The 71,635-nt window shown below is 36.7% G+C and overlaps 5 protein-coding genes and 1 long non-coding RNA gene across 10 annotated transcripts; 3 read left to right on the forward strand and 3 right to left on the reverse strand.

Moving 5' to 3' along the window:
- Window positions 1-245: 245 nt before the first annotated feature.
- LOC122025290 (single-strand DNA endonuclease 1-like) lies at window positions 246-20,077 on the reverse strand. 2 transcript variants are annotated; one of them, XM_042584069.1, is made up of 14 exons: window positions 19,889-20,077; window positions 19,640-19,797; window positions 17,373-17,431; window positions 17,157-17,290; window positions 15,605-15,656; window positions 15,461-15,533; window positions 15,273-15,346; window positions 3,577-3,636; window positions 3,300-3,450; window positions 1,752-1,851; window positions 1,552-1,634; window positions 1,313-1,413; window positions 1,089-1,219; window positions 246-843 (listed from the first exon to the last, which is right to left on the reverse strand). In XM_042584069.1, exons 1-14 carry the CDS (start codon window positions 19,954-19,956, stop codon window positions 477-479), a joined length of 1,611 nt encoding a protein of 536 aa, XP_042440003.1. In that variant the 5' UTR covers window positions 19,957-20,077; the 3' UTR covers window positions 246-476. The 2 variants fall into 2 exon arrangements, with proteins under 2 accessions (XP_042440003.1, XP_042440002.1); XM_042584068.1 differs by having other exon boundaries at window positions 1,752-1,860.
- Window positions 20,078-29,642: 9,565 nt separating this feature from the next.
- Window positions 29,643-32,029, forward strand: LOC122024353 (uncharacterized protein At3g49055-like). The gene is made up of 5 exons (XM_042582965.1): window positions 29,643-30,572; window positions 30,762-30,838; window positions 31,055-31,166; window positions 31,236-31,352; window positions 31,460-32,029. Exons 1-5 carry the CDS (start codon window positions 29,700-29,702, stop codon window positions 31,829-31,831), a joined length of 1,551 nt encoding a protein of 516 aa, XP_042438899.1. The 5' UTR covers window positions 29,643-29,699; the 3' UTR covers window positions 31,832-32,029.
- A 2,367-nt stretch (window positions 32,030-34,396) lies between these two features.
- On the reverse strand, window positions 34,397-36,137 carry LOC122022858 (zinc finger MYM-type protein 1-like). Its single transcript, XM_042580971.1, has 4 exons — window positions 35,214-36,137; window positions 34,686-34,949; window positions 34,518-34,634; window positions 34,397-34,402 (listed from the first exon to the last, which is right to left on the reverse strand). The coding sequence occupies exons 1-4, from the start codon at window positions 36,135-36,137 to the stop codon at window positions 34,397-34,399; spliced, it is 1,311 nt and encodes a 436-aa protein (XP_042436905.1).
- A 2,387-nt stretch (window positions 36,138-38,524) lies between these two features.
- Window positions 38,525-50,868, forward strand: LOC122024010 (U-box domain-containing protein 33-like). Of its 4 annotated transcripts, XM_042582496.1 has the most exons (10): window positions 38,525-39,001; window positions 39,177-39,298; window positions 39,409-39,527; window positions 39,879-39,983; window positions 47,109-47,634; window positions 47,975-48,118; window positions 48,283-48,813; window positions 48,901-49,662; window positions 49,757-49,992; window positions 50,636-50,868. In XM_042582496.1, the coding sequence occupies exons 1-9, from the start codon at window positions 38,794-38,796 to the stop codon at window positions 49,958-49,960; spliced, it is 2,721 nt and encodes a 906-aa protein (XP_042438430.1). In that variant the 5' UTR covers window positions 38,525-38,793; the 3' UTR covers window positions 49,961-49,992; window positions 50,636-50,868. The 4 variants fall into 4 exon arrangements, with proteins under 4 accessions (XP_042438430.1, XP_042438429.1, XP_042438431.1 ...); XM_042582495.1 differs by lacking the exon at window positions 50,636-50,868 and having other exon boundaries at window positions 49,757-50,116; XM_042582497.1 differs by lacking the exon at window positions 50,636-50,868 and having other exon boundaries at window positions 47,978-48,118; window positions 49,757-50,116.
- A 7,126-nt stretch (window positions 50,869-57,994) lies between these two features.
- Window positions 57,995-58,930, reverse strand: LOC122022859 (U-box domain-containing protein 4-like). The gene has a single exon (XM_042580973.1). It carries the CDS (start codon window positions 58,928-58,930, stop codon window positions 58,007-58,009), a length of 924 nt encoding a protein of 307 aa, XP_042436907.1. The 3' UTR covers window positions 57,995-58,006.
- A 925-nt stretch (window positions 58,931-59,855) lies between these two features.
- LOC122025670 lies at window positions 59,856-60,568 on the forward strand. Its single transcript, XR_006123797.1, has 3 exons — window positions 59,856-59,987; window positions 60,139-60,334; window positions 60,549-60,568. It is a non-coding gene; the product is annotated as an uncharacterized LOC122025670 (long non-coding RNA).
- The last annotated feature ends 11,067 nt before the right edge of the window (window positions 60,569-71,635 follow it).

The following is a 71,635-nucleotide window of genomic DNA, read 5'->3' on the forward strand; positions in this document are numbered from 1 at the left end:
AAAAAATACTTGTATTAGTGCTTGCTCTTTTTCATTGCGTTTGTTTTAATTCGTGATTTTAGAAAAAGCAATAAACGCTATCCATCCCTCTCTAGCATCTGTTCAATCCTACACGAATGACATTCAAGTGAATAGTATGTTCCCTTTTAGCTGTTATTTTGGTCCCTTCAGAGACATCCAACAAAATGATTATGTTCCATGAAGAGCTCATAGACCAACTAAACAATGAAGTGAGTTCAAACACAATACACAATTGGGCCTCAATAGCTGGGCACATTATGGAATGTTTGAATGTGTATGTATGGGGCAGGGTGAACAATTAGTGCTAAATAAATCTAACTTGTACAGCAGAATGCAAAGCAATATTACAGATGGTCTAATACAGATCTTTTCTGATAGTGTTGATAAAAGACCTAAGCTCTCTTGCCTTCTTCTCGTGTTCAGGAGATGATGCTTCATTTTCTGACTGGCATATGTCAAATTATATCCACATGCAAATCAGTGGACTTTAGGCTTTTGGCAGCCTTAAATGAAGAGGGCAATGGGGAAGGGCTGCAGAGGTCAATGAGCTCAGGGATTACATTTTCAGAATTAGTTTCCAGGAAGCAATTAACGGGTTCAGGTAATGCACGGCTTTCTCGTTCGATGTCAAGCAAAAGGCCTTGAAGCTGGAAGTTGATTTTACTAATGGCGTCTTTGTTCAACTTCCTTGGCTTTCTGGCATTTGCTGCTGGTTCATGGAGCCCATTTGCAGTAGCTTTGGATGACTTTCTCGGCCTTACCGTTTCTTTCTTCACTTCTGCTTTCCTTCCCATGAATTCTGCAAGTTTTTCTGGGCAGGCACTGATCATTAATGGAAAAAGTTAGAAATGATCATGGAGGACAAGTGACAAGGCTTGAAAATATTAATTTGTAATCAAGAAATTTGTTATATTTGTATTTTTCATTATAGACCAGACATTTCACAATGGAGTTACAGAGACCATCCCTGCGTTTTCTCCATATTCTAAAGTTCAGTTTTGGGCTTTCTATTCATGATTTTCTCGCCCACCCCACCCCCACCCTCCCCACAAGGTGAACAACTTTACCTAATAATCAAATCAGCAGGGATAATGGAGTTACAGAGACCATCCCTGCGTTGCCAAGAAACCTCATAATACTCTTGTCCTTGCACTTTTCTCTGCTTTATTATCGCCGATACAGGGCAAGAAACTGGCATCTGTGGAATTTGAAAGTGAATGTGAAACAAACAGTGAGTATACACACGTAGCAGCTACTTCTTAAACAAGGTTTAGTTTGTTTCAAGAGGTGCCTCGTGTAAAGGAATTCTAACTCCCAACCCAGATGATGTCGAACGCAGATTAGCAAACCGCCTAAGATCCCTTTCAGCAATTTTGGGAAGGATATAATGATCTGCAAAATAATAAACCAGTACAAGGATTATTCATGTCCCATGCCCAGTGATTGTTTAAAGCAGTCTGCTCATTGGACAAGCATGAAGATTCATTTGTGGGAATCATTTTGCTGTAGTAAAAGGAAGCTAGGATCAACCTGTTTGATCAGGGCTCCAGCCAAAATACTGTTCACACAAATGCTGGAATTGTGTGCGTTGAAAAGGGATATCTATACAAACCCTGCAACAACAAAAAAAACATCGGGTATGGATACATTAATTGGCATAAGACAGTATAAAATTTCTTCAGTACTTTACGGGATGCAGAAGATAAGCATACAACTGGCTAGTTCTATACCTCCTCACGGCTTCTGAATCAGGTGGATAACATTTAGGTTTTAGGTAAGCATTGATAACTTCAACATATTGGTGGTCGGCTTCCACGTTCTGCCAATTCTCTATGACAACTGAACAGTGAATTTTTTTTTAAAAAAAAAACTCGTACAAAAAAATGCCAATAAAAATGCTGAAATATTAAAGCATATGCCATTTAAGCAAAGTTGAGAAAATGATTAAAAAAACAACTATCCAACAAATAGATCAAAAGAATGAACAAAAGCAATCATGAGACTTGCAATCTGAGAGAGCCACAATCCAGACAAATAAACAAAATTTCATAAACCCCCAATATTTAGAAATGTATGTAGAAGATATTGGCTCAGATCCAACATTTTTTACTACTAGCCTTCTAGTATGTATAATCTTCAACAATTGTTGACAATTCTAGAGTGCGATGTTCAAGAAACAATGACATCCAAATTGCCATCGAATGGTAAACAACCAACTGGCATAGTCAAATTCTTTATCAATTTAGAGGTTCTAGATTAAGATAAAAGCACAAACCTAAGTTCAACTTAAAACTTATATTAATATGATTAATTTACTATTATAATTTACAATGCTTGACGTCTTGACTCGATCATGAATATATGGGATGCTATGCTTCTTCTATAACTGATTCGTGTTTATCTTTGATAGCGTCTAGTTTTTTTTTTCCTTACAAGTTAATGAGCATACATTGGAACTAAAGGTCTCTTAGGGCCACAATTGAACATAGTCTAAAAAACATATATTATGTCGGTCCACTTAGATGAAAGAACTAGCCTAAAATGTTTAAGCTTAAATTATTAGCAGCTCATCCATCAAGTTTATAAAACTCATTAACCCACAACAAAATGTATAACTAAAGTGGGTGCTACATATTAAGCTAGGACTGGAAAATAAATTGAATCACCAATATGACCCAATGCATCTAATGTATAATTCACAAGCACTGTAGGATAGACTATTACTATAGCCTCGTAATGAAGCATTTCTTAAAGACTGGATTTACAATTTGAAGCAAGCATCGTGGTATTTTCCACACATTAGCACCTAATTGAAGGACACTCAGGACAAGAATAAATAAAACAGATAGCCCTAGAATATAGGATAAACTGAAACTTCATAGACACCATAAAATAAATTAAACCACTCTAATGATCATTTCATAAGAAGGGGAGTCTTGGCGCAACGGTAAAGTTGTTGTCATATGACCAAAAGGTCACGGGTTCGAATCCTGGAAACAGCCTCTTGCAAAAAAGCAAGGTAAGGCTGCGTACAATGGATCCTTCCCTGGACTCGCATGGCGGGAGCTTCGTGCACCTGTCCTTTTTTTTTTATTTGAATGATCATTTCATAAGCACCATACGAAAAACAAAAACCTCAGTTCTAGAATAAATAACATTTTTTAATGCTGCAAGATGAAACTTTAAATCTACTCAGATTGATAATGGTAAAATATAATTTCATGATAATATGATTTAGCAAAATTCATTAAGTTCACTGTCCAGACTTTTGTTGTTACCATGTTCATTCTCCTTGTTCACATTACAGCTGTCGTTCTTTCTAATCTTCTTTCCCCTTTGACATCTTCTTTCCATATTCAATGCCACAGAAATAATTTGATGCAAGACAGAGTCATCCCCTAGAGATTTAACAATCCTGCATGCTGATTCCTGCATTCAAAATTTAGATTGTTGGCAGAACATAACTTTGACAAAAGCACATGCTGGATGAAAAGAAAAGAATTTAATTAATTCATCATATTTGAAAATTTTAAATAGGCAATGTATATTACTCACCGGACCAAAGCCATGAATTCCCTGGGAATAATCACAGCCAAGAAGAAGAGCCAAAGAAATCTGAGGATCATAAAGTAGTCAAACACTTTGAACAGGGATCAACAATCAAAATAAAGCAACTGACTTGTCTAGCAATATGAAATACAACATAAAATTAAAAAAAAAATAAAAACTTAGTTGCTGGTCGTTTAAAACACATACATCATGGCAAAGAATTCAAAAACAACCAAACCAATCAATATGAATTAAATATTCAGAAGATTACAATGTGATTATTTTGGTAAGCTGCTTTATATTGAGACGTGTCTTCTAGAATTGGTGAAAAAATCATTTACGCCTCCTTGTTATTCTATTACATCTGTTGAACTTGTACCACTGTTAGCACCTACTGAACTTTCGCATGTGTCAACACCTATTGTACTTTCCAGTTTCCGCACCTGCCGGACTTTCTCGTATGCCAACACCTATTGAACTTTTCCTATTGTCAACCATCTCATCGACCTTGACGCACTTGGATTTCTTCTACAGTTAAGTGTAAGTACCCCGTGGTAGTTTTGATGTGATCAACCAAGTAAAGTTAGGCCATGTTGATATTTAACCCCTGTGTTTAAGTGTGTAGGAACGATTAAAATTTGAGGGATGTCCAAAGACAATCGCCTTACGATTTTTTTTTCTATTTATTTGATAAGTATAGGTTCAATATTTGAGTGCATATTATATGTTTGATTGTCTTAAACTCATTTACCGAATGTTCGTAATATAATTCATAGCATGAGAGAATTTGTGATTGGATCGCAACTAGTGATTATCTCTACATGTGCAATTATGAATATATTGAAATTTCCTTAGTCGTCAAATTGATGCATTCAGACATCATCAATTCTGTAAGACTAGCACGGGTTATACTCCTTGGTTCGGCCAAGCGGCCGTTTTCTCGCGAGAGACATTGGGATGTCGAGAGTTAAACGTGGATGCTGATTATGGTAACTAGTTCATTGAAGTAACTCGCTGTAAAATTTCATATGATTCTCTACATATATATATATATGTGCCTGTGAAGTTCTTACTGCAGCACGAATACAAGTTTCCTTCAACTTGAGGTATACAAGTCATCTTGATTATGGAAACTTATACTTTAACATCTTAAGCAAGCATCTCATTGAGGTGTGGACCCGGGATGATTGAGTATAAATTGAAATGCCCGAAGTGTTTGGATAACCCACAGAGGATTCACCGCTCCATGCGAGGAGACGTATACGCTATGGATACTCGTTAGGATTATTACTCAAAGTCTTTGGCCAAAGCATCACATGTTAAGAGTACGAGACTCTTGTACACATGTACGAGTAATTTGAATCCGCAGAACGAGAAAGTATTACTTAAGCTAGGTGCGACGTAGTCAGCCTAGTGGGGACAAGACACATAGACCATGTCATGAACCAAGTGGATATAAGACGAGTGAAAGGAACGAGACACGACTAACTATAGCTGCTGAATGGTTTAGAATTAATTCTAAAATCAACTATGATTTTCCGGCTAATTGGGGATCATGATATACTACTAGGTGACACTCATAATCGTTCTTTAATTAAGTAGTTAATTATGAACGACCAAGATAAACCGAGAACCTATTGGGTCACACGCACTAAGGAGTCTCTAAAAGACATAAAACAAATTAAAGAATAGGATTCTTAGATCAAGAGATAAATATTTGGTTGGACCATACATAAGACAAATATAGAAATATTTGTCACAATGGAAGTGTGGATGGATCACATCTCTTATAAAAGAGTTGGACCATATTTGGTTTAATCATTAATTAGTCATGAACCAACTTGGTTTAGTTGTGAATCAAACCAAGGGGTCAATAGGCTAATTTTTGGTTAAGGGATAATGGGTTGGATTTGGATTTTGTAATCCAACTCATTAATGAGGGCTAAATATTGATATGGTTGAGAGAAAATTATACACATAAGATCATTAATTGGCTTGTAAGATTTTTAAAAAACCTTAACCCAATTTCTCTTCTCCTCTCCCTCTCCCCTCTCTCTTTCCCGCTGCCAACAAGGGGAAGCCCTTCCCCTTGTTGCCGTGACCACCACAAGGAAGAAATCTCTTCCTTGTGTGCTTCTCTTCCTCTTCCTCTTCCTCTTCCTCTTGATCCCTCTTCTTCGCTCGTGGCTAGTAACTTCTAAAGGAGAGACTTGTACTCAAGGAGTTGTCTTGAAGAACTCGGCATGGATATGAATAGAGCCGAGGTTCGATAACCTCACTACAGTTGATGCCCTTCTCGTTATAGGTCATCCGTAAGGTACACCTAGTGTAAATTTACTTTCCGTAAAAATTTAATTATGCGATCATGTTTGGCATGTTGTATCCTTGTATGCGTGTGGTGCATGTGATGCAACAATTTAGGAATTATTATTGTTTTATTTTCCGTTGCGCATGTTTACGAAACGTAACACAAACCGCATCGGGCATATCCCAACAGTGATATCAGAGCCTGATCGTGCTTCGACATGATCGTAAAATTATTTTATAGTTCGTAATTTGTATTGTAATTAATTTTGGAATTTTTCTGGAATTATTAAGATTTTTCTATTTTTGGAAAGTTTCCTAAATTGTTAGGAAATTCTATTTTTGGAAAGTTCTGATATAATTTCGGAAAATTAAATTTAGAAATATTCTGTTAATTTAGAAATTATCATTTCTGGAATTTTCTGAAATTTTAAGAAATATTCTATTTTTAAAAAATTTCCTAATTTGTTAGGCAATACCAAATATGGAAAGATTCTGAAATTTTTAAAAAGAAAATTCAGGTCATTCATAATTTGTGATGAACTATCCGATGAACAATTTGGAATCGATCATCCCAGAGATGATAAATATGTTCAAGACTATAGAGCCTTCTGTTAAAAGTGAACAGAAAATTGTGATGTTAGTAGGACTCCTCCAAAAAATGTTCTAAGAGGAAGTCAAAACATCAGGCTAAAGGGAAGAGTAAAAAGTCCAAGACAGTAGAATCGGCACAAAAGGGCCCATGCCATCATTGTGGTAAGGTGGGACATTGGCGAAGAAACTGCAAGATCTATCTTGAGTCCGTGAAGAAGAATAAGGCATCCGATGCCCCATCCTCTTTAGGTATTTTCGTTATTGATTGTGATGCTATTTCCTCATACACTTGGATATTGGATATTGGGTGTGACTCGTCAAGGGAGAAACAAGTCTGCGAGTTGGGAATTGAGCAAAGGTTGCTGCAGTTGCCATCGGAACATACTTGTTAAAGCTTCCTAGTGGACTTGTCTTAGAACTAGATAATTGTTATTTTGTTCCAGCATTAATAAAGAACGTTGTTTCTATTTCTTACTTAAATAGAAAAGGTTTCCATTTAACTTTTAGTAACAATGTTGTTATATAACCTTAAATGACATTCTTTATGGCACTGGAACTTTATGCAATGACATCTACGTGTTAGATATATCTAGTGACGTACTCAATATCGAAAAGAGCAATAAACGCGTCTGAATAAATAATCAATTAACCTCTTACTCGTGACATTGTTGTCTTGGCCATATAAGCAAGAAACGTATGCCCGAATTGTAAAAGATTGCAGTTCTCGAATCATTTGAATTAGATACATATGATTCATGTTTAAAAGGCAAGATGACAAAGTTACCTTTTTCTCGAAAAGGGTGAACGAGTTGATGAGTTACTTGGGCTCGTACATACCGATGTATGTGGGTCAATGACAACTCATGCATTAAGAGGTTATAACTACTTCATTATTTTCATTGATGATCACTCTCGTTATAGGTATGGGTATCTAATGAAACACAAGTCTGAAGCCTTCGAAAAATTTAGAGAATTCAGAAGTGAAGTAGAGAAACAACTTGGTAAAAATATTAAAATATTTTGATCCGATCGAGGTGGTGAATATTTAAGCCAAGAGTTTCTAGATTATCTAAAAGATAATGATATATTGTCTCAATGGACTCCGCCTAATACGCCACAACATAATGGTGTATCGGAAAGGCGTAATCGAACCTTGTTAGACATGGTTAGATCAATGATAGATCGTGCAAATCTTCCCAAGACCTTTTGGGGTTATGCACTCATGACAGCTGTTTACATGCTAAACAGAGTCCTGACGAAGGCAATCTCAACTACTCCATATGAGGTATGAACTAGTAAGAAATCCCTCATATCTTATTTGAAGATATGAGGATGTCCTACTTATATGAAGAGGACTATATCAGACAAGTTGGACGCCTAGTCTGATAAGTGTTTATTTATTGGATACCCTAAGGAAACTAAGGGTTACCAATTCTATCACCCCTTGGAACAAAAAATATTTGTTTCAAGGCATGCTACCTTTCTAGAGAAAGAATTTCTCTTACAGAAAGCAAGTGGGAGTATGATTGAACTTGATGAAGTTCAAGAGACTCTAATAAATACTAATGAGATGCCTAGTTAAGAACTATAACCGATTATGACACAACCTCCTCGTATATCAGGTAGGGCACGCAATATTCATGAGAGATATGGATCTCTTGTAAGAAAATCGAATAATGTGTTACTCATTGAGGATGAGTAACCTACGAATTAAGAAGAGCTCTGAATAGTTCAGAAAATGACAAGTAGCTTATAGCCATGAAGTCGGAAATGAATTCCATGTATGAAAACCAAGTTTGGAACTTGGTGGACCCACCTGAAGGCATTACGCATATAGGGTGCAAATGAATTTTCAAGAAGAAAACCGACATGGATGGTAATATTATTACCTACAAGATAAGGTTGGTGGCGAAAGGCTATCGTCAAAGGCAAGACATTGACTATGACGAAACTTTCTCACCTGTAGTCATGCTTAGATCCATTCGGATACTCCTAGCCATATCAGTTCATCATGATTATGAGATATGACAGATGGATGTGAAAATAGCTTTCCTTAATAGAAATCTATTCGAGGATGTGTATATGACACAACCCGAAGGCTTCACATCTGTCAACAAGAATAAAGTATACAAGCTTCAACAGTCCATTTATGGACTAAAGCAAATATCCAGGAGTTGGAATATCTGTTTTGATGAGGCGATCAAACAGTTTGATTTCTCACAAAATCCAGACGAGCCTTGTGTGTATTAAAAGGTTAGTGGGAGTGTAGTTGTATTCTTAATATTATATGTTGATGACATATTTCTTATAAGAAACGATGTACCAGTTCTAAAGTCAATTAAAGTTTGCTTGTCCAATACGTTCTCTATGAAAGACATGGGAGAAGCAACTTACATCCTCAGGATGAAAATCTATAGAGATAGATCGAAAAGGTAGCTTGATCTTTCATAGTCGACATATATAGACAAAGTGCTAAAATGGTTTAGCATGTCTGAATCCAAGAAAGGTTTTATACCTATGAGGCATTGAATTCAACTTTCGAAGTCTATCTGCCCACACACAGAAGACGAGAGGATTTGCATAGTGCGTCCGTAATAGGATCTATCATGTATGTTATATTATGTACAAGACTCGATGTATCATATGCTCTGAGTGTTACGAGCAAATACCAGTCTGATCCAGGAATGGATCATTGGGTGGCTGTCAAGATAATCATTAAGTACTTAAGAAGAAATAAGGAAACCGAAGTCTCGTCAACGATCAAAACATATGTTTCGCCGTTATCATTTGATCAGCGAGATCGTTAGTAGGAAAAAAAATACAACTCGAGAAAATTCCCACTAAAAGGAATCTAGCGGATCCTTTGACAAAGTCTCTACCACAAAGAAAGTTTGAGAGTCACGTCTGTACCTACGGTTTAGGACACCGTGGCGATTGGCTTTGAGTCAAGTAGAAGTATTAGAATTTGAAGAATGTTCTAAGGCAATCATCTTACAATTTTTTTCTATTTATTTGATAAGTATATATTCACTATTTGAGTGCAGATTATATGTTTGATTGTCTTAAACTCATTTACTGAATGTCTGTAATATAATTCATAGTATGAGAGAATTTATGATTGGATCGCAACTAGTGATTATCTCTACATGTGCAATTATGAATATATTGAAATTTCCTTAGTTGTCGAATTCGAACATCATCAATTCTGTAAGACTAGCACGGGTTATACTCCTTGGTTCGGCCAAGCAGGTATTTTCTCACTGGCTGGAGACATTGGGATATAGAGAGTTAAACGTAGATGTTGGTTATGGTAACTAGTTCATTGGAGTAACTCACTGTAAAACTTTATAAGGTTCTCTAAATATATATAGATATGTCTGTAAAATTCTTACTGCAGCACGAGTACAAGTTTCCTTCGACTCGAGGTATACAAGTCATCTTGGTCATGGAGACTACTTTGACATCTTAAGCAAGCATCTCATTGAGGTGTGGACCCAAGATGATTGGGTATAAGTTGAAGTGTCCGAAGCTGTTTGGATAGCCCACAGAGGATTCGCCGCTCCTTGCGAGAAGATATATACCCTATGGTCACTCGTTAGGATTATTACTCAAAGTCTTTGGCCAAAACATCACATGTTAAGAGTGCGAGACTCTTGTACACATATACGAGTAATTTGAATCCACAGAACGAGGAAGTATTACTTAGGCTAGGTGACGTACTCAGCCTAGTGGGGATAAGACACATAGACCATGTCCTGAACCAAGTGGGTATAAGACGAGTGAAAGGAACGAGGCACGACTAACTATAGCTGCTGAAGGGTTTAGAATTAATTCTAAGATCAACTATGATTTTCCGGCTAATTGGGGGTCATGATATATTACTAGGTGTCACTCATGATCGTTCTATAATTAAGTAGTTAATTATGGGCGGTCAAGATAAACCGGGAACCTATTGGGTCACAAGCACTAACGAGTCTCTAAAAGACGTAAAACAAGTTAAAGAATAAGATTCTTAGATCAAAAAATAAATGTTTGGTAGGACCATACATAAGACAAATATATATTTGTCGCAATGGAAGCACGGATAGGCCACATCTCTTATAGAAGAGTTTGACCATATTTGGTTTAATCATGATAGTCATAAACCAACTTAGTTTAGTTGTGAACTAAACCAAGGGGTTAATGAGCTAATTTTTGGTTAAGGGATAATAAGTTGGATTTGAGCTTTCTAATCCAACTCATTAATGAGGACTAGATATTGATATGGTTGAGAGAAGATTATACACATGAGATCATTAATTGGCTTGTAAGGTTTTTAGAAAACCACCACCAACAAGGGGAAAGGCTTGTTGCCGTGACCACCACAAGGACTCTTCCTTGTGTGTTTCTCTTCCTCTTCCTCTTCCTCTTGATCCCTCTTCTTCGCTCGTGGCTAGTTACTTTCGAAGGAGAGGCTTGTACTCAAGGAGTTGTCTTGAAAAGCTCGGTATGGATACGAATAGAGGCGAGGTTCGATAACGTCGCTACGGTTGATGCCCTTCTCGTTATAGGTCATCCGTTATGTACACCTAACGTAAATTTACTTTCCGTAAAAATTTAATTATGCGATCATGTTTGGCATATTGTATCCTTGTATGCGTATGGTTCGTGTGATGTAATAATTTAGGAATTATTATTGCTTTATTTTCCGCTGCGTATGTTTACAAAACGTGTTTTAGCACACACCGCATCAGGCATATCCCAACATTAGGAGCACAGGAAGTCGAGCGAAATACACAGCTAGCGAGAAGGACGACACAGGAGAGAGCCGACGGACTCAGTGCATCCGAGGTACGAGGTGATACGGAAGAGTACGTGAGCGGACAAGGAGGCACACGGCGTTTCCGAGGGACAAGAAGTCGGAGCGGAAGTTTGCTCGAGGGCCAGAAAATAAGTTCGGGTGAGTCCTATTCTGGATAACCGAAATCACCCAAGTAAGCAGAGCCGAAGCAGAAGACCCAAACTAATATGAGCGGAGCCGGAGTGGAAGGACAGGACGAAAAGTCAACAGACTATTAACTTTTCGATTCCAGACGCTTGAACCTAGTCCGGGCGCCCAAAGAAGGTTTTTATCCGAAACACGACGTGGCGCGTTTCGTTGCGACGGGGATAAAAGTTTATCCCCCCGGCGCCTAGAACCCTTCCAGGCGCCCTGACCAGTGGCTATAAATGCAACTCTGGTCCCAAAAGCTAAAACAGAACACTTGTAATCAATTCCTTTCTAGTTTAGCTTTGTAATTGTGTGTTTCAACGTTGTAAGAGGCTACTCCGCCCAGAGGAGAATCTTAGTGCACTTTTCAAGGTCTTGGATTAGCAATCCCCTTATTGCAAACCAAGTAAATTTGATACCTCTTTTTCTTAATTAGTTTCTTAATTCTTTTTATACAAGTGTTAGTTCTATTAAGTTGTAAAGTTCGAGGAAGGTTCGTTTTATTTTATAGGGCAATTCACCGCCTATTGTCGGTCGTCAAAGGGTCCTACAAGTAGTATCAGAGTAAGGTTCGCTTCAAAAGGACTAACCGCCGACCGAAGCAAAATCGATGACCGGATCGAGCATATACCCGCCAACGTTTAAGGAGTTCTCATTCTGGAAATGAAAAATGGAGGTATTTTTTCGAACTGATTTTGATATAATACTTTCTATGAAATTTGGTGTCCCCAAAAGAAAAGATGGAAAAGAACTCGAGGAGCATCTTTGGACTCAGACACAACGCGACAAATTCATAGCAAATGGTAAGGCTGAGTTCCACCAACTGAGTGCTCTTCCTGCTCAAGAACTCGACAAAATCGACAACTACCAATGCGCAAAAGAACTTTGGGAAAAGTTCTTGGAGCTCTACGAAAAACCAAAAGAAGTCGAATCCAACTCCTCGATGGACACCGAGTCGTTGACGGAAGAATCCGAGATTGAAGAATCTGTTGAAACAGCACTCATAGCCGAATATCTACTAGAAGATAAAGAAAGTACCTCGGAAATGAGCATCGATGAAGGGAGAGACACTACAGAAGAAAGCAACAACGAAAGGGGAGCGTCTACCGACGAATATATGATAAGTCAAGTAAGTAAACTTCCTCCAGAGCAATTATTTAAAATTGTGCAAATACTAAGTAAATCATTATATAAAAAGAGAACAAAGTATCTAAAATCAAAGAAAGAATATGCATGCTTAAAAGAAGAATTTCAGAAATTAATAGATGAAAATGTAAAATTAAAAAGATAAAATAGAAATATTAGAAAAGGAAAATTCACATTCAAATTTTTCGCATGCTCCAGAAAGAAATTACAAACATCAAAGGTTTAACTGGTATTTTAAGGGTAATATTAGGAAAATATCACAAAAATACATTCCTATTAAATTTTTTATTAATCCTGTAGGAAGGAATCTATTTTTGGTTCCAAAATCATATTTAGATTAATTAATTTTTTTTGTTTTCAAACAGAAAGTTAAATATTTAATTTCTTTAAAAGGCTTTGCCTAGAAAGTGTTGTTGCTCCAATATCCAAGAAGGCATAGTGTCTCGCCACAGCCTGTAGCCAATTATTGAAATAAATATTTAATTGACTAATTGTCAAGCAATTAGTTATTATAAAAATATTTTCAAATGTTTGTCAAAAATTTTGATAGAAACTATTTAAAACTTTATCACTTAACTGTAAGAAAATTATCTGAATGTTAATTTTTTTTAGAATTTTTTTTTAACGATAATTTCAACTTTATATGAAATTTTTTTGCCTTAAATATGTTTTAAAAAAAATTGAAGCTTATACTTTAATATTTTTTTTGTCCCTTAAACTTTTTATGATTGATAAGTTAGAATCTTTTTAATGTACCCCATTTTTAATGTGATCAAAAGGGGAAATAGTAAAGATTAAGTCTAGGGGAAGGGTGGTACAATTTTTTAATTTTTGTACTTGCAAAAATTTTATAACTGCTATTCTTGTGGTTTACCCTAACTTAACTTGGGTTTGCTCACATCAAAAAGAGGGAGATTGTAAGTACCCCGTGGTAGTTTTGATGTTATCAACCAAGTAAAGTTAGGTTCTGTTGGTATTTAACTAAGTGTGCAAGAACTTAGGAGCACAAGAAGTCGAGTGAAAGGCGCAGCTAGCGAGAAGGAGAAGAACTGCATGGGAGAGAGCCGACGGGTTCGGTGCGTCCGAGTTACGAGGTGCTACGGAAGAGTACACGGGCGGACGAGAAAGAGGAGCGCGGCGTTTCCGAGGGATGAGAAGGCGGAGCAGAAGTTTGCTCGAGGGCCGAAAAATGGGTTTGGGTGAGCCATATTCCAGATGGCCGAAATCACTCAAGCAAGCAGAGCCGAAGCAGAAGACCTGGACCAATGCAAGCGGAACCGGAGCGGAAGGCCGAGACAAAAAGTCAACAGAATGTTGACTTTCCGATTCCGAGAGCCCGGAACCCTTCTGGGCGCCCAAAGCAAGTTTTTATTCGGAACGTGACGTGGCGCGTTCCGTTGCGACGGGGATAAAAGTTTATCCCCAAGTGCCTGGAACCCTTCCAGACGCCCTGGTCTCAAAAACTAAAACAGAACACTTGTAATTAATTCCTTTCTTGTTTAGCTTTGTAATTATATGCGTCAACGTTGTAAGAGGCTACTCTACCCAGAGGAGAATCTTAGTGCGCTTTTCAAGGTCTTGGATTAGCAATTACCTGATTGCAAACTAAGTAAATTCGATGTCTCTTTTTCTTAATTAGTTTCTTAATTCTTTTTATGCAAGTGTTAGTTCTATTAAGCTGTAAAGTTCGAGGAATGTTCGTTTTATTTTACAGGACAATTCACCCGCCTCTTGCCGGCCGCCAAAGGGTCCTACATTAAATATTGGTTAACTTTTACCTACTTGACATAATCAACAAGCATATTGCTCAAGCATTAAAACAAACTCTTGGTCAATTTGACAATGACCAAATTTTTAGATTATTCATTCAAACTGTGTGTGTGTGTGTGTATATATATATAAACATGAGTTTTATTCTTATAGTTAACTTTTATCTCTTGATATAAGTATATAAAAATCCTTGTCCCAAGAGGAAAATAGCTCTGTATCTATAAGACCAACGGCTAATAGATTCCATTCATATTCAGCAAGAATGCTAAAGGTAAAAGTGCCACACCCCAAACACCAAGGAGTGTGCATGGAAAGTGATGTCTAGAAGAATCTCAGGTTAAGCATGCTGTGTCCACCACATTTTACTGGCATACAAATTTGCACAGGATGGGGCATCCATACTTTGATTGATCAACCTATCTTTTTCAAGTAATAGTACCAACTAGAAGATAAAATAATAGGACCTTTTTTTGAAAACTTAATGCCTCTAATCCGAATAGGACATTGATGAAAATTTTCTAAAAAAGTAAAGTGTTCCCATGAGGATGAACACTGATCCTTCTTTGAAAGACTAGAGGGTATTCTAAACTCAGATGTGTCGCAAGAATTGATGGCAATGACAGTCAAGTGACTTCTGGCCTGCTAATGGTTGTCCAGTGAGGTTTGGCCTCTGAAACATGAGGGTCCAACCTGCCCTTTGATTTCATATACATTAAATTACAGAAGATAAAGCAGAAAATTAGCTTTGGTATGATGCGGTAAGTTTTATGAGTGAATTTTTATATTTAATTAATCTTTCAGAAAATATTAATCAACAACATATTGACACAGAAAGAACAACCAGCAAAAATACAACACTGAGGTTAGCTAATGATCCTATCAATCATATGAAGAATTAAGAAACCTGAACAAAACTTACCAATGAATTCCTTCCAAATCCAAGTTTTTGCTCTATGTCTTTCATTTCATAGCAGATTACATAGCCAGTCTCTCCTAAGTTCATAGAAGGAACTTTAGATAACTTTGTAAAGCTAAAAAAGAACACGTGTTAAATTTCTTTGATGTTTAACTGAGAATGTACTTTCTTTCCCTAGATCACGAGCTTACCAAGAAAAATATCTCTATATACTGTCCTAGCTCCAAAGAGGAAAATATCAGAGTCTGAACTGAAGCATCCATCCTGACAACAGAAAGAGTATTTTACAGCAATTCCTAGATTGTTCCAAATATATGAAGACAGTTTTAGCTTACACATAAATATTCCATGTTGAGAGATGCACATTGCGCTTCTGCTTCCTCTAGCCTTGTTCACAATAAGAATATTCATGAAATAAGTAGAAAATTACTTTGCAAAGTGAGCAGCAAGCCTCTCCCTGATTTTGAGGTATCACATTAAGCTCTAGGACCATATTAACAGTCTCAACACCAAGGTATCAAATTTTGAGATATGCCACCCAGCACGAATGATAGAGATCACATTATGATCCCCCAAAACTTGTCGGCACAAGGTAAATTACCCTATACCACACATGCAACGTGGTTATTCCCTCAGTTGTTCATGCGTGAGAAGTCACCAAATTTGATCATTTTGGGGGAGGAGAATAGGAGTTAATGTATAATGGAGCCTCAAAGCTTAAGAGATAGTGCCATGCTATCAGCAACAACGGACAACAATGTGGAGGGGTCGGGCATCGAAGACAACAACAAATTAGAGGCAATGCGTGAACAAATCAATTAAGAAAATACAAAGAAGACCATGTTGTCATCACAATCATGGTTTTGGAGACCACAGTCATTGGTGTCGCAGTTGGGTGGAATTAAATGTTTGTGTTGCCAATGAGTTGCAATTGTTGTGAATGTTAGTGCAATTGACCTTGGGTCAAAGTTGATCAAACTCGGTTTGGGTTTCAATATTTGATGGTTAAGCGAGACACCAATCAAAAGGGGAGATTGTTAATGCAATCAACCTTGGGTTAAGGTTGATGAAGCTTGGTTTGATTAATATGTTTGATGGCTAAGTGATACGTCAAGTCAAGGTTGACTGGATATTTGATAGTGGAGAAGTCCAACTGGATCACGGTTGATCGAACACTTGACAATTGAAAGTTTAATAGGGAGTTGACATGTGTGGAGATGTCCAAGTAGGTCACGGTTGACGAAACACTTGACAGTTGGAAATCCAATAGGGAGTTGCCGTGTGTGGAGAAGTCTAAGTGGGTCTCGGTTAACTCACACTTAGCAATCGGAAGTCCAACATAGAGTTGACATGAACGGTGAAGTTTTAATAGGTCATGGAGGATCGGATGTTAGGCATGAGAGGAAAAGGCCTAACACCCAATAGTCGATTGATCATACCGCAACCCCCTTAATTCCTAAATTCATGATTTAAGATTCAACAGTGCAAAGCTATACTAAAACACGTTCTGTTGAGTTTTGGACTGAAAAACACTACTGCAGAAAATAATATTTATAATAGATAGTGTTCATGTAGTCAATTGTTGTAGTGTTTATGGCTAAATTGATATTGTTCGCATAGTTGACTTACAATGCTATATACATTGTTCACAACAATCGACTGATATTGTTCATATAATCGCCTGATACATTGTTTATAGGGCTGAAAATACTATTCACATCAAATTCTCTTATGCCAAGAGACTTCATGTCTCCGGAACTTCCTTGTAAGATTAATACAGGTCAACCTCGACCGTGTCACTAAGGGCAACAACACTTGATATTTAATATATTGGCTTCAAATAGATATCATTATAGAAAATAAAGAGAAACAAGGAAAGAGAATTACCCATCTAAGAAAGGTATCCCAAGTGTTGTTCCAAGAAATTTTGCTTCTTTTATCATACATGAAAATTCTGAACCCTTGTTTCTACATATAGAAATTGATGAAGTTGCATTGGAGTTTGCATCCTCTTGCATGACCTGATGCATCAAATTTCCTACCTTTAATATATAATGAATAGCTAATTCTGCAAGAAAGAAAGAGGATTCTAAGAGAAAGAACCTTATGAAAGCCTAACCGGCTCCTATAAGTGGATAGTTTCATTGAAGGAATTGCTCCATCTAAAAATGCAAATACAGATCAGTAGCAGCACAGCCATGGATGGTTTATTCACATTGTAATACAGATAGTACTGAAAGTAAAAGAATGTTATTAGTACTGTCTAAATAGAGTGGAGGTGATACATTTAGAATGTGCATTTTGGACGAGGCTATGTTAGCAAACAGTCAGAACATTTGCTCTCACTTCATCCGATTACTAACTGTCACAATTGGTATCATTTTAGTTACCCTATCGAAGTTTACTAAACAGCATACAGGCTCAATTGTGGCGCACACACTAAGGCCAATGACTATAACATATGAGCGTGAGAACTAAGGTTTTTAAATGTCGCATATAGATGCATATCAGGTCATTGGTCACCACGAATAGGCATGAGTCCTAAGGCTTCAACTGCCTCATCAGGCACATGCACTGAGGCCAAACGACCATTGTGTACCGGCACAAGCATGGAGGCTTTATAATCACATCAAGTGTGTGTATCAAAGCCAAACAATCACTTGTATTGGCATGAGCACTAAGGCTTTAGCTATCACGTAAAACACACACCGAGGCTAATGACCGCCATGTACAAGCATACATGCTAAGGCTTCAAGAAACAGGTGAATGATGCCAAGAACTCAACCATGGATACCATGACATAGAGAATTCCAAGTCCACAATCTAGATGCATTAACTTGACATGGAATCCAAGGCACCCACTTTTACACTTACACGATGCGATCTTAATCACAGTAAGAGCTAATTTTGGGGGTATTTAATTTGGATAAATGAATTAATTAATTTTCATAGTTCAGTTTGCAACTCAATCTCGAAAAATTATTTTAATTTTTTAGTCGATTTTACACATAATGATCTCACAAGAATTGACATTTATACATACCAGAGTTAGCATTTGTGCATAGACTAACCCTCTGTTATTAGAATAGTTTTGGATATTAATTTTCAATCTGTTATACTGGGTATATTATAATTATGCTCGGGCAAGCCGACGACCTATGGGAACATCCACTCACTCCAGTACAAGCTATGTGAACATCTACTACTGAGAACATATCCTCTCTGGTATATGCTACAGGAACATCTTCAACTAGGAACATCCCCTCACTCCAATGCAAGCTATGGGAACATCCCTTACTCCAATACATGTTACGGGAACATCCTCGATCGGGAACATCCCCTCACTCTAATGCAGGCTATGGGAACATCCCTTCACTCTAGTACATGATCTGGGAACTTCCCAACCAAGTACATCCCCACAAAGCCAAACCCGTCTACAGGAACATCTCGACTGAAAACATCCTCTCACTCCAGTGCAAACTATAAAAACATCCCTGACTGAGAACACCCCTCACTCTCATATTTGCTATGTGAACATCCCCTCACTCCAGTACGTACCATGGGAACATCCCTACAGAGGCGATGCATTATGGGAACATCCTCGACTAGAACATCCCCACAGAGCCAAACCCCTCCAAGACGGGCAATCTATCTCCTCCGATCGTTTCTGACAATCGTAGCTGACATAGTGGTGACTGTCAGTAACCGCCACTGGGCACGGCCAGGTGGCAATCGACAAGGCCTGCGGCGGACGGTAGAGTGATGACCAGCATCCAAAGCTTCGTCATTCAATAGGGCCTGCAGTGGACGGTCCAGCGATGACAAGCATTCAGAGCTCCATCATTCGAGCCATCAGTAGGCCTAAGTGGAAGCTCACATTGACACCTGGAAAGTTGGGTCTTAAAGGATAGGTGGTTGGGAGAATCGGATACACTTACCTACACATGTGCATACTCTCTCTCATTTCCTCAGTTGAAGACTAACTTGAGCGTTGGAGGCATCACGCCGATCATCGTCGGCGCCCTTTAACTCGTTGATTGGTTCGGTGGATGTAGCAAAAGGCGAAGCAAGTGGGATTTTAGCTCTACCAGTCAAAACCCAAAGGGGGTGCACTAGCTACATCACAATCCATTCAATATACTAGTTTATGATGATCTATCATGAAATAGTCGTTCATATCCCTGTTCAACCAATTAGTCATGAAAACCAATTTCTAACAATTTATTGCAAGACCCTAAAAGAAAATGAAGTGGCATCTGTGCATTACAATGAGCAGGGTAAGCTGTCTACTGACCCCAGAGAGAGCCAAAAAAGAAAAGACATAGCAATCAATTATACAGAACCAAGAAAATGTCGGGAATCCAAAGGACCTGCAACTATAATGAGGCTACAGTTGAGGGCGATTAGGGCTCTAAGGCGATGGAAGAGGTTTTTTAGATAAACCTTCTCCTTAATGCCCGCCGGAGTGCGGCCGGAGTTCTGCAACTGAACAAGCCAGCAGGAAAGATCCACACACAACTTCTTGTTCCTTCACATCAAAAGTAAAACCATTTTTTTAAGAAATCCAGCAACGGCAGGTAAGAACACGAGAACGAGAATGGATTGAAGACGTAACGCACTGGAGATGATGAAGCGGTAGGATTTTCTTGCACGATTCCAAGATGTCCCACAAGTTCTTCACGCCCATATCGCATCGATTGGGGGAAGGAGAAGAGAAGAAAGCAGATGGATCTGTTCGATGGGGAGGGAAATCTCTATGAGTTCAAAAGAGGGGAAAACCCTACCGTTACCGAACGATGCCAGTGTTGTGACATTTGTCTCAGAGCAGGTGATTTATCATTTTTTAAAAAACATCTTTATTATATTTCTTTTCGCCTTGATTTGTTATAAAATATTTTTTTTTTTTGTCAAAATTATTAATCATCAATTTGAAAACATAGCTTAAATTAATTAAGGGGGCACGGATGAATCATGTCAGAGCCTGGAGTCTTAATTTTAATAAATTAATAAATATTTTTTTAATAAAGGATTAATCTAAAAGTATTAATCTAATAAGATGTTTTAAAAAAAGTTATTAATTTATCTTAATAAATTTTGAGATTAATCGGTTGAAAATAAGGAAGATAAAATAGATGGAAATCATCATTATGTAAATTATTATTTGGTTAGTCACCTAGTCAATGTTTGGTTGTCAAATTAATTTCTTTTGGTAAGTTTATCAGTTATTAATTGGTGTCACATCAGCCATTAATTACGTGTCATTATTTTGACTATAATACAATTAATATTTGGCTGACAACGACTAAATAATCATTTCATCTCTTATAAAATGATAGTTGTATCTCTCATTGGATGAATTAAGAAATTCTATTTTTATATTCTCTATTTTCTAAAAAAAAAGGCTAAGCATCTCCTTCTCCACGTTTCTTATTCTCAAACAAGAAGGACAATCTTCCCTTCTTGTGAGAGAAGTATTTTATTCCTCTTTGTAATACTCTCCTTGTAACATATCTTATGAATACAAGAGTGAGTTTTTTAAGAGCGGTGCTTCATCTCATACAATCTGAATCACTGTCAATTTTCAACATGGTATCAGAGCAAATTGATCGATTCCGATAGGACGTTGCAAGCTTATTCTGGGCACTAGTTCGATCAACCTTGACGAACATTTATACGTTGTACAAATATGGGAGATTTGCAAGCAAGTTCAGCATAACCTTATATTTTTTCATCTATGATTCTCAATTCATCTAATTACTTCTCTTGGGCCACTCATATTAAGAGATCTTTAAACTCAAGGAAGCTTTTGAAGTATATTACAAATGATCCTCCTGCAGAGTCGGACCTTTCTTTCGAAGCTTGGAAAGAGAAGGATGATGAAGTATTTATTCTCCTATCAAATTCTATGGACAAAACTCATAGAACAATGGTCACTTGTGCCCCAACGTCGAAGGTCCTTTGGAAACAAACGAGTAATTTGTATGGACAAGAATCAAATCTGGGAAAGATCTTCGAAATTAAAAAAAAAAATTGTAGATATCAAAAAGGAAGAAAAAATTCTTTCCCAACTATTTGGTGACTACGAAGATCTATGGAATGAATATAATACTTTGAGGCTGATTACAACCGACTTCAAAGTTTTACAACAACAAAGAGAGGAAGATATGATATTTGGCCTTCTTATGTCGTTAGAAGAAACTTATGCTCCTCTACGTCAAGAGATTCTGAGGATGAAAAGTTTTCCTCCCTATCAAGAGGTCAGGGCTATGATTCAAAGAGCTGCAACAAGCATGAGACTTGAAGCCTCACAATCAAAGGGTCATGACTTCAATATAGACCTCGAAGAACAAAAGGCGAATAAAGTCCAAGAATCTAAAGTTGTGTGTGGATACTGCAAGAAGCCGAATCACACAAAGGAAAAATGTTGGCGACTTCATCCACACCTAAGGCCTGATCACTTAAAGAAAAAGGATTAATCATCCCACAACTCGGCCAAGATTGTAACTCTGGAAATCGCCATCAATGACATCTCAAAACTACTCGAACAAGTAAAAACATCTATAAATGATCAAGATAATTGCTCAAACTCTTCTAAATTTTTTATTTCTCAAAGTTGGCTAATTGATTCAGGTTGTGATTATCATATGGTAAGGGATAAGAATAAACTTAGTAATCTCAAACCACTAGTCAACCATATGACAGTAAAAGTAGCTAACGGACATAATTTAAAAATTAAAGAACTAGGAGAGATATAATTTTTTGGAAAAAATACTAATGCGTTATATGCTCCTCAATTTACTTCTGATCTACTATCCATTAGCAAAATCACTAAAGATCATAATTGTAAGGTTGTTTTTATTCTAATTTTGTTACTTTTCAGGATCTCAAAACGAACAAGGTGATTGGTAATGGATCCAGAAGAAATAATCTTTATTTTTTAGACCAACATAGTTATGCGCTCACAACATGTCAAACAGATAATTACTCTTTATGGCATGCTAGATTAGGTCACCCACATAAACAAGCCTTACAAAAATTGCTCCCATCTAAAATTTATGAAGAAAGATCATGTGAAGCTTGTATTTTTGGAAAGGAGACTCGAACATACTATCCTATTTCTAAAACAATATATAAAAATGTCTTTGATCTTATTCACTCTGATATATGAACCTCTCCGATTGTGTCTAGAAGAGGTTTTAAATATTTTATATCTTTTATTGATCATGTAACTAGGTACACTTGGACATACATGCTTACATTTAAAGGGCAAGCATTCGAGGCATTTAAGCATTTTTTTCAATACACTTCTAAGCAATATAATGCTAATATCAAAATACTTATAACTGATAATGGAGGAGAATATATGAATCATGAATTTAAAAATTATCTAGAAGAAAGGGGGATTATTCATCAAACATCTTGTCTCTATACCCCACAACAAAATGGTGTAGCAGAAAGAAAGAATCGACACCTATTAGAAATAGCTAGAACCATTCTATTTCATGCAAACATCTCAAAAAGTTATTGGAGTGATGCAGTTAGTACATCTACTCATCTTATCAATTATTTACCCTCCAGGGTATTCAAAGGTAAATCTCCTTTGGAACTACTCACTAACATTAAACCAAACATCTCACACTTGAAAGTATTTGGTTCTGTTTGTTATGTTCATGTACCTGAACAACTTAGGGACAAACTTGATAAAAAAGGGTAGACGTTGTGTCTTTATTGGATATGGTTCATTTCAGAAAGGATATATATGTCATGATTCTGTTACTAATAAAGTATACACATCGAAGGATGTGATATTTGTAGAAAATGAATTTTACTTTGCAGGTCAAGAAAAGGAGCAAGAACAAGAAAAAGAGGGCTTTCAAATGTTCCTATATACTCCAGAAGAGCCAACTATTCTTCCTCCACAATCAAGTGAGGAGGAAAATATTACAAACTCTGAGGAAGGAAGACACAACACTCTTGAACAAAGAGAAAATGATGAACCAAACTCCTTAGAGATTGAAACAAGAAATGAGCAAGAGAGAGATCAATCTCAAAGTTTCTCAACACCATCAGAAAATGAAACTTCTGGTTCAACTCTACCTTCCCTCACAAGATCCACGAGGCAAAGGTTCCCTTCATCTAAATGGGTAGATTATTACAATCTTAAAGCTATATCTCATCCAATTGCTAATTATTATACTACTAATAATACTTTCCTAAGTCATCAAGTATTTTTAAGTGGCATTGATCAAGTACAGGAACCCAAGAATTATAATGAAGCCAATGAAAATCCAGAATGGAAAAAGGCAATGCAAGAAGAGTTAGATGCCCTTATAAAAAATAGAACATGGGAAATTACAACCTTACCCGAGGGCAAAAAGGCAGTAGGGTGTAAATGGATCTACAAAGTCAAACATAAAAGCGACGGTTCAATAGATCGCTTTAAAGCCAGACTAGTGGCCAAAGGATACACTCAAACTTACGGTGTCGATTATATAGAAACATTTGCTCCCGTGGCTAAAATAAACACAGTAAGGGTTCTTTTATCATTGGCCACCAACAATAGATGGTCAATGTATCAAATGGATGTCAAAAATATCTTTCTCTAAGGGGAGTTAGAAGAAGAAGTATATATGCAATTATCTCAAGGGATTCATTCAAGAGAGGAAGGAAAGGTGTGTCGACTAAGAAAGGTTATTTATGGGCTGAAACAATCTCCTCGAGCTTGGTATGTAAAATTAAGTTCTGCACTTATTTGTCTCAATTTCAGAAAATGTTATAGTGATTCTTCTCTTTTTATTAAAAATAATGATAGGGAAATCACTATAATACTTATATACGTAGATGACATAATTATTACTGGAAGTAGTATGAATTGCATTAATCAAGTTAGAAATTTCTTAATATCTAAATTTAAATTAAATATTTGGGAAAATTAAAGTATTTTCTAGGTATAGAATTAGCCTATTCCCCTAAAGGGCTAGTTCTATCCCGAAGAAAATATACTCTTGACCTTTTACAGGAGATAGGTAAGCTGGGAGCAAAGCCAGCCAACAACCCATTCTCTACGTATAATGAAGAGAAGGATAAGGATGAGTCTTTTGATGACATACAGAGGTACCAGAGGTTAGTTGGCAAACTCATCTACCTGACTATTGCCAGACCAGATATTGCATATGCAGTTAGCCAAATTAGCCAGCATATGCACACACCTAAGATGAGCCACTGGAAGGTCATTGAAAGGATCCTCAGATATCTCAAACAATCTCTAGGAAGAGGGATATGCATGAATAACAACAAAAGCTCCGAGATTGTGGGCTACTGTGATGCAGATTGGGCTAGAGACACTCAAGACAGAAAATCAACTACAGGATACTGCATGTTTGTTGGAGGAAATCTAATATCTTGGAAAAGTAAAAAGCAATCAGTTGTATCTAGATCAAGCGCAGAGGCAGAATATAGGGCAATGACAACTGCAACTAGTGAAATAATCTGGTTGAAGGCTTTAGTCGAAGAGTTGGGATTTATGGTCACCACTCCTATTAAACTATATTGCGACAACAAATCAGCCATCCATATTGCTTCAAATCCAGTCTTCCATGAGCGAACCAAATACATCGAAGTTGATTGTCATTTTGTGCGTCAAAAGATAGAAGACAAAACCATAATCACTCCTTATATACGAAGTCATGAGCAGCTTGCTGACATCTTCACTAAGGGGACTACAGTTAACCATATGCAGAACATCCTCATCAAGTTGGGCTCCATGGATATCTATTCGCCAAACTTGAGGGGGAGTGTTGAAAATAAGGAAGATAAAACAGATGGAAATCCACCATTATGCAAATCATTATTTGGCTAGCCACCTTGTCCCCAGGGCGTAGCACAGTTGGGGGCGCATGGTTTCGTGGCCGAAAGGTCCAGGGGTCGATACTCGGGGTGTCATTGCCTGGGGTTAGCGTCCCGGCTATGCGCTTTCAGCTGTGTACCTGTATTTACCTCCCTCCATATCCGTGGGACCGACTCTAGGGGGCCGCTGATGTGGCGGTTCCACATTTTTTTTTATTATTTGGCCAGCCACCTAGCCATTGTCTGGTTGTCAAATTAACTTCTTTTGACAAGTTTATCAGCTATTAATTGGTGCCACATCAGCCATTAATTGCTTGCCATTGTTTTAGCTATAATACAATTAATATTTGGTTGGATGGCAACGATGAAATAATCATTTCATCTCTTATAAAATGGAAGTTGCATCTCTCATTGGATGAATTAAGAAATTCTATTTTTCTATTTTCTACAAAAAAGGCTAAGCATCTCCTTCTTTACGTTTCTTATCCTCAAACAAGAGGGGCAATCTTCCCTTCTTGTGAGAAAATTTTTTTATTCCTCTTTGTAATACTCTCCTTGTAACATATCTTATGAATACAAGAGTGAGTTTTTTAAGAGCGGTGCTTCATCTCATGCAATTTGAATCACTGTCAATTTTCAACATAATCCACTATAAATATTTTCTAATTTATTTTAGTGATCGATATTTGAAAAAAAAAATCTACCTGTAAAACTAATTTTGTAACAGAACGTGTATATAGAAAAATAAATTAAATTGTCCACTTCAATAGTAAGCAATTCCAACGATGAACATATTCATGATTGTGATTATGTCCACGAACACTGTTAGAATCGTGCCATTGTTCGCATTTAGTATTATTATAATTTACCATATTATCGTAATCGTCTACTTAAATATATCACGTAACTCTCTCAATACATGCATATATTAAACAAACTAAATTTACATATCAAATTGTAGAAGATATCATACTTTCTTTAAGATACCAAATCAATAATTTCTTTCTCATTCAATACCTGCAAACTAAATTTACATATTAAACGACCTTTCAAGTTTCAAGCTAGGTCGACATGGGGACACCTTTTTTGTTTTTTTTTTTTTGTTTTACAAGTGAACACCATTAACTATAATAAGGAAGAGCTTAGTTGGTCATTTGAATAAATTTCATAAGTACTGATTTATTCTAGTAGTTAAAATTTTTTTGTAGGGTCATATTAATTTTTCTTAAAATTAATCTATTCAAAAATTTAGATACATCCTTGAACTTTCAACTCCAAGCTCAATTCTTAAATGGCTCTATCTCTTGCTACAGGAAATTACATCTATGACCTATGGATCCAATCATCTTCTTAAGACACAGGCACTTCTACCCATGTGATTATTGGCCATATCTATTATTCTTTTACAGGAAAAGATTATCATACTCATTCAGTCATCGTTCGCAGTTAGTCTTCAGATTATATATAAAAAAAAATCATAGAATTAATTTATATCCAACCATTAAATAACTAAAAGGTAAGACATCTAGTATTTTTGCACGATCCCCTATTATCGCCATTTTGGAAATTAATAATAATGGTCAACAATAATAGATTCGCAAAAAGGCAAACTTTAACATTAATAGAGGCAATTATAATTAATGGCCTATATCAATAGTTGAAATGATTGAATGATATCTAATTTCTCAAGGATCATGCTCATGAATTTCTCTCAAAACCGAGGTAAATGTATCTCTTATATATTAGTCATTATTCCAAAAGCTAGTAGTCGTCCGTGATTTACCTCCTCCGTGTTGGCTCTGGGATGGATTGGCGGAGGACGCTGAGGGTGAGCGTATTCGCCTTTTACCACCATGCTCATGAACTTCTCAAGTTTCTCCTACCATGTCTGTGGCATTAGCTGCAAGTAGACGTGACCTATAAATCTGGTTTTTATGCCTTGAACTAATTTTTCTTGGAGCCTATTATTTTTAATATATTAATATATTTTTATATATTTTTTTAAGGGAATAAAAAATAAGATATATATACGATCTAATTATCTAAATATTGGGGTCATTATTTTTAATATATTAAATATTATTGTTTAAGAGGATGGAAAATAATATGACTCATGTGATTAAAGATTTGCATAATTTTATTCTCTGATAGAACTTCGGACTTCATAAAGATCTCATTGACTATGGTTCCAACGAATAGTGTGGGGCTCGTTTTTTAACATTTAAAATTTATTTTTTATTATATATGTTATTTTATAAGATTTAATCTATTTCTTTTTAATATCACTCTTGTTATGTTTCTATGTTTCTCTTTTGTTGGGGATGTTTTATCCATCCATCAATAAGAAAATGAAATAAAAAATTGTTATTTTATGCATGCAATGTAAAATAAAAATGATATTTTTTTCAATTTCCCCTCTTCTCATGTTCCAACCGCCTTTCTGTGCTTCACTCACTCATTGAGATTGGAGAAGAGAAATCACATCTAATATTATCATGTTGATCTGGTTGGTGCTAGCTATTATGCTCCTTGCTTGATTACATTCACATGTTGATACATTCGTTCGTATTGTGTCTGATCGAAATGGAGGATTTTATTATTTGTAAGCAATAATGTGTTAGATACTTCTATTATTTCATTTTCTTGATAGACATTAAGTTGAACTTTTATTTATATATATTTACGATCATAAATTGTTTGATTTTTCCTTTGTTTTTATTTTATCATTTACAACGGTTTTAGTTTAGGTGATGAAAAATATAATTTATTTTTTCTTTTAATTTATGCCTAAAAAGACTCATTTAGTTTTTTGATAAATGATAATGGGTGGGTTGATCTTTGCTATTTTTATTGTTTAAAGATTGTATTGAGTTTTATCATTTTTGCACATGTGTTATTTATTTATTTTCTTGTGCTTCATGCATAATGATGAGTTAGAGAACGAGAGCATATTTTTTATTGTTGTACTATTCATTATTTTTATTTTCTTAATTTTAATTTTTATAAAGATTGTTTTCTCTACTTTTATTTAAATAATTAGACATATTTCTATTTTTTTATTTTTTTTTCCCATTTTTTAAGTAATACTGAATACATTTATTTTCAACTTAATTATGCACTTATCATCTTCTTGAGATTTATTATATTTAATAATAATACACTATTTAATATAGTAAAACTTATACTTCTTGAATTAGCCTATCAAAATTTAAATATAAAATTTAATCAATAATTTTATATCTTGAAAATGAGAAAATTAAGTTATGTATATAGTTTTTAAAAATTAATATTTTAATTTGTTAAACAAATTTAAACCACCATTTTCGGTCATAAGTTTGAATATTTGTTGGCCCCAAATAAAAAACGAGTGAGATTTTTTTTTTAAAACAAGATAAAGCCTAATTTTATTTTATTTTTACCTAAGGCCTAAAATAGGTCGGAGCTGATCCTACCTACAATCTTTTATGATTCCAGATGGTCCTTTCATGATCGAACAATTCACATTAACTTAGACAAATTTAATTAATGGTTATCAAATGTAGATCCGTTGTATTAATGGTTTCATAATTAACGGTCATCAAGCTGACACTAATGTTTGAAATGCTAAATGGTTCCTAATTCTTGTTGGAGATTGTGGTATAATCTTCATCTCATTGATAAATTTTTACGAAAATCTTAGTCAACTTTATTGATTATCCTAGGGATGATCTTTCTGACCCTACTTAAATTTTCCACCATCTCATTGATAAATTTTTGCACCATTAGTTTAAATCAACTTTAAAATATAATTTTTAAAAATCAAATTAAATTATTATGTCACATTATGTAGTAGTTTATATATTTTATTTGTATAACGGTCATCTTACTATGTTTTTTAATTAAGAATAGGTACCCTTTAATTATTAATTTTGGTAAACAATTGAAGATTTATTAGTAATTTTTTTGATGATTTTTTATATAAAAAAAATGTATTGTTATGATTTCTTTTAGTTTCGTATTTTACAAATATCTTGATTGACGATGTTAGAAAATATATATTGAGATCTTTTAGTTAAGATGAAATATAATACTCGTTCTTACCAATTTAATATTTAATATAAAAAATTAAATTAATTTTTTATAAAATACTAATTTATGTGTATTCGTGGATTATATTAGACATATAATGCGCATCTGAAATGCGTAATTTTAATTATGTATGATAAACAATAAAATATATTTCAAGTAAAAAAAATTAAATCTATGTATTTGACGATTTAAGTAATCACATTATGTGAATTTGTATAAAATGGCCATCCAAAATTTCTTAAGTCTTATCATTTTTTATTAATCATTAATGTTAAAAATTAAGGATAAAATGATACAGTTTGAAAACTAGTGTTATTTTGAAGATTTCAGAATTTTGAAAGGTGTTTGTCAAAATAGATAAACTGTAGGGAGTGAAGTAAAATAAATGAACTGTTAGTGGTCAAAATGATATTTTCACCCTGCTATTTGACTGGTAGATGGGAAGTCCTTCCCCTTCTCTAACAATGACGTCCTTTAACGCCTCACACTTCTTCCTCCTGATGTATTCTTGGCGCCATGGAAGAGCAAGACCCGGATGAGAACCCTAATCTGCTTCCGCATGGACAGCCTACGACTCACACCGTTATCCTTGCCGAGCTCGAGTCGCTTCGGAACTCCTACCGCGACCTCGACTCCAGATTCGAAGCAGCGGAGGAGTCCAAGTCCGATCTACAAGAGAAAAACCTTCGCCTCTCCCGCGCTCTCGAGGAAGCGTCGGATGAGCGTGATTCTCTCCGGATAAAGCTCATCGAGGCGGAAGTGTCGACCCGAGAAGAAGACGAATCGATTTGGTTAGAAAATTTGCAACTTTCTCATGAAATCGAGATTTTCAAGGGAAAGTTCAATGAGATGATTAGAGTAAGGAATAGACAAGATACGGTGATGTGCGAGATCCTTGATTCAATCAGGTATGCGAGAGATTGCTTCAGTGATATTGGTGGGAGGATTTGTGCTGAAATTTTGGGGGAAATTGAGGGAAAATCCAATCTTGACGATGCACTGGAGCTTCACTTGATGGAGTCTAAATCAATTTGTAAGCTGGGAGCTGCTGTAGGATCGAGGTTTGTGGAATATGATGACCTGAGGAAGAAGGAGAAGAAGGAACTGGAGAACCGAATTGTGAGCTTAACTGAGGAAAACAGGGACATTAGTAGCATGCTAAGAGCAGCTCTTGTGGAGAAGGAGGCGCTTGAGAAGACCCTTAACAAGCAGAAGGATAGCGGAGAGCAAAAAATGGGTGCAATTATGCAGATAGCTGGGAGGGGGCTGCAGAAGGTTGGTTTTGGTTTTGTAATGGGGGTCATTGCCGGCGAGTCACATTCTGATCAGTTGAGCAGTGCTAGTGCTAACTCTGATAGCAGCGAATGCGACGAGGAGGTTGTCAGTCTGGTAATGAAATCGCCTTTAGTTCCCGTTATGCTTGATTTTGTGCAAACAAGAATCGGCAAGAATGTTCCTATGTTTGACAAGGACAAGAAAGAAAGCAAACTGTTTACAAACTAGAACTAAAATTATGGTGGTGAATAACTGTACGTTTTACTGAGGTTTTAACTAGCTTTTGGATGTTTTTATGATCAGGCTTCAACTGTTGACAGTATAATGAAAAGATTGCGCCACGAGGTAACTGAGTTGAGGCAAGCCTTGGAAGTGTACAGGTACTTCATGTCATGTTTTCTTTTGTGATGCTAAAATTACTCAAATTGGAATTGTTCAGCATTGAGGCTAAAATTACTCGTATTGAAGTGTTCATTCCATCTTTAAAAAACATATTAGATATTAAGTCCATTTCAGTAGGAATTAATGAAGCTCTGATTAAGCAGGCTTCTGATCCTAATTTGTCGTGAGTATCCTCTTTATGTACCTTTCACCAGGTCAGAGAATGAGCATTTGCTGTCACTCGTTAACAAACAGGCCGAGAAGATTGTAGAGAAAGAACACCACATTAAAGATCTGGAAGAAAAGGAAAAAATGATAACAAAAAATGTAATGTTGTACTTGTACAGTTCTACTACAAAGCAAGTTACTGACATATTCTCTTTTTAAACCTCAAAGGTAGAAGAGCTCACAGCAGAGATAAAGGAGGCAGGAGAAGAGACTGCGAGATGGAGGGAGGCATGTGAATTGGAAGTTGAAGCTGGAAAAGCTGTGATTTTAGATCTTGAGAAGGAGGTAATCATATGGATGGCTTGTTTTGCTTTGTCATTTGCTTTATTGTTGTCATGTGAATTGCATGCAACACAGCCTTGCAAAAGAAATGAGTTTTTACTGTTATCTAGGTGGCTTTACTGAAAGAGGAGCTGAAGAGAACAAAGTTAGCCCTGGATGCTGCAAATAACAAGCTGCACTTGAAAGAGAAGCTTGCTAAGACGGCGATGGCTGCTCAAGCTGCCGCAGAAGCAACGTTGCAGCTGGCAGACAAAAGGTCGGCTGGGTTTCGAGAGCGAATTGAGGAGCTGACGAGGCAGCTAGAAGAAGAATCCGAGCACAGCGCCAGAAGAGAGAAGAGTGTAGGCAGGAGAAGGGTGAGATATGTTTGCTGGCCATGGCAAGCCTTCATATTCTCACCAACTGGTGGAGCTGTTTCACAGAGAAGAGAAAGGAGAAGGATCATTTTGCCAGAAATGGAGTCTATCTTGCGTTTCAACTAGCAGAATTTGTTTGAGCCATGTCTGTGGTTAGTAATTCTGCCTTACAACTTGTTCTTTATCATTCATGCTTCCCATGATAAACTAGGATGTTGTGATCATCATGTAAGTATTGGGCATTGGCTGGCTCTAATGTGCACATGAACAACTCTGTTAAATATCATAGTGTGGCCTTGAATTACAAAAGATTGAAATTTGATATATTCATGTCAGTTGGGCAAGACTTTAAAATTTTGTTCCACCAACATGAATCATAGACTCATAGTTATGCATGGATGTGAGTTGACAAAACTAGTTCATCCCTTCAAATGGATATATTAGTTTGATGCGGAAATCAGTTTAATTCCACAAGGAGAAAGTTGTGTTTTCTTGTTGAAACAAAGGTGTAGTTTACAATTAACAAGCTTCTTATCATGCTGTCTAAAGGCATCCAGCTATTGCTGAATGAATATAGGAGAAGACACTGTTTACATTGACTAATATCCTAAGATTGTAGATAGCCATATCTCATAAGGCCTCCATCTATGGTCATTCTAAGTTTGAACTTTTAAATGTGGCCTCTCACCTCTATTTAGGTTGGATGCAAGTTTTGAACGGCTAAAGATGTCATGTTGGCCCATGGTTCTTTAACTCAGTTCTTGAACCTCTAAGTAGGTGTTTCTGTACTAGTTCTTTCAAATCATGACAGATCTATTTTAGGGGGAAAGGATGAATTCTTATCCTTCTCTTATCTCTTTGATTAAAGATAGGAGTTGCAAAATAAAATAGGATTTCAGTGGTCATTAAATTGGACAAATGGGACTAGCGTGAAGGTTTTGAAGGGGAAGCCTCTTCAGGCATACAAATCTGAAAAGGTAGTTTTTTTATTCACATATAAAATTTAAAGTAGATTTATTTTTAAATTTTACTATAGATGCCATTAAAATATTACTGAGTTATATTAGAAATACTTATATGGTAGTTTAAATTTAAGTGCTAAAAAAAAGTAAATAATGTTCATTTAAGATAACTTTTCTTTCTTTCCATGATTGATGAACCCCATCATGACCATATTTCCCAAGATTTCATGTAATAAAGTTGACTTCGTGTCATAATTTCAAAGCATTGACGTATATATTGAAAAGGTTACACATTTAAAGAAAATAAAATATTTTTATTTTCAATTATATTTTCAATATTTCATTTGGAACCTTATTAACAAGACATAATATCGTGTCAATACCAAAGTATCTCTTACAACGTTATGCCATATTTAAATAAGATATCAAAGTTATATTAATTAATTAATTCATAAATAAATAAATTACTTTGAAAAATAGTTCAAGCTTTTTCCATACACAAACAATTACAACTATACATATATTTTATAAATTTTTTTCTCATAATAAATCAATTTAGTAAAAAAATCATGAATGTATCTATATCTAAACATATATTACTTGCTATACTAATGATATTTTTGTAATTATTTACAAAACTTTTTCCAAGAACGATGCATGAGTGGATAGAGATGGCAATGAGATGAGTTCAAATCCGGTCTCGTAATAAATCTGTCTTGACGGGACGGGTTTAAAGTTTCGCTTACAATCAAATCTGTATATATATATATATATATATATATATATATATATATATATATATATATATATATATATATATATATATATATATATATATATATATATATATATATAGTTTATTAATATAATTATAATTTTTCTTATATTTAATAATTAATATTTTAATTAAAATTTTATTTTATAATATTTTAATATTGAAATAAATATATTTTAAATATGACGGGTCTAGCGGGTTTAATCTGGGCATGTCCGGTCGGATTCACAGGGCGGAGCGGGCCCAAAGGAGGCGGATCGAGTTTCGAATTTGACCAGTGACAGATCCAGACAAAAATTTAGAGGGGTGCTCAAAGATGAGACTAAAAAAAAAATTCTTACTATCAAAGAGGGGCAGATTTATGTTAGGGCCCGAGGGGGCCATGCCCCCCACCCTTTTCCCAATTTTTAAATAATATTATTTTTATATAGATTTTTTTATTTTATTAATATATATATTATTTGGTCTCACTAGATTTAGTTGTGTATGGTTGATCTAATGGTAAGATTATGTTTTCTTCTCAAGTTTGAAATCCTTGTTTGATTGAATTTTAATTTTTTTTTCTCCTTTATATTTCATATTCTAACTAAATATATATTTTTTCCTTTATATTTCACATTCTAACTAAATATATATTTCATATTCTAACTAAATATATATAGTAAGTTTGGAAAGATCATTATAATATAATATATTTAACTAAATATATAATATTCGTAGAAATTTGGAGAGGTCATTATAATATAATATGTTTAATAATTATTTTCGTTATTTAATACTCGACCTCGTCATTTAATATACGGTCTCCCCAGATCTAAAATCCTGGATCCGTCTCTGCTATCAAATAAATATATTAAAAGATAAAAGTACTAAATTGATAATGATAATGATATAAACATAAAAATATGTGCATACCAATAAAGTATTTATTTTTTGATACTTGAATCACCAGCATCAAATCTAGACATATAAACAAGAGGAGACAACTGATCCTACGAGTGTTCATCTGTTGAAAATGTTGTAAAATTTGTTCATTTTCAATTGTAGCAAAAATATCCTTCTTGATGTATATTACCAAACTGTCATTCATCCATTCATCCCCTATCCTATTACGCAAATCAATCTTGATAATTTTCATCGCAGAAAAAACTTTTTCAACCGAAGCAGTTGCAACTGGTAAAACTAATGCTAACTAATCAAACGATATACCAATGAAAAAAATTATATTCTTGCCCGTTTCAACCATCTTTTTAGCAAGACTTCCCAAATCTTCAATCATAGAAAATTCACCTCGTACATTTTGAATGTAAGTCTCAAGTTGGTCCTCAAGTATTACACGATTAGTCAATGAAAAATCCTCCGGATAAAGTTCAGCAAGGAGGAGTAGCTTACCAATATCAAATTGAGAAAAAGAGTCCTTTGGATCTAAGCAAGCAATGCAAGTAAGTACCTCCGTACTTGATTCTGAAAATCGATTATTCATCTCTTGAACCATCGTATCAAGAACCTAATATTGTAACAATAAAAAATGAATAAAAAACATGATTAGAAAATTAAAATTCAATAAAATATTTAAAATAATACCTGGCAAAAAAATTTCAACACGATAGTGATGAAAATTAGTAATCATTTGTTCATTACGTCTGCTGCGACCACGATTTCTCATATTTTCTTTTATATTCGGTACTGAGATTATATGGTTACTACAAAATTTGTTGACGACGTCCAAAAAATTCTTCGATCCTTCCTCTCTCAATTTTTGTAATCGAACTTTCATTATCTTGAACAAACTGACAGCCAATACAATGTTTTGATCCTTTTGTTGTAAGGTAAGTGACAATTCATTTGTGATTCCCAATAAAGATTTCATCAAATGTATCACAAACACAAATTCATAACTCTCCATCTTATCAATCAAACTGATGGTGATACCATTATTATCATCATTAGTACCATCATCATACACATTTTCAAGCACTTGTAAAGCAGAAGTCCACGTAGACATCAAACGGATAATAGTCATGTAATGTGAACCCCAACGAGTATCCCCTGGTCGTTTTAAACTGATTTCTTGATGTTTTCCTTTGCCACTAATAATATCTCCTTTCTCCAAACATTCTACAAGTCTATTATGTTCAAGCTTTCTAAACTTATCTTTTCTTTTGCATGAAGCACCAATAATATTCACAATCATAGTAACACATTGGAAGAAATCACTCACAATTCGATTGCTTTTAGCAACTGCAACAACAACTAGTTGAAGTTGGTGAGCAAAACAATGGACATATCTTGCAAATGAATTTTCCTTTAATATAAGAGTCTTCAATCCATTATACTCACCTCGCATATTTGAAGCTCCATCGTATCCTTGACCTCTCAATTTTGATAATGACAATTTATGTTTTGCAAACAATTCATCAATAGTCTTCTTCAAAGAAATAGTAGAAGTGTCAGACACATGTACAATAGCAAGAAATCTTTCAATAACACATTCATGTTTGTTCACATATCTTAAAACAACTCTCATTTGTTCTTTGATTGAAATATCTCGACACTCATCAACCATAAGAGAAAATATATTGTCTTTTATATCATTAAGAATGACATTTGTGACTTCAGCAATACAAGCCCGTGTTAAATCCTTTTGAACTGTTGGAGACTTCATTTGATTATTTCCAGGGGCATTTTCATTCATGGTCTTGGTAACCTCATCATTTCTTTGGGTATACCACTCAATCAATTCAAGAAAGTTACCTTTATTTGAGGAACTCAATAACTCGTCATGTCCACAGAATGGCAAACCTTGTTTCAAAAGTAAACGTATAACATCTAAAGTTGTCGTTAATCGAGTGCGATATGCAACCTCCATTCCACACCCCTGTGCTTATAGCAAATGTGACACACTTTGTCGTTGATTTTGAAAAGCCTCAAGTTGTGTTCTTGCATCATTGTGAGTAGGGATGTAAACGAGCTGAACCGAACCGAACAATATTAGGCTCAAGCTTGGCTCGTTTAAGTTATATTCGGGCTCGAGCTAGGCTCGAGCTCGAATCGAGCTTTTATCACAAGGCTCGAGCTTGGCTCGTTTTAGAATTATCAAGCTCGCAAACAGTTCGAGCTCGAGTCGTTATTAGTTCGATTATCAAAGTTAACGAGCATAACTCGTTAAGCGAGCTCGGGCTCATTTTTGGGCTCGTTTAGAGCTTGTTTTTTGGTTCGTTTTAGAGCTCATTTTTTGGCTCATTTTAAAGCTATTTTAATGCTCGTTTTTTGGCTCGTTTTATAGCTCATTTTTTTGCTCGGTTTAAGGTTCGTTTTAAGGCTCGTTTTTTTGGCTCACGAGCTTATAAACGAACATGTTCGCGAGCTCACGAGCCAAATATCCTTAAGCTCGAGCTCGGCTCGATAAAATTGTTGAGCTCGAAATCGAGCTCGAGCTCAGCTTGATAAGATAAATGAACGAACTCAAACGAGCTTTTTACCGAATTGAGCTCCGAATAGCTCGCGAACCGTTTGGTTTCTTTACATCCCTAATTGTGAGTACTAGCTACATCACCAACATGTGTATTAAATACTTCCATTGCTTTTCTCCAATTAGTCATCCCTGAATTAGTAAATGCCTCATCTCCAACTCGACATCCTCTATGAGAATTTTTAAAGAGATAACACCAAAAATAAAAGGCTGCATCTTTTGATATGTTGTACTCTAATCATGAAAATTTTTTAAACCAAGCAACTTGGAAACTTCTATGCTCTTTACCAAATTGTCTTTGGGGATAACTATGACCAAATGGTTGACAAGGTTCTCTAATCAAATATTCTCTTCGAATCTGATCTCTAATAGAAATATCAAATTCATTAATTGGTTTGCGTAGTCCTAGGTCACTAACAACATCATCCGGGTTGAATTCAACGTAAGAATATTTTTTCTTACTATTTTCTTCCATAGAATTCTTAGAAGACTCAATACTTCGTTTTAAAAATTTCTCCATAGGTTATGTCAATTTCTCAAAATTATTAATTTATGCAATCAACATAACAATTAATGTACTACCAAGTATAAATTATGAAATTATGAAATTAGAAATTAGATGAAATAAGGAACAAGATTCACCTAAAATTGAAGAGATTTTGCTTGTTGTGGAGGATCACCGGCGGAGCACAGTGGTAGTGGCGTCCACAGTGGTAGCGGCGCCGACGGAACAGGCGAACCGCGAACCGTAGTTGCGTCACTGGTGTGAGGCGTTGACGAAGTGAAGAGGCGACAAAGATGAGTGCAATAGTCTGAGGAGACCGGAGAGGGAGAAATAATGAGATCTCTTAGTGCGATTAGGGTTTTTGGTTTGAAGAAGAAAGGGTTGACTTAGAAAAAGAAGGTTCGACTGCTGAAAAAGGTGCTAGAAAAAGGATCAGGACCGAGAAAGAAAGGAAACGAAAACTGCTGCCTACTGGAAAATGATCAAGGAAAGGAAAAGGTGTTTTTAATGATACTTTTGTGAAAAAGTCCAATACGTTTAAAAAATTATAATTATGTCCTTTATTTTTTAAGAAGCAAGGGGTGCTTCCGCACCCCCTCGCGCCCCCTGCCTTTGTCATTGGATTTGACCAAATCCGTCTCAATCTAGACTCGTTGTTATCCCTATGTGTGGGTGCATGGGATTTCTAAATTATAATTTTATATTTTTTTATTAATTTTTATTTTTCTTCTCCGGCTACTTACCGAGAAAACGCTCTCCATGATTTTCATTCGTGCAATTTGAGTGAGAGAGTATTTATATTCTAAACAATTTAAGCAACGATAGATTTAGCTGTATTTAGTTTAATTTTCTTTGCCAAAAATAAATCTTATAAAAATTCTCTTCTCCAATTTTACTATAAAATTTAAAAGTAATTATTTAAATAATCTAGTACAACAAAAACAATACAATATATAAATTTTTTAACATAAAATATTTTTTAATTAAGTTTTATCATCAAACTTAATTAAAAAATCTTTTTTAAGAGATATTAAACTTTCGAGGGAATATAAATATAAAGGAATATCCGGCGCGGGAGACATGGCATCACCTGCTTCGATGAAGAGTTTGACGAATCCCATTCTAGAAGCGCGCCGGCAATTTCTTCGCTGCTTCCACATCTCGGTCCACGCCAAAAGCATAAATCCAAAGCCGCATCAGCAGCGGAGGCGCAGCCAAGTTCCCACTTCGCGGCGTTGTGGATCCAGGTACGGACAAAAGGGCGCCCTTTTTGCCCCCCAAAAGCTAGCTAGTTGATCCGGTGGTTCGGATGCCCAAATTGGCCTGATCGTTTGACTGCGGCGAGGGATGTCGTAACTCGGAAGAGCCTGATCGATGCAGGTCCGAGCGGCGGCTGCGCACGGTGGCCTGGGCGCGATCGTGGAGGAGACGGCTATGGAAGAGGAGGAGAAGGTGTACGTGGCAGTGGCGAAGGAAGCGAAGGAGGGGAAATCCATCGTGGCGTGGCTGCTGCAGAACACCTCCGAGAACAGGACGATCGTTGTCCTGCACATCCATCGCCCGTCGCAGAGGATTCCTACAGGTGTGTGTACAACATGCGCGCTTAGTGTTTGTCATTTGGCCTAAAGAGAGTCGTAAAGGCCAAATTTTGACGCTTTTGCCTTCAAAATTACTCAAAAAAAATGAGGTTTTGTTTGCGGTTTTTGGATTGAACCTTTCGTATGACCATGGAACGATCTGATGAATTTGAGTTGCAGCATTGGGTTGGATTCCTCCGAGCCAGATGGAGGAGCAAGAGGTCGCAGCTTATAGACGCATCGAGAGAGAAAACATACAGCAAATCTTGGATGAGTACGTCAACTTGTGTTCACGAGTAAAGGTGATATTTTTAGATCGTGAACAGTTGTGTACTTCTTTGAATGAAGATTACTTTGTTCAAGAAATCTAGCCCAAGCTTATAACCTTATTTTCCTAAATTTCATGGAACAGAAAGCCGAGAAACTTGTGATCGAGAAGGAAGATGTTGCGAAAGGACTAATTGAGCTCATTGCTTCCCATGGAATCACCAAATTTGTAATGGGAGCAGCTGCTGAGAAAAACTACAAAAGGTGCGTTGACCTTATCTACATTAACTAATTGCATAGTACTAGAAAGAAAGGGGTAAATATATATCTATCTTTTTTTTTTTTTGAAACTGTGAAATTGCTATTAGTTTAGATTTGAGTAATATTAACACTGTTTGATTAGAATTATACATCTAAAATGTCATTATAATAACCAGAATCTTTATTCAGTTTCATCTTTCTTAACAACTTTAATAGGTAAGCGTGTTTACATGCTTGCCTAAGACTCAGTTATGAGCTTATTATAATTCTCAATTTCAAGCAGAATGTAATATGAACCCTTTTCTTAACCCTTAGGGGGATTTTCAGCTAACTGAAGGCTTTTTAGAATCACAGGAAAATGAAGGCCCTGCGGTCGGAGAAGGCTCTTTCCGTGCAGCGTCATGCTCATCCTTCATGCAAGATTTGGTTCGTTTGCAAAGGGAATCTAATATGCACCAGGTAAATCTTTATATTTGTGGTAAAAAACTTCTTTTTAAAAAAATCTTTTTCATTCTTGCTTTAACGGGCTCCTTGACCTTTGAAAACACAAGTTACCTCCCATTAGTGTTGTAGACCGGATTGAACCGACTGAATCAACTATTTAAACTGGGAACACCTCTTGCACGGTTAATGGTGTCTAGTATTGTCATGGGGGGTCGTGGGCATAGTCGAGTTGGTACTCAGATGGTAGACATAGTATTGTCATGGGGCAACTGGGATTGGTTAGTGCACTTCTCTAGCTAGGTAAAGGACATTTTGCAGTGTCCTTTTGTTAGAGCTGCTATCACATTCAGAGGATTATCTAAATTCACTGAATATCAAAAGGTGCATCGTATATCAAAATAGCTCTACCGTTGTCATCTAATCAATTTAAATATTTAAAAATCTAAGTTGAAATTTATTTAACCCTTAATTAATTTCAATCTGTGCCTCCCATTTTAATTTTACAAATTATTTTTAAAATAAAATTTACTTGGGGTCCCCCAACCCATAGTAAAAGACCAATGATTTCTCTGTCTAGCCTCTTGTTAACTGAAGGAAGTTAACTGAAGGTAAACTTTGGAAGTGGGACATTGAGAAGCTTTTACTCTCCACCATACCCTAAGTAGTAATAATAATCATAAATAAATAAATAATCAGGCACTGATAGAATTTGAAAATTGAATTTGCTACTAGAGCAGAAAAAAAATTATAGTTGAAAAATCATTAGTTATACAATAAATTATTCAAATAGATAAATTACTCAAATACATTTCATGGAATGTGCAAAATCATAAACTCCACAAAAATTATCAAATTCAATAGCTATTCCATTCAAAATTAATATTCAATAATTTTTTTTTATTTAAAAATAAAATGAATAAAAAGATTAAAACTAAACTAATATTATTTTTAAAAAATTAAGAATGATATTGAAATAATGGATGAGGTACTTAAAAAAATACAAATTGAGAAGAAAGAGGATAGACTTATGATTATATATATGTCAATCTTAAATTTGTTTTTTTTCTTCTTTAATAATCAACAACTAAGGATTAAGAGTGTTGTGTCCAAAGGATATCCACATATCTTATAATGACATGATATTGTCCACTTTAGGCGTAGGCCTCATGATTTTACTCTTGGGATCTCCCTAAAAGGTCTTATGCCAATGAAGATATCTTATATCCTTTTAAACCCATGATCTTTACCAAATCTTTTCAATGTGGGACCTCCCCTCAAATGAAGGACTACCATTACTCTCATGGTCCGGGCCTCATCGCGAGCACCGATCACTCTGACATGCCCCGGGCCTCCCCGCGAGCATCCGGTCACCCTGACTTGCTCCGGGCCTCCCTGCGAGCATTCAGTCACCCTGATCCACTCCGGACCTCCCCGCAAGCATCCGATCACCCTGACCCGTTCCGGGCCTTCCCCGTAAGCATTTGGTCATCTTAACCTGCTCCAGGTCTCCCCGTGAGCATCTGTGTCCGGTCACTCTTGACCTGCTCCGGGGCTCCTAACATCCAGTCATCTCGACCTGCTCCCGGGCCTCCCCGCGAGTATCTGGTCAACCTGACCTGCTCCAGGCCTACCCTCAACTTCGTTCAAGGCCACCCCACACTGCATCTGGTCTGGACCATGACTCTGATACCATGTGTTGCGCAAAGAGGGGGAACACCTCTCAACCTCTAATACAGAAGAAGAGGAAGAGAGAAAGAGATCACGCGGAGCAACGAGGCAAAGACACACAAGAAAGGAGCAAACACGAGGAAGGAGAAGAAGAAAGAAAGAAGAATAGTTACTGTGGTTCGACAACGTGCCCACTCCACAAAAACCGTCGAAGCTTTATTAGAATTCTCTCTATACAATTTAATAATATTCCATGATTCTTGTAACTATACAATATGTTTACAATGATCCCTATAAATAGTGTATAAGCCCTAGATCCAATAAAATCGTAACAAAATTTTATTATGAAAAATCGCAACAGAATTCTGTTATTTAAAACCGTAACAGAATTCTGTTATATAAAATCGTAACAAAATTTTATTATATAAAATTGTAACAGAATTTTATTACGAAAAATCTTAACAGATTTTTCTTCCATGACATCTATCGCATTGACCTTCATCCAAATATGAGCCACCGGTCAACAATCTTCACCTTAGCGAATATTCATCCCTTTGAAGAACACGAGTATTTGAAGAAAACTCCACTTAGATCTTTGGTCTGAGCTTCCTTCCTCTAGCATCTAGAGACATGAATCAAGTTCAAACAATGCTTGAACTTCTCTGTAGTCACTGGTTTTGTCAGCATCTCTGCAGCATTGTCTGCAGTGTGAACCTTCTCAAGTTGAATTTCCCTGGAAGCAATCAACACTTTGATCTTGTAAAACCTCACATTAATGTGCTTAGTTCTCGCATGATACACCTAATTCTTCGCCAAATAGATAGCACTTTGACTATCGCATAACGACTTGACTCCACCTTGCTGAACGCCCAGTCCTCTGACCAACCCTGTAAGTCATAAAGCTTCCTTTGATGCTTCAGCTGCTGCCATATACTCCGACTCATAGTAGACAATGCAATAATGGATTGTATCATAGATTTCCAACAAATGAGTCCTTCTGCCACAGTGAACACGTATCCTCCTATATAGTCTGTATCTACGTACCTAGCAACTGAAGGATCTTCCGGTTGTCTACTGAATATGATGCCATAATTAGTTGTATTTCTCAAGTATATGAAAATCCACTTTACTGCATCCTAATGTGGTCGACCAGGATTTGAGAGAAACTTGCTCACCATACTAACTGCTTACGCCAAATCTAATCTGGATCATGACTCTGATACCATTTGTTGTGTCCAAAGGATATCCACATATCTCCACAATGACATGATATTATCCACTTTGGGCCTAGGCCCTCATGCCTTTGCTCTCGGGCTCTCCCTAAAAGACCTCATGCCAATAAAGATATCTTACATCCTTTTAAATTCATGATCTTTTCTAAATCTTTCCTGGAACTTTGATTGAATCCTAACAAGGAGTGAAAGGAAAGATGTGTGACATGCGAGACCACAATGTGAAGCGGAGGCTTCCAGGCAAAAGGACGTGGAGGTAGAGTGTGAAGTTTACGTGCGGTCTTCAAATCTTGACCATCGAAAATGCAATCGTACGATCCCAACGCCACCCACTGCCCTGTGGCTCTACCCTCAATCGATATGTTTTTATCGTCGTCTTCAACCTCCCTTATGCCCTGTTAATGACCTCGATAGAATTTTAGCCTGTAGGTATTTTTTGCGAAAAACAACATATATATGCAGCGAAAAAAGGATTCCTCTATAAATCCAAGCGAATGCAGAATGCACGTTTTGATCGGATTGTTACCTTTGGTGCGTGAACGGAACAATATTGGCAACATTGATGCTTTGGCAGATCTCAGCACGATCAGAATGTCCGTGCCTCTACACTATCCACATGAGCAAATCCCTCGGTTCTTCTCCAATAACTTCAGAATTTAAGATCTCTCTTCACACACGAAAAATGGAAGAGAAAAGAATGGAGAGACACCACCCTTCCTCATCTTGCTAGAGATGTATATAGTGGCAATCCAAGAGACACCCATACCTCTTCACCTTCTTGGCCTCTTTGTGGCTATTTAAGGTGACATTAAAAGAAGAGAAAACACTAGCTCTTTATCTTATTTGATGAACTCTTCATCTTCTTTGATGATCTTTCATCTTCTCCGATGACTATTAGTGTTTATCTTTAGTGGGCTCTTGATTAGATTGGACAATAATAAAGTTGAAAACTAATTTCAGAATTAAGGCTCAAACCCATATAATTTTAGTCAAACTAAAATAAATTAATCTTCAAGTCAATATTCTTTTTGTGTGTGACCCAATAGGTCCTCGTAATGTTGGTAGTGTTTCTAAAACCATTTTAGATGCACAAGCAATGAGCGACATCTAGTAATGCATCATTGCTACCCAAGTGACGAGAATGTCGAGATCTGACCTAGCTTGTCCGTGTCTATTATCTTGTATAACTTAATCCTTCTATCATCGATATCTAGATTGATTCATGAGACATAGATCGTGGCATCCTCTTATCAATCTTTGTGTTTCATGATTTCCAAGTAGACTCACTTAACCAAATGAGCTCAATATCTCATATTGACTTATTTGAACACGACCATGCATTTTAGTAGCCCTACTTAATCAAGGGGCCCACAGATATCACTACAGTCATATAGAAGGGATAGATCCCATCTACATCACTCACATCCCTCCGCATAACTTATTGCATACTAGTGATCGACTTTATAGTCCACCTTGTTACAGGTGACTGATGTGGACGTCGAGGTGGATGCCTTTGTTCGACGTCGCTATAGTTGGAAGCAAATTAGTTACTGCCTAATTAACTACTGCTTTAGTAGAAATAAATTATCTATTGTCTAATTAGTAGAAAATAAATAATAGTCTAATTTAAATATTGCTATAGTAGAAACAAACAATGACCTAATTAGTTTTTTTTTTAATTTTTGATTCCTTGTTTCCTTTATGGGTTGACCTTTCCTTAATCGTGTCATGTTTGACTTCTTATATAAGGAGTGTTATTATTAATAAAGAGGAAGAAGAAAAATTGAGTAATTTGGACTCTGTTTAGGACGAGTCTTTTTCTCCGAGTAATTTGGACTCTATCTAGGACGAGTCTTTCCCCCTCCCTTCCCCCTTACGTGTTGCATGGCCAAGTACAGATCATGATCTCGACCTGTGACTCGATTTTGCACTCGGGACCCTAACAACTTGGTATTAGAGCCGATCATAGATGACACGGATCCTATCACATCCAAACTTGATGCCTTCATGGAAAGATTGATCTCACAACAGCAAGTTTTCATATAGCAGACCACCTTCCGCTAGCAAGGACTAGAGGAGTAGATGGCCTAGTTATCCCGTACTACTCAAGAGACAAGACGACAGTCAGTGCCCACCGCAAACCTGGTTTCGCGATACTCGAAGATGGAGTTCCTCACCTATTCTGGAGATGGGGATCCACTGGGCTGGATTAAAAGATGCGAAAAATTCTTTGACAACTAAAGGACTACAGAAATCGACAAGGTTGGCCTTACTACCTTCCTCTTGGTAGGGGAAGCTCAACTTTAGTTTGATCAGATGGAACAGGAAGAACCAAATATGACTTGAAAGTAATTCAAAAACCATTGTCATATCCACTTTAGGCCGTCTATGAGCAACAACCCTCTGGGAGAGCTAGCAAATCTGAAGCAGATAGACTCGGTAGAAGACTACCAGCGGTAATTCTAGTCCCACCTCGCTCGGACCTCGAACCTCGAACCTTGGACCTTCGGCCACAACAACATGTTGATTTGTTCACTGCAGGGCTAGTCGAAAATCTTCGTATCGACGTCGAACTGCAAAACCCTGAAAACCTAGGCATTGCAATGAATGGAAGTAGTACCATCAAGGCAGGGGGCTGCCGCTCACGAATTGGGGCGGGACCACAACCAAGCTCAACACAAGCAGTGGAGGCCCTTCTTTAGCGAAGACCAAGATAATGGGGGACATCAGCAAGGAGACTTCACCTGTTTCATTCTTCAAGCGTCTGACTCGCGCCAAGATGGCAGAACGGAGACCCAAGGGCCTTTGTTTTAACTGTGATGAGTCCTACTCCATGGGTTAAAGTGTAAACCCCTGTTTTGGATTGAAGTGATTGATGATGACAGGGAAGGTGAGAAAGAGGACAAAGTGGATTCAGAAATTTTTCTCCATGCTATTAGTGGCGTTATACCCTGCTTTCGAGTTTGAGGACAAGCTCAGCATCGAGGAGGGGAGTGATGATGTGGACACCGAGATGGATGCCTTTGTTAGACTATAGTTGGAAGTAAATTAGTTATTACCTAATTAGCTACTGATATAGTAGAAATAAATTAGCTATGACCTAATTAGTAGAAAATAAATAATGACCTAATTTAATTACTGCTATAGTAGAAACAAATAATGACCTAATTAGCTTTTCTATTTTTAATTTCTTGTTTTTTTTATGGGTTGATCTTATCCGAATCGTGTCATGTTTGACTCCTTATATAAGGAGTGTTTTATTAATAAAGAGAAAGAAGAAAAATTGAGTAATTTGGACTTTGTCTAGAACGAGTCTATCTCCCCTGAGTAATTTGGATTATGTCTAGGACGAGTCTTTCCCCCTCCCTTCACCCTTACGTGTTGCATGACCAAGTACGGATTCGGATCTCGACCTGTGACTCAATCATGCACTCGGGACCATAAACGTTTGTCGATACCAAAGTACACAACTCCTTATATAAGGAACCGTAGCGACTTCAGGTTTATACTAAGAATCACCGTAAAAATATTTATGATACTTGTATAACGATCCATGAAACATTTTCATGGCGGTCAATTCAGTACATATTCTCTAATATATATCCATGTGTCAACTTGATATCTTGTATCTATGACTTGTGAGATTAAGTTATCAATTGACCATGCTAGTCTCAACGGATTAATATTGTCCTTGTATATTAATGCTTGACTAGGAATAATTAAAAATAATGCTCTCTATATATATCTACAGCCTCCCACTATCAATTCAACAGATTGATATGCTCTAGATTAGAACCTACTATTCTAGGACATTATAACTCAACTGACACAAATATGAAGTAAATATAATAACCATAACATTATCTTTTACTAATAAAATATGTCCGTTGTCAATCATCTCATAATTGACTTTTAGGGTTGATATTAACATATACTAACATTACCGTCATTAAAAAAAAATAATCACTTTGCTAGGGTTAGTGAATAGATTAAAATTAATGAAAGTGGTTAATGAATTATATTTCAAAACATAATCCATTAACCCAATTAATGAATTATATCTTAAATATTACCCATTAACGTTTCATATTTAAAATATATTTAATATATAATATAATAAAATTCAATAAAAACTCATGAGCAACTCCTTAACAATAAAATATTATGAATTCTAACTCAAAAAAATTATCAAACATATACAGTTGAAATCGATAATTTTGTATAATCTATACTTCTCCAGGGAATCTTCTGTTGATGGATCCTTTGCAGCTCAGTCATCCACGGCAAGCCCCACTTCCAACTCTAGCCAACATGAAATCCATAGATCAATATCTGCACCTACTGCTCATACTATTGCACCAGCAAAACAAGACAGAGTTACTCAAAGATCTTACTCTGATAATACTGTCCCTCACCGAGATGTGACAATGGCAACTTGGTCAAACAAAGAACTAGCAAGAATATCAACTTCGGAGAACATAGAAAGTGAAGAACTAGAAAGATCATCGGCATCAACCTGCGAGAGCAAAAGAAGTAAAGAACTAGCAAGATCATCAACGTCAGAGAGTAGAGGAAGTAGTGTTTTTGATCCTTGGGATATGGTTTCAAGGGCTTCAGACCTGTCTGTTCTCGATGAAGAGGAGAGCAAAATGGCTTCTTTGTCAATAATGCAAAAGGATGAAGATAGTGACGATTTATCAATAATTTTACAGGCAAAGCCTAAGCCTGAAAAGTATAATCAACTGCAATCTCCACAATATGACCAGGTACAGTTTGATGGCACCCCTTTTTAATACATTTCTTTTCTAATGACGAATTTGATCTTGAGGAGACCCCTGATTCATCTGCTTTAAGGAGGTCGTGCAAGATTACTTGTTTCACTTCAAATTTTTAGGGCCTGCAAAATGCTTTGAGTCAGCACGTATATCGGAATCAAGTACACAACCAGAATTTAATACTTAAAAGTCAGTAGGTGTTCTATTAAATGCCTGATCTTGTAGATAGCTGGTTCAAATAAACCTTCATCCAAAGTCTAAGACATTTCTGCTAGTTAAATTCATTTGCAAACTTCTAAAGATAAAAAGTTCACCTTGATTCTGATTATAGCAGGAAAATCTCAGTGTTGATGATGCCCTGTACAAACGGCTGGAAACTGCTTTCAATGAATTGGAAAACTCAAGACGTGAAGCTTATGAAGAGTTTCACAAACGCCAGATGGCTGAAAAATATCTAAACGAGGCTATAAAGAAGGTAATTGTCACTTTTCTATCTAGAAAATAAATGCAGTCACCAAACTGAACATGCAAGTTTTAAAAAGCAGTCTGCCCAGAGATTGATTGTATATATCTAGACAAAAAAAAATCTATGCAAAAGGAAGAAAAAAAAGTTATCTAAGAAAAAAACACATTCTGCAGATCAAAGTAGTTGAATATCTCTACAATAAAGAGTTCAAACAAAGGAAAGACACTGAAGAAACCATAGCAAAAGACCAAGCGGAACTATTGGCACTAAAGAAACAGCGAGATGAGGTCCATGAAAAACTCAGCAAAGGGCATCAGAAGATATCAGCATTGGAACTCCAGAACTCTGATTCAGACCGAGCTCTCAAGAATATTAAGGAGAAACTGTCTGAGGCATATAATCACCTTGAGTCAATCCGACAAAGGCATGAAGTTTTGCAGTATAGGCATGATAATGCAATGGGAGAAAATGAAGAGCTAAATCGAATAAAAGAGGAAGCAACATCCAGCAGTAATGCAGCAGATGGCTTCACAGAATTTTCCCTTTTAGAATTAGAGCAAGCCACTGAAAACTTCAAGGAAGAATTAAAGATCGGTGAAGGTGGATATGGATGCGTATACAAAGGTTTTTTACGCCATACGACGGTAGCCATAAAGAGATTGAATCCGCAAGGTATGCAAGGAAAAACTGAATTTCAACGAGAGGTAAATTGTAGCATGCATTCTCCCTATGGTATTTAACGATTTGGTCAAAATGAAACGGATTTCTAAATTACTCTTCCGTTTATGTAGATGAACGTTTTAAGTAAAGTGAGACATCCAAACATTGTGACTCTCATAGGAGTATGTCCAGAAGCTTGGACTCTTGTCTATGAGTTTCTTCCCAATGGGAGCTTGGAAGACCACCTTAAGTGTAAGCAAAATACTCCTCCGCTTACCTGGCAAGCCCGCACTCACATTGCAGCTGAGATATGCACAGCTCTCATCTTCCTCCATTCGTGTAAACCTCTCAGTGTGGTTCATGGTGATCTTAAGCCTGCAAACATTCTTCTAGATGAAAACCTTGTAAGCAAGCTTGGAGACTTTGGCATTTCTCGCTTGCTAGTCCAATCCATCGAAAGCACCACCCTGTATCATTGCACACGCCAACCAAAGGGAACATTTGCATATGTTGATCCTGAATTGCTCTCATCAGGGTCCATAACTATAAAATCTGATATGTACTCTTTTGGAATTATCATACTGCAACTTCTGGCAGGAAGGCTTGCATTTGGAATAAACAAAGCAGTAAAAGAGGCATTGGATAAAAGGCGTCTGCATGAGATACTTGATGCTTCAGCAGGCGATTGGCCTTATGTTCAGGCTGAGAAGTTGGCGAAACTAGGATTGAAATGTTGTGGAATGAACAGGACCCGTCCAGATGCAACAGAGGCATGGAAAGTGCTCAAGCCTTTGATAAAGTCCATCTCGATGTCAAGTTTATCTTCATCATTTAGATTAGCTACAGAGGACACCCCTCTCATTCCATCCTACTTCATCTGTCCAATATTAAAGGTAATAGTTAGCAACTTGTGCATGAGCCTGATGTCCAGGGCAGTTAAATCGCCCATTTTGATTTTAATTCCCTGCTTACAAATGGAATTTTCAGGAGCTTATGAAGGATCCACAGATTGCAGCAGATGGTTTCACGTACGAAGCTGAAGCAATTCGGGAATGGCTTGACAGTGGCCGTGACACATCGCCCATGACCAATCTTAAGCTCTCCCACCTTGAATTAATCCCTAACCATGCTCTTCGTCATGCAATTCAAGGTTGGCTTCAACAGAAAAAACTAACATTGCTCCAGGAGTAAACACGACAGGCTGGATTAACTCCGTAATATAGGTAAAAAATATTGCAGAAGAGAAAAATGTAAGATTTTTGTATATTGATAGTCCCTTTTTTTTAGTTGACATTAAGTATTCCATTTAACTTACGCTGACTGATCTAATACTATGAAAATTTTCCATCGGCTATTAGGATAAATCGGAAAATCCTTGTAACAAATTGTCTATCAGCTCAACGTTTTTAGATCAATCATTCATTAAAAGAAATTAAAATTCAATCCGTTAATAGCTCCAAGTTAAATTTTACTTTACATCCAATTTTCTTATAGTACAATTATACGGATGAGAAAATGTACAAGACTGATTGAAAAATTGTTTGGATTCAACGTTTCATGGTCTCAAGTTCTTTAGCCAACTTTCTAGTGCTACTTTTTAGTATCTTATCGGTGACTTGATATTTGTTTGCTAGTTATTATTGAAGCAATATTGTTCATTTCAAAAGTTCAGTATCATCGGTTTTATGGTAAAATACAAACACATAAATTCTAGGAGGTATTTTGCTCAAGTCTTTTATATTCTGTATCCTTTGTATTCGTTGAGAATTAATGCTAAAATTTATTTAAAAAACATCCATGCAGATACTTATTACTATATGCTAGACATTATCCATGCATAACGGGAACGAGTTTTCATGTTAATAGGAGACATTTGAAGAGGTAGAAAAGAAGTTCCAACAGATTAAGGAGACAAATTTTTCATCATCATATCATTCCGGTGGGAGCTACATATTAGGGAATTTTCAATTTCTGACGCCACGTACCTGCCTAAACTGGTGTGTCTGAAGCTAGAGTTTCATCCCCCAGGGGCGAGGAGCACGGAGAGTTCACCGACGGCGAAGAGACGAGATCTGGCGGTGGTACAGGCGGCGGAGGAAGGAGGCAAGCAAAGCCGGCGCTTGCGACATGGTCTGGTGCGAGCGGCGACGGAATTTGTTATTATAAATTTTCCTTCTCAAAATTCGTCCAACCCATTGCAATTTTACTTGTCCACTAAAACAATCAGATTGGAACCAATAGATAACCATACCAATCTTCACATTATCGTCGTGTTGATCACTCTCCTCCTTTCGAGAACCCCTCACCAAGTTTCCATAGAGAGTCCTGCGGGTCCTGCTCAATCTGAGTCACTTGAGTCATCCTCTTTAGACACAGATGAAAACCTACAAGGAATTTCCACCTTTGGGACTTCTATCTGTTACGAATTCCACCTTTCATTTATTAGGAGTTCTGCCTTAGGACAACTCATTGTGGAAAAATGTGAATACGTTCGTCCCAGCGCCCCTGTCAATTCGTCCCAGGGTCAACACGGAGGAGGTAAATCACGGGCGGCTACTAGCCTTGAGAATAGTGACTAACACATAAGGGAGGTATTTACCTTAGCTTTTGCTGAGATTCGAATCCCAGACCTCATTGTGGCAACATCTCATGCGCTAGCCACTAGACCCATCCGAGGGGACCTTAGGACAACTCATGTTCTTGGAAAATAGGATCACACGGTCCTATGATTCAAAATATCAAATCAATCTTAAATCGTGCAGAATTATTTTTATAGTGGAATCAGAGCATAATATAATTGATAGAAATTTTGAGAGATCATAATTGTTAGATTGTTACACATGTGAGGGGATGAATTACATAATTTTTAAAAATTTATCTTTTTCTTTTGAAATTAAAAATACGCAGCAGAATTAAATATAGAAATAGAAAACAAAAATACAAGTACATAAACTTGATCAGTTTTATTTGGTTCAGAGCTTTTGGTAACTTCTATTTCAAGACCCAGATCCTGCAGACCTATTGATGGGTGATTCACTAAAGATCTCTTCCGGAACTGCCGGAAGTGGGGATCGAGTACAATAAAAAGAATAGAAAAAGTGTAACAAACTATACTTTCTTTTAAGCAGTAATTAAGTACACAAGGAAACTTCGTTACCCAACACTTGTAGTTTTAACGGATTGAGCTCGGTGTTGGATGGATTCTTAGCGGTAGTCGAGTGTAGTAATGTCGTAGCATAGTAACAACACGAAGTCGGAGCAGGTGGAACGCCAAATGAACATGTAGAAGCTTGTAGAAGAGTTGTACTTGAGTTATCTCAAAGCTTTAGTCGAGTGACCCTTTTAAAGAGGGTTGAAGACACCTTCCATAGCATTGAAGGCGCTTCCATAGGCAAACTTTTATCCCGAACAACTCGTTTCTTATTGCCGACAAAGTCTAATTTTATCCAACTGAAGGTGCCTTCCAAGCTCCCGAACATGCCTTCTATCGCCGAGCTCAAGGAGTCTTCCGTCGCATGGAAGGCGCCTCGGGTATTATTCACCCAAGGTAATTTGTGCTTCTTTCGTCCTACAAAAAGTGTTAGTCCAACAAAATAAAGTATACCCTACAAAATAAAGTTAGCACAATAAAAATAGTATTAATTAGATCTTGTCTTTCAGACCCAAATCTATGCATGGTCTCAGTTTAAGTTTCTCAAATGGACCTAAATTAGACTGATGCCTACTATCCCCTTAAATGAGACGCGTCTATAAGTACCCTGTGGTAGTTTTGATGTGATCAATCAAGTCAAGTTAGGTTCTGTTGGTATTTAACTCCTGTGTCTAAGTGTGCAGGAACTTAGGAGCACAGGAAGTCGAGCGAAAGGCATAGCTAGTGAGAAGGGCGGTACGGGAGAGAACCGATGGGCTCAGTGCGTCCAAGGGACGAGGTGCTGCGGAAGAGTACGTAGGTAGATGAGAAGGAGGTACACGATGTTTCTAAGGGACGAGAAGCAGGAGCGAAAGATTGCTCAAAGGTCGGAAGTTGAGTTCGGGTGAACCCTATTTTGGATGGCCGAGATCACCCATGCGAGCGAAACCGGAGCAGAAGACTCGAACCAATGCGAACGGAACCAGAGGGGAAGACCCGGACTCTGGACGCCCGGAACCCTTACGGGCGCTCGGAGTAGGTTTTTATCCGGAACACGATGTGGCGCGTTTCGTTGTGACAGGGATAAAAGTTATCCCTCCAGGCGCCTGGAACCTTTCCAGGTGCCCTATCAGGGCTATAAATACAGTCTTAGTCCCAGAAGCTTAGAAACAACACTTGTAATCAATTCTTTTCTTGTTTAGCTTTATAATTGTGTGCTTCAACGTTGTAAGAGGCTACTCCGCCCAAAGGAGAATCTTTGTGTGCGTTTCAAGGTCTTGAATTTGCAATCCCCTGATTGCAAACCAAGTAAATTCGGTGCCTCCTTTTTCTTAATTAGTTTTCTGAATTCCATTTATGCAAGTGTTTGTTTTAATTACGTTGTAAAGCTCGAGAAGGGTTTGTATTTTATTTTTATAGGGCATTAGACCTGTTGGTTAGTCCTAGGAAAACGTACCGGTTCCACTGTACAAAAATTTTTGTACAAGTGTCGAACTTTTCCTTAAATAACCTATTATGTTTTTTAGAAGTTAAATTAGGAATCGCAGACGGAACTTAACATCATTGATTCCAAATTTAACTTATCTGTTCTTAATGGTTTAGATTTGAATCGCAAGCGGAACTTAACACTATTGATTCAAATCTACCTAAGTTATTAATTCCATAAATATTAATTTCCAAAATTGGCTTCTAGGACTGCATGGCGAGGCACATGGCCTTCTTGGATATGGGAGCAACCACCACCGCCTAGGCAAAGCCTTTTAAGGAAAGCTAATATTTATTTCCTTAAATAACTCTAGGTTAACAAAAAAGAACAATCGAATCACAAATTCGAAAAATAAAAGAAAAGAAACACAACCTCGAAACAAATCTGAAAACTCTAGAATCATATGCCTCTTGTGTTTGGTGTTTCCAAAAATAACTATACAAAGAAAACTAGTATGATGCGGAAAATAATTACTAGTTATACCTTTCTTTGTAAGTAAAATTAACCTCTTGATCTTCTACCGTATTCCTCTTCTTATCTCGGACGTTGTGTGGGCAACGATCTTCCGAGACGAGAACCACCAAGCTCCTTCTTCTCCAAGCTAGATTCGGTCACCATTAATTCTCCATGAGAAGTAAAGGTCCGACCACCACCACCAAGCTCCAAGGGATGCTAGAAACGAAACCTTCTTTCTCTCCTTCTTCTCCTAGCTAGAACCGGCCACCAAGGAGGAAGAGAAAAGAAGGAGAAGAGGAGACCCTAGGGCCGGCCACACTAAGGAAAAAAAGAGAGGAAGAAAAGAATAGAGTCGTTAGCCATTAAGGCACCTCTACCCCCTCTTTTATAATCCTTGGTCTTGGCAAATAAGGAAATTTTAATAAAAACTTCCTTAATTCTTTTGCCATGAAAAAAAAATTAATTAATTAAAAATCAATTTTCTTTTTCCAATTTTCTTGGCCGACCACTTTCTCCCCAAAACAAGGAAAGTTTTAATTAAAACAAGAATTAAAACTTCCTAATTTGTTTCCGGAAATTTATAAAAAAAATTCTCCAATAATTTTAATCCCTTCATGATTGGTTAGTAAAAAGGAAATTTTATAAATTAAAATTTTTCTTTTAAACATGTGGATAATTTCCAAAAAGGAAAGTTATCTCTAAAAATTAAAATCTCTTTTCAATCTACAAATAAGGAAAGATATCAAATCTTTTCTTAATCTTTTGTAGAAACTAATAAAAGAGAATATTTAATTTTTAAAACTTTCTTTTAAATTATGATCATGGTTAAAAAGGAAAGTTTTCTCAAAATTAAAATCTCCTTTCAATCTACAAATAAGGAAAGATTTCAAATCTTTTCTTAATCTTTTGTAGAAAGCTATAAAAGAAAAAATTTAAATTTTAAACTCTCTTTTAAAACCATGATATCCACATAAGAAATAATTTTAATAAAAATCCTTTTTAATATTCTAGTGGCCGACCACCTAAGCTTGGGACCCAAGCTTTGGCCGGCCACCAACTTGGCTTATCCACTTGGTCTTGGCCGACCCTAGCTTGGGTTCCAAGCTAGCTTGGCCGGCCCCATTAGGATGGGTAAGAAGGTGGGTATAAATCTCTATATACAAGAGGCTACGATAGGGACCGAGAGGAGGAATTGGTTTTGGTCTCCCGATGAAATTAAGCTTCCCGTGTTCGCCCCGAACACACAACTTAACTTCATCAATAATAATTCATACCACTAAAGAATTATTATTGAACTACCGCACCAATCTCAAATTACATTTTTGGGCTCCTTCTTATTATGAGTGTGTTAGTCTCCCTGTGTTTAAGATGTCGAATGTCCACTAATTAAGTGAGTTACTGACAACTCATTTAATTAATATCTTAGTCCAAGAGTAGTACCACTCAACCTTATCGTCATGTCGGACTAAGTCCACCTGCAGGGTTTAACATGACAATTCTTATGAGCTCCTCTTGGGGACATTATCAACCTAGATCACCAGGACACAGTTTCCTTCTATAATCAACAACATACACTATAAGTGATATCATTTCTCAACTTATCGGGCTTATTGATTTATCGAACTAAATCTCACCTATTGATAAATTAAAGAAATAAATATCAAATATATGTGCTTGTTATTATATTAGGATTAAGAGCACACACTTCCATAATAATTGAGGTCTTTGTTCCTTTATACAGTCAGTATAAAAGAAACGACCTCTAATGGTCCTACTCAATACACTCTAAGTGTACTAGTGTAATTATATAGTTAAGATAAACTAATACCTAATTACACTACGACCTTCCAATGGTTTGTTCCTTTCCATCTTGGTCGTGAGCTACTGTTTATAATTTATAAGGTACTGATAACATGATCCTCTGTGTGTGACACCACATACCATGTTATCTACAATATAAATTAATTGAACAACTACATTTATCATAAATGTAGACATTTGACCAATATGATTCTTATTTCTAGAAAAATATTTATACCAAAAGCTAGGCTTTTAGTATACATCCTAACAATCTCCCACTTATACTAAAAGACTAAGCTGCCATATCTGCTGCCATACATCTGATTCAACCCTTCAATATACCCATCAAAAACTCTTGCCTTAAGAGCCTTAGTGAAAGGATCTTCCAGGTTATCACTTGATGCAATCTAAGCGGCAACAACTTTTCCTCGTTATACGATTTCTCGTATTGGGTAGTACTTGCGCTCTATTGTGTTTACTTGCCTTATAGACTTATGGTTTCTTTGAGTTTGCTACTGCACCAAATTATTTTGGGCAAACCAGAAATCATATCTAACACTACAAGAAAAACCCTCATAGACATCGGTGGAACAACAACAATTTTAAGCAAAAATCGATGTCTTTGAATATTTTACACCGATTTTTCCAAAAATCGATGTCTATGAGCGCAGATTTTCGCTCATAGACATCGATTTTTTAGCCGATGTCTATGAGCGCCTTTTTTTCGTTAATAGACACCAGTTTTAACAGCGATTTTTAAAATCCGGTGTTAATGAACCAAAATAAAATATTTTAATTTTTCCACTAGCCAAAATTTGCAACACTACACAAAGTTCCCTCCAAACCTAAACCTATATCACGCCCGACCATCTCTCTCAGCCTAAACCTAAACCTAAACCTGACCATCTCTCTCAACCTCATCTCCCTCTTCCCCTTCCTAGATCGACGCCCCTTCCTTCTCCATCCAACCACACCGCATCTCCTCCAACTCCTCCCTTTGGGTGAGAAGAGGAGACCTTCTTCTCATTCCTGTAGCTTTTCCTTCCCCATCTCCCACACATTTCCTTCCCCAATCCACACCCATGCCCTATCCTCTTCCTCGGCGTACCATCCTCAGCGAGGACGGCTCCGATTCGTCGCCACCGCCGCGAAGAAGAAGAAGAACCCTTGGCTCGAACCCTTCGACTGCGGAGAGGACCCCGACATCGAGTACGGATCCCTCTTCGCCGACGGAAAGCAGGAGGAGGACCCTCGCCCTCCCGACAACCCCTCCAACCCCTACGGCTTCCTCAAGTTTCCCATGGGATTCAACGTCGAGCTCGCCTCCAAGGTCCGTAGCGACGTGCGCCTCTACTGCTGCGTCATCTTCGGTGGAGTCTACGAGAACCTCCTCTTCTTCCCCGTGATCCAGCTCATCAAGGATAGGTACCCCGGCGTGCAGATCGATGTCGTTGCCTTGCCCAGGGGGAAGCAGGTGTACAAGGTGAACAAGAATGTGAGGTGGGCGAATGTGTATGACCCCGACGAAGATTTCCCGGAGCCAGCGGAGTACCTCAACATGATCGGTCTGTTAAAGGTACAAATGAAAGGGGGGAAAACACATGATCCTTGAAATGGAATGACAGCAGAAATCTCACTAGCTTTTTACGAATTTGTTGACAGAATTGATACTATGATTTGATCTTGTCGACCAAGCTTGCTGGACTTGGCCATGCGGCATTCCTATTCATGGCATCTGCTCGGGACAAAGTAAGCTACGTGTACCCTAATGTCAATGCAGCAGGCGCAGGCATGCTGCTCACAGAGACCTTCACTTCTCCAACCATGAACCTCTCCGAACGTGGATACCACATGTGAGGCAACCACCATTGATGCCTCAATTCTAAACAAACAAACAAAAAAATCTTTTGTTGTTGTGGATTGTTCATTTGTGATACTTGTGGTGTTTCAGGTACGATGAAATGGAGGAATGGTTAGGAATGACTGTTCTTTTGTTGTTGCATGTTACATGCTTAGTGATGTATCTTCTGTGTAGTCAAAAGTTTTGTTGTTTGCTAGAGCTTATTCAACTTAGCATCCTTGTTTCTCCATTTCCCTTCTCCCTTATTCTGATCTCTCTAATGCTTCCATTCACATTTCAGCTATTCGACCGTCCACAGTGGCTCACTGTCAAGTCACGTTCACAGTGCTACGTCGACAAGGTATTGCCTCTCCCCGAGTGTTTGAACTCATTCTTTGTAAACTTTTGACTCAAAGTTGATGCTTATTATAAGTAGATAAGAGAAGAATTGGAGAGTAGATCATGTACTATTAGAACAAGGTGTGCTGTGGAATCAGTTTTTAGTACTGATGCAGGTAAACAATGTCAGAGCAAGATGGTCTGAATTAAACCACTAAACATTGGCATCTTAGCTACATTCTGTATCACATTTAATCCTCCACGTCTGCACATTTCTTGCAAAGCTGCAATTGCATTCTCCTTTGCCTTAGGGGTGCCCCTTTTCATTAACCCTACTAGATTTGTGATTGCAGTATCCTCACTTGCAATTGTCTGCGCCAGAATGTGATGCCTCATAAGCAATGTCAGAGCTCCAGCAGCCTCCTCAGCAACAATTTCATCTCTCAAAGCTCTCGCCAGGGCTGAAACTGCTCCCATATTCAACATTTGGGACCAGCTCTCAGGATGGGTCGAAAGATTAAACAAGGCCATCACTGCATCTTTCTTTCCCCTTGGGCTTCCCTGCATCAGAAAATCAGCTAGTGCTGCAACAGCACCATGCTCATCCATAATCATCTTCTTGAAGTCATGGACAGCAGAGAGGCTGAACAATGTAGCAGCTGCATTCTCCCTTGCCTCAGTAGTTAACCCATATCTCAGAACATATACTATTAATTCCAAACAACCATTCTCCTCCATAATCTTTCTCTTGTTTTCATCATGAATAGATATGTTCAATATTGCAGTCAGGGCATTCTCTTGAGCAACTGGATTTGTAGACCGGAAAAGCCGGTAGAGAGTTGGGATTGCTCCACCCTCTGCAATGAAAGACCTATTCTCCTTCTCGATTTTTGCCATTAATCGGAGTTCACGGGCTGCGACAGCCTTCACTTCCTGCGAACCGGCTGATAATTGTTCTACTAGCATTAACGCTGTGATTCGGTTAGCTTTGATTGCTGTGATTCGGTTAGCTGCTAACGATGTTTGGAGTCTGAACAAGGCCTCGATGTTTGAAGTCTTGATTGAGTTGCTTCTTTTTTGGAAGACAAATGGTTTATTGCCATTCTTCATTGTTTTAGTAGGTCGTGTGGATGCAGGTTGATAGAGTATAAATATGAACTATTGTGACATCTTTGACTTGAGGAATCATATAATAGTTTTTAGTAGGATGCTGTGTGGTATTGTTCTCTGCCACAAGTTATGCGCTAAAAAAGCATGGTTAATTTGTTGTTAACTGTGGATATTGTAGATTTTTGAAGTACATGATGATTTGTTGTTGACTTGCATACAAAAGAAGAGAAGTTTATTTACTATGTGTAGTTCTTGTTTGTGTGAACTCTTAATCATTTTCTATTTATTTCAGGTTCTTTATAACATTACTGTTGCAGAATACTTTCACTGGAATATGCTACGTGATTCAATAACTCCTATTTTTCCACTGGACTGTTAATCTCTTTTGATTTTGTGGATAACTTTGCTGCAAACTATGCTCTGAAGAGAGTTTATTATGTCAACTATGCATTGGGGATATCTGGACGCAGAAAACCTTGCTGGCATCTATTATGAACAAAGTCAACTTGACATGGCAATTCTGCATTACAAGCTAGCTATCAACTGTGATTCTACCTTTATTGAAGCTTACAATAATCTGGTAAGTTGATAATGGTCTAATATGTCAAAATGTGGTATCCTTCTTGATGGTGAGCCAGGTTAGTTAATGATCGACTTTCTTGCACATTAAAAGGGGAATGCTCTCAAAGATGCTGGACATGCTCTCAAAGACGCTGGACATTATAGGGTGACTTTTTAATTTGGATATTTTTATTCTCTTAAGTTTTTTTTCCTTGTTGAATAACTTCATTTTAATAATTTTTCCCAAGTCATGCTTTGCTTTACAACCTAACCATCCACAAGCATTGTCAAGCCTTGGCAACATATACATGGATTGGTAAGCTTTAGAAATGTTTGATGACAACTGTGCGGATAATTTATTTTTGTTCCTTGATGAAACTTCTCTTCATGCAGCAAGATGATGAGTGTTGTTGCATCATTCTATAAGGCAACTTTAGCAGTTACAACAGGGATATCTGCGCCCTTCAACAACTTGGCTATTATATACAAGCAACAGGTAGAGTACTATATCTACCTTTTTCATTGCTAGTTTGAGAGTTACTACATATTGCCTCATTTAATGGAAGAAAGTCATATAATTTGTCTATCATCTTCTTTGCTGTCTTTGCCCCTAGTTGGAAATTGATAGTTCTCTTGTATTACACCAGGGAAATTATGCAGAAGCGATAGCCTGTTACAATGAAGTTCTTCGCAGACTGCTGCTGATGGTCTTGTCAATAGAGGGAACACATTTAAGGAGATTGGTAGAGTTACAGAAGCAATTCAGGATTATATACGTGCTGTGAATATCAGACCAACTATGCCAGAAGCCCATGCAAATTTGGCTTCAGCTTACAAAGATAGGTAATTTCTTCTTTGAATTTGTGCCGGTGTTGGACTATATTAGTATCTTACATCTATGATTCTTCTTTCTATTTATTTGTGGTTGAGATAATTGATGAACGTTTCTCTTTTTAAGCATTCCAATTACTCATCTTGTTACCTGGTGCTCTTACTGCTTTTTCAACTATGATTTTTGGTCTTGATTTACTAATATATTATTTATGTATTTTTACAGTTTACAAATCTCAAGTACTCCAGAGTTGAAATTGATGAAGTGCGGTTCGAGTGGGCTGAATGCATGCTAGATTACATTTGAAGTGCGGTTCTACCTTGATGTGTTGTTAAAAGAATGTTCTACCTTGATCCTGATATCTATTAGCTTTTGATGTAAAAAGAATGTTTGTGTATTTTATGAATACTGTTGTAAGAAGATTATTTATGTAATTGGTGAATATTTGTGTATTTTATGGATACTGTTGAATGAAGAATATTTGTGTAATTTGTGTATTTTTTTTTGGTTACTGTCGGTTTCGGAAATCAAATTTGTGCTGTTAAAAAATAATGATATTACATCGGTTTTCCACCGCTGCAAAACCGGTGTTATTAACTAATATTACATCGGTCGTATACCGCTGTCAAAACTGGTGTTATTAACATATAATATTACATCGGTTTTACACCGTTGATGAAACGGTGTCATTAAGTGATACTACACCGGTTAATAACCGATTCGAACATCGGTGTCGTTAAGTGATACTACACCGGTTTTAACCCGATGTCTAAAATGACAGACCTTTTACATCGGCTTCATAGACATCGATCGAAAATGTAATAGACACCGGTGGAAAACCGATGTCTATGAGGGTTTTTGTTGTAGTGTAAGTCTATCTTGAAGTATCTGAGCCATACAATTTCTATGGCTACCTCAAAGGCTGCCATATACTCAACTTTTGTGGTGGAGTCCGAAAAAGCACCTATGCTTATCACTCTTCCATAGTTATGACTTTACCTCCTAAAGTAAATACAAAACCCCGAGGTCGACTTACTATTGCCCCTATCTGATTGGATGTCAAAATCCATGCAACCCACAGGGAACAAATTATCTACCTTGTAAGCTAGCATATAATCTCTAGTGCCTTTAAGGTACTTCAATATATGCTTTACTGCAGACCAATATCCTTGTCCAGGGTTACTTTGATTATTTGCTAACCATGCCCACGACAAAACAGATATCTGATCTCGTGCATAGCATACATTAGGCTTTCCAACAGCCGAAGCATAAGGAACTTGCTTTCATGTCCTTTATCTGCTTTGATGTTTTTGGAGACATCTCTTTTAGATAAAGCGAGCAAGGATTGTTTCGATATATGAAGCTTGGGATAAATAAAATATATTCTTTTCTTGCGATCCCTTTGATCTCAAGAATATATGCATTCTTCCAAGTCCTTTATATCGAATTGTTTGGGCAACCATACCCTTACTTCTGACAACAGTTTGATATTGTTTCCAACTACCAAAAATGTTATCTATGTATAGTACAAGAAATACCATCACGTTTCCATCACACTTCTTGTATACACAAAACTCATTCGGTTATAAAATAAATCCATAGGTCTGGATTACTTTATTAAACCGGATGTACCAAGACCTTGAAGCTTTACTTCAGTCCACAGACTGATTGAGCTTACACACAAGATGCTCTTTGCTCCTTGCAATGAACCTTTCTGGTTGTTTTATATGGATGTTTTCTTCAAGACTTCCATTAAGGAAAGCTGTCTTGACATCCACTTGCTAAATCTTATAGATAAAAGAATTCGGATAGACTTAAGCATGACTACCGGTAAAAAGTTTCCTTTTTCAACAAGCCTTGCTTTGAAAGTTTCTACTTTTCTGTCTATCCCTCTTTTCCTATTGTAGACTTATTTTTACCCAATGGCTTTTATACCATTTGGTGATTTTATAAGCTTCCAGACTCTATTAGAATACATATATTCTAATTCTGTATTCTTTGCAAAGATGCTGCATCTTTATCTTGGAGTGCTTCGTCATATGTCCGGAGATCAGGTTCATGTTCTCCAGGGATCGAGTCCAAGGACTCTCCCAAAACATGAATCTTTTTAGATTGCCTAACAACCCTCCCACTACGACGAGGTACTTTCTGTAATTGTGTATCATTTGTGATACGTGTTACAGTTTCTTGTGATATTTCATCTTGTACAGTTGGTACTAGGTTAGACGTGCCCTTTAATTTCCTTAAGAACAATTTTTACTCATGGTCTTGTGATTTATAGTATAGTCCTTTTCTAAAATCGAGCATTGGTGCCAACAATGACCTTCCAATTTTAAGGACTACAAACCTTTTTTCGTTTTTCTAGGATAACTCACAAACAAGTGAACTCATGTCCGATTTTTCAGTGTCTCTCACGTGCTAGACCACCCAAATCTGAATATGCTTCAGACTAGGCTTACGCCCATTCTGTAATTTTGTGGGAGTAGAGAGTTCTGACTTAGAAGGTACTATGTTCACTTCCGTTTCTAGTGTATATTCTTAAAATGAATTTGGTAATTTTCTAAATAACTCATCATCGATCTAATTATTCCATAAGAGCCTTATACCTTCTTTCTACTACACCATTCTGTTGGGATGTACCAAGTGTAGTTAGTTGGGATTGAATCCCTACTTTTGATAAGTGGCTCCTAAATTCTCCCAAGAGGTATTTGCTACTACGATCTCACCGTAGTGTCTCGATATTTTTACTTTGACATTTCTCCGTATTAGCCTCGTACTCTTCAAAGCACTTAGACTTGCGGTGTATCAAGTAAACCTATCTGTGTCTCGAATAGTTGTCTTATAAAATAGACGAAATATTCGAAACTACCTCTTGCCTGGATAGTCATAGGACTACACAAATCAGAATGAACCAATACCATTATATCTTTGGCTCCATACCCCTTAGACTTAAAAGCTTCTTAGTTATTTTTCCTTCCAAGTAAGACTCTCAGGTTGGAAAGATTTCCACTACCAATGAACCCAAAAGTTCATCAGCTACCAATGAATCCTACTTAAGTTAAAATAACCTAGCCTTTGATGCCAAAGATATAATTGGTTCATTTCTGAAGGTTGCTTTCTCTTAATAGTTAGAAGATGTGTTATTAATTTCCATTTATTGCATCGTGGGAGTTATTAGATTTATAAATTGTCAACCAATGTACCAGAATAGATAATTTTCCTATTTATCTTGATAACAAGTTTGTTATCAAAATAGACAGAATATCTATTCTTTGATAGTTTAGAAACCAAAATCGAATTCTTTCTAAACTTGGTATATATAGACAATTTCTCAAAATTCATTTTTATTCCTATCATATGATAAGCATCTCCCATTGCAACAGCTACCACTTTTACAGCAGTGCCCATGTAGACGATGACTTCCCCTTTATATAGTTATCGGATTTCCTGGAACCTCTGTAATGAATTGCAGACATGATTAGTGGCTCCCATTTCTACACACCAGGTACCGGTAGATAACACCACTAATCATGTATTAACTAATGAATGAAATACACCTATATTATTTTTAGTTCTAAGAGGACAGTCTACCTTAATGTCCAAGTCCTATTTCCAATCATTATAATTGGGACTACTAAGTCTTTTCTATAGTATAATAACTAGGGGATTGACAAACATTTTAAATCCTAAGAATCACAAAAATATTTGGTCAAGACCAACTCCTTAAAATCCCCATGAATTTTGTATGCCACGATAGTGTGGACGTATACAAAATCAAAGAGGAGATTTTATCCATTAATTTTATTATCTCATCAACATTACTTTATGACGAATAAAATTAATAGTTGATCTATCTTTGATCAAATATTTGGTCAAAACTTTTGAATTTAAAATAACATTGATTCCTCAAACAATATTATTTAAATTCACCAACACCTCAAACACCGTGAATTTTGCATGCCACGATAGTGTGGACGTATACAAAATTGAACATTTGTAAGAGGAGGGTTTTACCCATTAATTATCTTGTCAATAAGTCTTTATGACAAATAAAATTACCTCAAACATCGTGAATTTTGTATGCCACGATAGTGTGGACGTATACAAAATCAAACATTTGTTAGAGGGGCTTTTCCCATTAATTTTATTTTCTTGTCAAACTGACAAATAAAATTACCTCATACACCATGAATTTTTGTATGACACGATAGTATGGGCGTATACAAAATCTCAATATTTGTAAGAGGGGGTTTTAATTTTATTATCTTGTCAACCTATCTTTATGACAAATTAATAGTTGGTTTTCTTCGGTCACACAAATAATAGCAGTGACTCCGATGGGGAGGATACTATTAGACGTGCCTAAGTGTATACCATTACTTGACACTAAGTCCATTAATCTAGAAACATAGCTTCAAGTTGTCCATCTGCTTCAAACCTTTTCAAAGCATAATCGATATCCTGTAAACAAAAGGGTTAGGTTCTCTTCACTCTTCTTAATCCGCTGATTTAGTTCTAAAATCTCCATCAAAATACCAATCATCAAACTAAATCCACCGACAGAATCTGTCCAAGATTTTGGAAGCTCTCAAAAGAACAAAACCTCCAACCATTGAATCTTAACCTACCAATAATTTGTACCTTCCACATCAATTCCAATCCAGCAAAACGTAAGGAAAGGAAGCAGCAAATGCTAACAAAATTGGAAGGCTAAAACTGTGATACTAATTAAGGTAACAAGGAGATCTAAGTTTGATACCATGTAAAACCTAAGAAAAACTTACACTTGATACACTTACCCATTCTAAATTAATCCTTACTAAGCAGAGCATAAGGAAAATTGCTGCTGTTATCACAAAAATTAATACAGTGATGTACTAAAACATGCACCCAATGAATCTACACAATCTAATTCTTCCAACTACGCATAGCATAAAGAAAAGTTGCTCAATAATCTATACCATTGCAGGTTCATCGATTGGCAACAAAAATTCCGAAACTTGTAAGGCTCAAATGATCCGAAAACAGAGAAAGCAAGGAAACTCATGCAAAGCTTCAGGAACAAGGAGAAAATCAAGGATTAAACGTCGGAGCTATCTTACTGCAGGTAAGTAGCAACTTACCTTGGGTTTCTTGGAATTACAGCCGAAGAAGAAGGCTTCCACTGCTCTAGGGTTTCGGGTGGACACGCTTTCTCAACGATCCCTCCCTATCTACTTGTTCTCCTTGGTGAGATGGTCCTGAAGATGTGAGAAGCTCTCGGAAAAACCCCTCGCCGGCCGCCGGAGGAAGAGCCCTAGCTCCGGTCCTGTTCCGCCCGAAAGAAGAAGCGTCGACGCCGCGTGAGAGGAGAAAGGGTGAGGGAAGAATTTAGGTTTCGTAATTAATCCCTAAGTTTTTCCTTTTAATACTCCAAGGTTTCTGTTAACTAGTACTACTTAAATATATTTCGATATAGGTTTACTTAAGAAAAGTTCGGCTGGTCTGTTGGTGGGCTGCGTTCTGCTTAAGGCTCGGCTCGTGGGTTCGAATCCCGGTTGCAACCTATTTTCTTCCTATTATTTCTTGCTATTAACTTCTATTACTTAAATAAAATTCTTACTTTACTTGATCAAGTAACAACTACTAGCCCAGTTGGTTAGTTGGGTTTTGCTCGGGTCAAGGGTTGCACCAAACGACCTCCAAAAATTACATAAAAATACTCTAAAATTTTTTAAAAATCTCTAGAATTTTTCTAAAACATTTCTATATTTTAATAAGGTATTTTAGGACTCCAAATAGTGAAATTTGGGGTGTTACAAAGGTTCGCTTCAGAAGGACTAACCGTCGACCGAAGCAAAATCAATGGCCGGACCAAGCCTTGTCCCACTAAAGTTCGAGGGGGAGTTCGTGCACTGGAAACGCCGAATGGAGGTATTTCTAAAAACTAATTTTGAAATTATTTTAATTATTAAATATAGTTTTGTAGTTCCAAAAGATCAACAAGGTGTAGAGAAAGATGAATATCTTTGGACGAAGAAGGAACAAAGTGATTTCATCACTAATAGCCGAGTAGAATATCACCTGCCGAGTGTGTTGCCGCCTCAAGAAGTCAACTGCATCGGAAGTTATTCGTCGGCCAAATAACTCTGGGAGAAATTCTTGGAATTCCACGAAGGCACATCCGAAATGAAGCTCACACGACGAGACCTTCTTCGAAATCAACTAACAAACGTACGTTTGGAAAAAGGTGAGAAGGTAGCCCAACTACACGAGAAGATCAAGGAACTGATCACCAGACTGGTCAACCTCGATGAAACGATAACCAATCGGGACTTGGTACATTACGCGCTCAACACCTTTCCCAGGACTCCAGAATGGACCTCAATAATCGACGCCTAATACATCTCGAAGGACTTGGAGGTAAGTACACTAGAAGAATTATTTTCCACTTCAGAATTACATGAATCTAGATATGCAGGATCAAGTAAAGAGTCAAGCCAAAACCTGGCACTAAGAGCCTCCAAGAAGGATGAACCCGAGTTATACTCAGATCTGGAAGGAGACCAAGAAGCTTATATGGTAAAGAAGTTTAGGAAATTTTTTAGATCTAATAAATTTAAAGAAATGTAGAATAGAAAAACTCCAAGAAATAGAAGAAAAGTTCGATGCTATCGATGTCAAAAAGGAAGGACACATAAAGGAGGACTGCTCGGAGCTCAAAAAGAAAAAAGACAAGGGGCCCAAGCCAAACAAATACAAGAATCTCAAGGCTACTTGGGATAAAAGCTCATCATCCGAGTCAGAAATAGAAGCATACGTCGGACTAGCACTGATGGCTATCCACGAAGATCAAAGCACCTCAGAAGCCAACATCGATGAAGTGGGAGCGATATCAAACGAAAGCAGTGAAGCAAGGGGAAAATCAAGCTTCAGATCCAACATGGTAAATGAGGTATGTCTCTTACCTCCTTATCAACTCTATTTCGGTATTAAGTCTATGACTAAATCAATGTGCAAATAAAAAAGTAAAAATGATAATTTTAAAAAGGAGAATTTAGAAATAAAAAGAATCTTAGCAAAGTCATGCTTAATAGAGGAGCTTGATAATTAAAAATGCTAATTTAAAGGAACAAATAGAAAACTTAAAAGTTCTGCATATTCAAATTTTTCCGCTACAAATTTTGGAAACTATAAAGGATTAAACTGGTATTATAAATTTAATAAGGGTCAAATTAGAAAAATATCACAGAAATACATTCCTAAGAAATTTCAGATTAATCATGTAGGAAGGAACCTATTTTTTGGTTCCATAATCATATTTAGATTAATTATTTTTTTAGTTTTCAGATAGAAAGTTAAATATTTAATTTTTTTAAAAGGCTTTGTCTAGAAAGTGGTTGTTGCTCCAATATCTAAGAAGGCCTTGTGCTTCATCATAGCCTGGAAACCAATTACTGAAATAAGTATTTAATTGACTAACTATTTAGCAATTAGTTGTTATAAAAATGTTTTCAAATGTTTGTCAAAAATTTTATTAGAAATTATTTAAAAGTTAATTTTTCTGAAAACTTCATCACTTAACTGTAAGAAAATTTTCAAATATTAAACTTTGCTTAATGTTAATTTTTTTTGAATTTTTTTTTACGATAACTTCAACTTTATATGAAATTTTTTTCTGCCTTAAATATGTTAAAATATTTTTTTTAAGCTTAAACTTTAATATTTTTTTAATTGTCCCTTAGATTTTTATTGTTGTTAAGTAGAATTTTTTAAAATACCCCATTTTTAATGAGATCAAAATAGGAAGTAGTAAAGATTAAATCTAGGGGGAGGGTAATACAATTTTTTTGTTAATTTTTGTACTTGCAAAAATCTTATTTTATAACTGTTATTTTTATAGTTTACCCTAACTTAACTTGAGTTTGCTTACATCAAAAAGGAGGAGATTTTAAGTATTCTGTGGTGGTTTTGATGTGATCAACCAAGTCAAGTTAGGTCATGTTGGTATTTAATCCCTGTGTCTAAGTGTGCAAGAACTTAGGAGCATAGGAAGTCGAGCGAAAGACGCAGCTAGCAAGAAGGACGACACGGGAGAGAGCCGACGGGCTCGGTGCGTCCGAGGGACGAGGTGCTGAGGAAGAGTACGCGGGCGAACGAGAAGGAGGCGTGCGACGTTTGGAGGGACGAGAAGCCGAAGCAGAAGACTGCTTGAAGGTCGGAAGTTGGGTTCGGGTGAGCCCTATTCTGGATGGCCTAGATCACCCAAGCGAGCGGAATCGAAGCGAAAGACTCGGACCAATGCAAGAGAAATCGGAGCGGAAGACAACTGGAAGTTGACTTTCTGGTCCAGGCCCCAGAACCCTTCTGGGCGCCGGGAGCATGTTTTTATGGGAAACACAATGTGGCACGTTCCATTATGATGGGGATAAAAGTTTATCCCCCTAGGCGCTTGAAACCCTTCTAGGTGCCCCAACCAGGGCTATAAATATAGCCCTGGTCCTAAAAGCTTAGAAACAATACTTGTAATCAATTCCTTTTTTGTTTAGCTTTGTAATTGTGTGCTTCAACGTTGTAAGAGGCTACTCCGCCCAGAGGAGAATCTTAGTGTGCTTTTCAAGGTCTTGGATTTGTAATCCCCTAATTGCAAACCAAGTAAATTCGCTGCCTCCTTTTTCTTAATTAGTTTTCTGAATTCCGTTTATGCAAGTGTTAGTCTTAATTACACTGTAGAGCTCGAGAAGGGTTTGCATTTTATTTTTGCAGGGTAGTTGATCCCCTTCTTGCAGGCCATCAAGGGTCTTACAATGTCCTCACTGAGTCACTCTCCTCCAGTGACTTATTTCCACTTACCAAATATCAAGTTACCTCATTGACATCCAATCTGACCCACCAGGTCTTCTTGCAAGAATCACACATCCAGAACTCACCAATCAAGAATCGAAAACCCCCTCCTCCTGCAGGAATCACACATCCGGACTTCAACCCATCTGGAATTGAACATCCCGACCTCCTGCTAGAATCCCACATTTGGACTTCGCCGATCAGGAATTGCATATTCTGAATGGACATCCTGCTTGGTATTTGGTCCTGTTGACCCATCAAGTTAGTCAACCCTATGCACTCGGTAACAAGGTTAAATCAACAACATATCAATCTTTAGTCTACTTATTATTCATCAAAACTCAGGTTTGATCAATTGTGTCAATTATACTATCAATCTCCTCCTTTTTAATACAATAACAATTTGGGTTAAAGTTAGAAAAAAATATATAACCGTATATAAAGATTGACTTTAAGAGAAATCTAATATGAAACAAGTTTTATTCTCTTGATCATTTTTAAAGTTTATATTTTCGTTTGTTTTTCTTACTTAAACCCTAATTCTTCTCGTTTGGCATTCATAAAAAAATATGCATATAAGTATACCAAAGCACAAAATGTTAAAATACACAAGTAAGTATATCAAGTAATAAATTTGCCAAAGTGATTATAAAAACTTGTAGGTTTATTATAGGGAGAAGTTCATGATAAGAAAATATAGGGAGAAGTTCATGATAAGAAAAATTTTCAAAGTAATTTTAAAGGAATTGTCAAAATTTACAAATGGTTTTCAAAATTTTGAAAATTGAATTTTACAAAAATAAAACATTTTGAAAGCTAAATTTTATAAAAATTCTTTAACCTATTTTCAAGAGAAATTTTAAAACACTTGTAAAGTGTGATTTTGTAAAATAACCTTTGAAAAGAGTTTTTTCAAATTATTTTTCTAAAATATTTTCAAGGTAATTTTCAAACAGAATAACGTTTCAAAATATTTCAAAAGTGATTTTAAAAATAATTTTTAAAATAATTTTCAAGGTGATAAAATACTTTTTAAAAGATTTTTAAAAATATTTTTGCAATATATTTTCTACCAAAGAAGTTTTTAAAGTATTTTTTAAAATATTTTTCTTTTCAATTTTTAAAACAGACATAAGAGTATTTTTCAAAGCAAGTTTTAAAAAAAGGTTTGTAAAATATTTTTCACAAATATTAAGTAAAGTAATTTTTAAAATTTGATTTCAGTACTACTTTTGAAAGTAAAATTTTCAAAGTAAAATTTAAAATATCTATTCAAAATATTTTTCAAACAAATAAATTTTTTCTAAGTAAGTTTCAAAATTATTATTTTTTGTTTAAACTACTAGTTTACAAAAAGTAGCAAGATGAGGAAATTTTTTTAAATAAAGCATTTTGAAAGTAGTTTTCAAATATCCTTCCCCTAAACTTGATATTATTAAAAAATAATATTAATCTAAAAATTATCCTTAAATGCCTAATCATTAGTTACTAATTAATTATCAAAAGTTAAATACTAATGTCTAGTTAGAAATTTAGTGAAAAAAGACTACTTATCCTTGTGTCTAAGTATGCAAGAGCTTAGGAACATAAGAAGTCGAGTGGAAGTCGCAGCTAGCGAGAAGGATGACATGGGAAAGGAGTCGACGGGCTCGGTGCATCCGAAGGATGAGATGTTGCGGAAGAGTACACCGGTGGACGAGAAGGGTGTGCGAGGCGTTCGAGGGACGAGAAACCGGGGAGGAAGCCTGCTCAAGGAGAAGGTAAGAGTTGGGTTCAGGTGAGCTTAACACCAGTTAACAGGAGAATCACCCACGTGAAGAGATCAGCTACTAAGGAGCTGATCTGCCTCTTGGAAGGCGCCCTCCATGGCTTGGAAGGTGCCTTCCATGCCTTGGAAGGCGCCTTCGATGAATAGTGCGAAGGTGCCTTCCAGCTATAGAAGGCGCCCTCAAGTAGCTTTTAGCCGCAGATAGAGTTTTATCCTCAACGGATAAAATTTATCTAATGGAAAGCGCCTTGGACCATCTTAAAAGCGCCTTCAAACTACGGATAGAGTTTTTCGGGGGCTATAAAAAGATCCTTGAAGGTAGAAAATATTCAACAACTCTTGTATTCATTTCTTCGTATCTTTCTGAACATTCAAAGAGTGTAAGAGGCTTCTCCACCTTTAAAGAAGGAGTTTTTTAGTACTTTCTTTTGTCTTGGATTAACAACCACCTAAGTTGTAACCAAGTAACTTTTTAGCCTCTTGTAACGACCACCCTTCTTACTACTACCACTCTCTAAGGATGACCGTTACTTGACTACTAACTCTACTTAACCGGTATGATAAAAAATCACGATGGAAACCCTACCGAAAAATTTCGACAGAATCTCCCCTGTACCGGTGACCATATCCGTAAATACATACAGACTATACTCAGCCACAGGCGGCTGGAACATATTTTTCACAACTATGCAGTAATAATAACACAATAACTAAAAGGAAA

The sequence above is a fragment of the Zingiber officinale genome, chromosome 9B (assembly GCF_018446385.1).
Source record: "Zingiber officinale cultivar Zhangliang chromosome 9B, Zo_v1.1, whole genome shotgun sequence".
Taxonomy (NCBI): Eukaryota; Viridiplantae; Streptophyta; class Magnoliopsida; order Zingiberales; family Zingiberaceae; genus Zingiber; species Zingiber officinale.

What these genes read in the sequence shown, in the direction of transcription:
- LOC122025290 (XM_042584068.1), bottom strand. Translation starts at nt 19,956, where the DNA reads ATGGGCGTGAAGAACTTGTGGGACATCTTGGAATCGTGCAAGAAAATC. An exon ending in GATTTGGAAGGAATTCATTG is followed by an intron (nt 3,637 to 15,272) that starts GTAAGTTTTGTT and finishes TATGATCCTCAG; the next exon opens with ATTTCTTTGGCTCTTCTTCT. An exon ending in GAATTCATGGCTTTGGTCCG is followed by an intron (nt 3,451 to 3,576) that starts GTGAGTAATATA and finishes TTTTGAATGCAG; the next exon opens with GAATCAGCATGCAGGATTGT.
- LOC122024353 (XM_042582965.1), top strand. Translation starts at nt 29,700, where the DNA reads ATGGAAGAGCAAGACCCGGATGAGAACCCTAATCTGCTTCCGCATGGA. An exon ending in CAAGCCTTGGAAGTGTACAG is followed by an intron (nt 30,839 to 31,054) that starts GTACTTCATGTC and finishes ACCTTTCACCAG; the next exon opens with GTCAGAGAATGAGCATTTGC. An exon ending in TTTTAGATCTTGAGAAGGAG is followed by an intron (nt 31,353 to 31,459) that starts GTAATCATATGG and finishes ACTGTTATCTAG; the next exon opens with GTGGCTTTACTGAAAGAGGA.
- LOC122022858 (XM_042580971.1), bottom strand. Translation starts at nt 36,137, where the DNA reads ATGAATGAAAATGCCCCTGGAAATAATCAAATGAAGTCTCCAACAGTT. An exon ending in GTTTGTTCAAGATAATGAAA is followed by an intron (nt 34,950 to 35,213) that starts GTTCGATTACAA and finishes TTACAATATTAG; the next exon opens with GTTCTTGATACGATGGTTCA. An exon ending in GAAGTCTTGCTAAAAAGATG is followed by an intron (nt 34,635 to 34,685) that starts GTTGAAACGGGC and finishes TCGTTTGATTAG; the next exon opens with TTAGCATTAGTTTTACCAGT.
- LOC122024010 (XM_042582496.1), top strand. Translation starts at nt 38,794, where the DNA reads ATGCAGGTCCGAGCGGCGGCTGCGCACGGTGGCCTGGGCGCGATCGTG. An exon ending in AAACTGAATTTCAACGAGAG is followed by an intron (nt 48,814 to 48,900) that starts GTAAATTGTAGC and finishes CCGTTTATGTAG; the next exon opens with ATGAACGTTTTAAGTAAAGT. An exon ending in TCATCTGTCCAATATTAAAG is followed by an intron (nt 49,663 to 49,756) that starts GTAATAGTTAGC and finishes TGGAATTTTCAG; the next exon opens with GAGCTTATGAAGGATCCACA.
- LOC122022859 (XM_042580973.1), bottom strand. Translation starts at nt 58,930, where the DNA reads ATGAAGAATGGCAATAAACCATTTGTCTTCCAAAAAAGAAGCAACTCA.